The following is a 72089-nucleotide window of genomic DNA, read 5'->3' on the forward strand; positions in this document are numbered from 1 at the left end:
TTTGTGTCAGTAAGATCCTCATATATGCTGATTCCGCTTTTTTGTTCCTTTAGCTTTTTTCTGTTTCTCAGCAGGGCCTGACGATGACGATACGATGCCAGTTTTACAATGATCGCACGCGGTTTGGGTGTAGTACCAGCAGGTGGTGGGTGACGGCGACTGATGCGATGACATCGATCAATATCTCCTTGTTGAAGGCCAATTCCCAGGTTGTTATTGGCGATGCGAAGAACAACGTCGTCTGTCCTCTCCTGTGCATTTTCTGGGACACCATGTATACGGAGACAATTCCGGCGAGAATACTGCTCCAGGTTATTCAACTGTGAGTGTAGATTTGAGATGGCATCTTTGTTTTGCACTTCCTTTGACTTTAATGTTGCAATTTCTTGCTCAGATTCCACCACTTTTGTTTGCAGGTCCATGATGAGTCCCTCCTGCTTTTCCAGACGATCACTAAGTTCACATAGTTTCTTTGAGATTATCTCGGTCACTGCCTCCTTGATTGTGGACCAGACTTCGTCATCTGTCAAGAGTTCTTTCACAAGGTTCTTTGTTGTTCTTGTGACCGCCATTTGGCCTAGATGTTTTCAGTGACACTCACCTCATCAAAGATGCATTGAAAGACACTGCTATTCAGGTAAGTACTCTGGTATGCACAGTATTCGAAGTCTGTTAGATACAAAGATCTTCAAGGCATGGTTGAGCGAATAAGGTGAGTATGCATACGGTACATGCACTGAAATGGTACTGGTACTGTTCAACTTAGAAATGCCCAGCAAGATATCCAGTTCGTGGGACTAGAAGTGGAGTAACTCCAGTGACACCCAGTTCAGGAAGATTGAAGGATATGGCAAGATGAGGCAGATGATTCGAGATAAGGTTAAAAAACTACCACAATTCATTCTCCAGGTGTAACAGATATATATGCTCCAGAGAGATATCACATTTTGGTGGTATAGAGTGAAGATACAAGTCAAATTATCAGAACTGTCATTAGAGCTGTACCTCTCCCTGTACTCCAACTATATAAGTATCAAGCTCCTGCACCTCCCGTTCACCATCCCGTGTTTCTCCCCCATCCTCCCACCCCCCACACACACTATGATACACACACACACACAACACACACACATGTCACACACAATACTATTAAATTCTGTATATGACAAACTGGTTTACTGCTTCTGTCCACACGTACAGCCTTCAAAAAGCATGATGATAAATCATGGAAATCATCCCGCTAACGGGAGTGCATATGACAATACAAAGCCACTAGAGAGAAAGACATATCGAGATAGAGGAAGGGGGGCGGAGAAGTACTGCTCTTTAAACAAAGTAGCAAATGGAAACTACCGTACGTCTGTAATCAAAGTATTAAACAATCATTGCATTCTATATTAAGCTTATACTTGTACTTATCACACGTCACACACACACCCGCGATATCTAGAGACGCACACTATTATTGTACTAGTACACCATTACCACGCATTCCCCCCCCCCCCCCATCACTCCTCTACACCCCCCCCCCCCCCCCCCACGCCTTCCAGTCCTTTCCTCTCAGCATCTATAGCTAATAATAGCCTCCTCCATTTGACCATGTCTTTTGATCTCAACAATGCCGTGGAAGACTTGCCCCGGTGCAGTGAGCGTTACACAATATAGGTGCACAATAGAGCAGACGGACGTTGTGTGTGAAGGAGTAACAAGTGTCTTCATCGTTTTATCTATACACACATGCTGTGCATACAGTTAGCATACAAGTACACTGTATACCTATTGCGGGAAAGGAGGCGCCACAGGTGTGAGAGTACATCCAACTTTGACAATGTGATCTTGCACTTCAGGTCTTTCTCGCTTGATGTCGTGTGCTAAACGAATTCTACATGCAGGTGAGAATATTTCTGCTAGTAAAAAGAGTTTGACCACAAGGTTGATAAGTGACATTGTCAAGGGGCTACTGGACAGGCTTGTGGCTCTTCGGGTCATTGATTTTCTGTCCGCATTCGTACAGTGTCACTTTGGTTGCTACCGGTATTAGGCCAATTTCGTACCACTGAATACACCTGTGCAAGTGCGAAAGTTTGCTATCTTCGTAATAGTAATACTGTAACGGGCGCCATCCAACTAGATGGGATGCATTATGATCCCGTGGCAACGTTGAAGCTTGCAGACAGGCAGGCAACCACCGGAGACGTCATAAGAGCCTTTAAGGTACTAGACACCTAGGACCAAAGGAGTGTATATTCTTTCAGTGTCCAGTTAACACCGGGCCTGTGATATGAACAATATTATGCAATCAGGGATCTGTACTTCCCTCCATGAACATTGAATGAGTACTCTCCCCAAAGCGAGGACGCTGTCCTGGATGGAGAGAGTTTTGTTGACGTGCAGAGTGATGTAGCTGGTAGCTATGAATGGGAGTTCCTGTGCGTTTATCAATACAGGTGCATGCACCTGTATTGATAAACGCACAGGTGCTTCGTGCAGGTGTGCCTCACATTACAGCATCTTGAGGGTACATTAGGGGGCAGCGTCATCTGTCTAACGACAGGTAGGGCTTTAGACCTATAATTATGCCGTCTGGCAGGGAGAGTGTTCTGAATTACATGTATTATGGTTCGGGGGTAAAAACTGTAAAGATGGCAGTCGACTATGTAGTACAATACATGGTATGCCAAGTTTTGGTTTCTTGTGCTGTTCTCAGCTATGCTGATCTCCTTTGCCCCGGCGATGTTGACAAAACCATAATGAATCTTGTAGAACATTTCGCACTGATGAAGGAGGCGACGATGTTGTAGAGTATCGAGGATACCAGTCTAATTCATTAAAGATGTCACCCCTTTTAGAATTTTAATGCGGAATTTATTTTATAAATTCTTGTAAAAAAGAAATAGACTTTAGATTGCTAAGGTGATCTCTCCCTCTCTCTCTCTCTTTCCGTGGGGGTCTGTGTCAGTACGTTCTATCGACATTCCTCAGTTAATGTTATAAAATATCAGTATACTAATACGATTGGTAAAACATTTCACTTTTCCGCCTTTAAATTGCATTGTTGCTTATTGACAAACTTTATTGACAAAATACATAGGAACGCTTTGCAAAACTACACACATCTACTTCAGTCATATTTATAACATGTTTTCCTAACGGTAAGCTAGAATTTAAAGTCTGATGATGACCATTTTGATCAAAGGAGGTTGATCCACGAGCGCAGTTTCATTTCCCAGTGCGTAAATATTGTATGTAATAATAGTAGTTAGTATGTAGTTAGTAGTAGTAATAATAACATTAATAATAATAATAATAATGATAATGATAATAATAATAATAATAATAATAATAATAATAATAATAATAATAATAATAATAATGATAATAATAATAATAGTTGCTACCGTATAGCGCACAGGTCCACCTTTCAGTGCTCATGGCGCTTCAAAAATGAAAAGATATGTTCAAACTTGACAACAGAGAAGCTTCCACAATCACTGACGAGGAGAACATCCATTGTATTTTCATGAATTTACTGTGTTTGTATTGATGTGAATTTGAGATATATTGCAGTGGCAAATTATCATTTGATGGTTATTTCTTCATGGCCAGATTACCAATGTATCTAAATTAGCATATTCTCCATGAACCCTCATACTAGTGTATTTAATTCACCTATCCCTATGTGGTACAACTCAGTGATCTGGAATCTAAATTGCAGGAATTGTAGGGTTTTTTTCTCTCTGTTGTGCAAGTCTCCGGCAGGCTTTATGGTCGCTGGGTAGTTTTCTAGGGGTATTCAGAAATTCTCACTACAGAAATATATTAATCGTTAATAAATTTATTTACTTCAATTTCTTTTACAGACGGGTCATTGTTGTAGTTGTCGTGGCGTGGTTGGTTCAAGAAACCGACAAGATGACGTCAGATGAGCACAGAAGCTGAAGTACACGTGCTTGAGATCACACTCCAATCATGTCGCGGGTGTGTTCAAAAAGGTTCTTGTGCTGGAGGTCTCCCGCCTTCAAAAGGAGCTGCAGTCGCAAGAATGGCTTTCTCCTCGCTGTCTGTGGCGCTGCACTTTACGCGCTGTTCTCATCCAGGTCACCGCAGGTAGGAACGAGTCAGTGGCTATATCCCCAGAGAGGGGTCAACATAAGTCCCACCCTTCTCACAAGAACATCTTCTGTGGCGAACGACTCGCTGACAGGGAACGGTACTTTGCGAGCTAATGGACACATGGTTCAGCGTCAGGTGAATTCGAGTGGTAGCGTGACAGGCAATGAGACAAAACTGTCAATAATTGCACCCATGACGTACCATAAGCATTTTGATGTCAACTGTGAGGGGATCATAAAAGGAGATCATCGGGCCATACAATCAGCGGCTGTGCGCCTGAAGACATCTCCATACCATATCCCAGACAACCAAGCGGTGAAAGAGTGGACCAGGGACTGTGACCTCTACCGGAGTGCGCGAAAGTTCCCAGCGTCACCCTTGAGTCCAGAAGAAGCCGATTTTCCCATCGCATACATAATCGTTACGCACACAGACTTGTCGCAGACAGAGCGCCTTCTCCGTGCAGTGTATCAACCCCAGAACATATACTGCATCCACCCGGACAAGAAATCACCACTCCCATTTCAGAACGCCGTCCGCTCCTTGGCAGCTTGTTTCCCCAACGTTTTCATAGTTTCCAATCCCGTCGGAGTGAACTACGCGCACTCCACTCGTCTTCAAGCCGACATCAACTGCATGGCAGACCTTCTAGAGCGAAAAGAATCGTGGAAGTACGTCATTAATCTCTGCGGGCAAGACTTTCCGCTGAAGACAAACCTCGAAATTGTCCGCAAGTTGAAAGAACTCCGAGGGCGAAACGACATACCCGGTATTATCGCCCCAAAATGGTTCGACCACCGGACACGTGTCCATCACGAGTTTCGACGGGACATGATGGTGAAGCTTCCGGACGTGGAAAAGCCACCGCCACCACAAAACTTCACCTTCTACTTCGGCAACGCCTACTACGCCGCCACCAGGGGATTTGTCCAGTACGTCATTCACAACAAAACGGCGATCGAGCTGCTACAATACAGCGAGGATGCCTTTAGTCCGGACGAGCACTACTGGGTAACCCTCCATCGGATTCCGGGCGTTCCCGGTGGTGTTGTAGGATCGTCGTGGGAGAGCATCGTCCGTTTCGTCAAGTGGAAAGGCACGCCAAAGTTTCCGGAGTGCGTCGGAAAATACGTGAGAAATATCTGTATTTTCGGGGCTGGATATGTTCACCACCTCGCCTCGCAACCATACTTGTTCGCCAATAAGTTCCACATGTCCTACGATCCAATCGCTATGCAGTGTATGGAGAAGTTGTTGGAGAACCGCTCGAAGCATCCCTCCTGAGACACGCAGAACGTTTTATCTTTTAAGACGTTAGTAGATCCAGTGTCTTAATTCAACAAGGCATATAGGACGTTTGCAATATCTCAGAGTGGATAATTTTAATCCTGAGGAGGCTTTATTTATCTCGAGGCCATGTGCTTTATTTTGCCTTTTGTATTACTTTGTCTTTGTGTATCACATGCTTATTTGGATTCTCAAGTTGTCTCATAATAGGGAGCTTTAGATTTGCGGCGCGGACGTTTGAGACGACGCTTGAGCTGGACGTTCTCCTCTTCCCTGCATGCGTAGCTTTAGATTAAAGTTTAGATTTTTTTTATTACGCCGAGACGCAACCTGTGAAAAATAAAATGCCCCCCCCCCCCCGCCATATGATAGATGCATGAAGTAGCTCTGTACGTCGTGGCCTATGAGCGGACGTAAAAATAGCACAGAACGCGTAGTAAAAACTCAGACGACGCGAGCTATACATAGATTGACTTTGATATGCGATTCTGCGCATGCTCAGAACAGGTTTTTATTTTCCCCTCTGAACGTCCCCCTCGCGAAAATCTAAGCTCCCTGATATAGTTCAAATCAAAAGCTTGCAGCCACATCCTTTAGCTGAATCCCGCGATATGTATCGTCACGCTATATTGTGACTCTTGTAATCTATCCTACCTGCGAGTAAATCACTGTAAATCTAATTAAATAGCAAATAAAGATTACTTCTCTCCAGAAGTGCATTGCGACACAGACACACACACAATAGCAGGTGGTGTGGTGTATGTTATATTATATATATATGTGTATTTATATAAAATGTAAATATGAGAAAATCGATATTTTTTTTTTAATTCTCTCATTGAATGCTATTTTGAAATGAGATATTGTATGAATAAGTGAGAAATTTCCTGCCATTAGTATCGGGATATATGTGCATGTGATCCAGAGAGATTATAAAAACTTTTTGATGTAATCATGTATGGGTTATTCATTACATGTATTCGTAGTTGGTGTTAACGTTACCGAGGGGACTGTTAAGCCGTTCTCCTCAGCGTGAACTGGACATTATAGGTAGCGGGACGTAGCTCTGATTGTGACATTTGCTTAGTTTTTACAAGGCCAGTTGTTAAAAAGTGCAATTCAACGCCACGTTAATATATCTATCTATCTATCTAGTAATCTATCTATCTATCTATCTATCTATCTATCTATCTATCTATCTCTCTATCTATTAATCTATCTATATATCTATACATGTATATCTATTAATCTATCTATCTACTGTATATATCTATCTATCTATCTATCTATCTATCTATCTATCTATCTATCTACATATCTATCTATCTATCTATCTATCTATCTATCTATCTATCAGTCTGTCTATCTATCTATCTACATCTATCAATTATCCACAAATCGGCAGTGATATTCCGTTCAGTTCACATGATATCCAGCAGACGTTCTTTTCAACTTGACTTTGAAAGGGAAACGGACCCAGAATTCAAGATGGCGCCATTGCAGGAACGCATTTGCCGACGGTTCTGAACTTCAGAATGTTTTTAAAACCGATTTGTGTAAGGTATTTCGAAAAGGGTTGAAACAGTTTGTCTTTTGATTCGGACGTTGTTCCTACATAGTTGGTTCCAACTTCCGTAGTAAATATCACTACATGTTACGGATCCTTGCTTGCTAGCTGGCTGGGGAAACTTGCGAGTAAATATCTTGAATTTGACTGACAAGTACAAGCTTTTCATCCTCGATCTTCGTAATGAAGAAGGTGACGATCGTTTCGCCTTCCAACGGCACTCTCTCGCATCCCCGGTCTGTGTATTTTTACCAACAACAATAAAAACAACAAACGAACATAATTTGAAAAACTCATCAATATTTGACACTTTTTTTGCACATTTTCATGAAATCTTCAATAATTCAAATGTTCTCACTATTGTAGTGTATCATTCACATATTTATTCAGAGGCTAAGGGATGACGTCATCAACTCACAATTTGCACTTTTGTTTGTGTGCAGAACTATCAAAGTCTTGATTGATAAGTGTTAATGCAAGTACAATTCATCATTGCAAGTTTATTGAAACACAAAAGATTTGACGCGAGTTTGGATTTTTTTTTTTCTTTTACATTTTTGAATTAAGTGAAGGTATTTGTTAGGGTCAGTTGAGGGAGACATGTGACCTCGATATTTCATTTCATTTTATTTATTTATTATTCATTTTATGTTATTATTATTATTATTTATTTTTTTTTTGCATTTGTGGTTATTACTTCTTATAGTGATAACGTGAAACTTAATGAAGTTTAACACTCCATGAATTTGTAGTTTCATGTTTGACTTCAAGGAAAACTCTACTACACTAATGTACAGCATTTATCATGACCAACATGAATATGTGTGAAATAGGCTCATGGCAAATTCCATATTGGATTTAAGTTCCTGAAGTGAAGAAATTATCAATATTTTTTTTTTTTTGGGGGGGGGGGGGGGGGAAGGATCGGGGTCCAATTTATACATTCTCATGAATACAGTGTATATTGTAATATAATGTCATATGAATGCTAAAATTAACCAGTACCTGTTTAGCAATTGATTTTATCGCGATTATCCATTTAAATTTGAAATAGCAGTTCTCCATCTTGCAGGATTTGCTCGTTTCAAGTCAAAAGGAGTATGTCTCTTTGTCACATTGCAATATACAAATGTTACATGTACAAGGGTGAGTGACTGCTACTAAGTTTATGTTGTTGTTTTGTATGTTTTATTTTGTTTGTTTTCTGCCACCTCTTCAGCAGTAAGAGTTTTCATTTTCAAGACGTGTACTATATAAGCTGTTATTTTAAAGGGTTTAATTTTTGTGATTTCATAAATCACAGTTGAACAACGAATTTAATAACATGCAAAAGTGTCGCCATGCACCAGCAAGGCGTCACTTCTTGAAAACAACATCTCATATAAAAGTCTGTGACCTCATTCGTAAAAATATCTGTATGTGAAAATAACAGCTTATACAACAGTAATAGATGTATTTTCAATCCCAGTACTTACAATGCCTTAACATCACACTGAATAAAAAGACCTTTTCATATACATGTAATAGAGTGTTATGTTTCATACATGTATCTTTATTTCAGCCTTTCACCCATCATGTTTAGTACATTCCATGATATAGAATCCTGGTAAAACAATTTTCAATCTTTTAATAAAACCGTCTATGTGTACATGTATATCAATTAATTTTCTGCAGATACATTGTACATACATCGATACATACAGTACTTGTAAATACATCAATCTGTGAGCTTTTAACACCACAGTAGTTTAAAAACTACCCATACTCTCTGTTTGTGTTCGAATACATTGGTCAGTGTGGCACATAATACAAACTGGAGCAGCTATAGTGTGATGAATGCTGAAAAGGCAGCTTTGAGAAAATGGGTCGATATGTGATCTGTATCTTAGCCAATAAAACTGGCCTAATGCTGGCTTTACCCACCATCTGACAGTGCGTACTACGCACTTTGATTTATCAAGTCAAATGACAAGATGTCTTTCCTTATTCACTGTGTTTCCAAACTTGAAATACCAAGTGAACCCTCTTAAATTGAACAGAACATTTATCTAAAAACATGGAGAAATGTTTGAATTTCAGAGCCATGATTCCTTTCCCTGTAATATAAAATACATTCTATATAGCAACAGAAAATTTCTGTTTGTTACCTGTTCTGAAAAAAAAGGTGCTGTTTAAAGCATATTCTTTCATTCTAATTTCATGATAACATTTACAAACTGATTATCTAACGGTACAAAGCAAGGTGTACATAACATTTCCGCATAGCTCATACATCTCAATACTCTATTCATTGTTTGGCAGTTAATACAACAACAACAACAAAATTCACACCTTTCGTATACCATTGCATTGCTATCATTTCTTTTGAGTTCATATGAAACAATGTATAAAAGGGTATTTTGACAAAATACAAACCCTATTCATGGAATGCAAAACGTAGAAGATACATTCCTTATTCCTTACTCCATGTCACACTGTCAGGATTTACACCACTGATTATTCTACCATCTCAAACCCTGGCCTAAACTTGTATAATATCAATGAGTGGTAAAGCATTTTGAAGAAGAGACACAATATGTGTAATTCAATGAAGAGTGATAAGATATTACAGAAGGCAAAGAAAAAAATACAAAATATAAACAGACATTTAAGGAATAAAAATACATTGAAGGAAATTCTTGACATAAATATTCAAATACTAGTATGCTAGATCAGCAAGAAATTGCAAATTTGTCTGCACTTGAGTGTGTTACCACAGGGTGAGAGAGAGAGAACAACAACAACAACAACAAATGTATCATATTTTGTGCCTCACAAGAAAAGCCTGTAATATTAGTTTTCACATCAGGCCTCCGGTGTTCCAAATTCATGTCTTTTTAAGTTCATGAAAAAAAAAAAGATTTCTTTCAATGTTATTTTATTCTTTTAAGGCAGTCTGAATCTTAGTTTATATAGCTTCCTAAGCCACCATAGATAATACTGTAATTTGCTTATTTTGAACCCTACATACATGTGGAGACAGATCCCTCAAACTCATACTTTTATAACATATCTTGTGAAAGGGAGTACCCCAGAGGGTAGCATTAAGGAGGTTCCAGACCTTGACTTTCAACTGGCTATGAAAGTCAATAACGGTCTGTTTTCTCAGGATGAATAAAAGAATTCCACAGGTGCATTTGTGCCTTTGATGACCGGGTTTTGAATGCCTCCATCTTTCTGACCAATCTGAAGATGCTTTTTGAAATCTGACACAATGTTGAGTACATTCTGCTTTAATGATACACTGTACCATAAAACAATAGTCGATTTCGTCCAGAACTAAGTACAGTTGAACCTCTCTTATCCGGCCTCCCTTTATCCGGATCCCTCTATTATACGGACGCAATCTCGCCGTGATTTTTGTTTTAATAATTACGGGAGGAAAGGGGGATTCCTAACTCCTTGAGAACTCCTACACAAACACACATGAATTACATATTACTTCGAACATGATTAACATACATTACATCAAATTTCCTTCCAAATTGCTTACCTTCAGACATTTTAACATCTCCAAACATCCCCAAATGTAACAACGAAAGGTTGCAGTATACACATTACTACATGTGGTACTACAATTCGCTACATCAGTACATGTGTATGTATATGTACGTGAAAAAGCATTGAGTCTCCCGTATCCGGCCAAATCCCTTATCCGGATGAGCCCCGGTCCCGACTTGTCCGGATACGAGAGGTTCAACTGTATGTGCAAAAGAATAAATCAGAGCTGTTTGTTGTGAAAGTGATCAAAACTATACCCTCCTGGAAATCATGGCAGCATCAAACATAGGTTCAAATGAAATATAAAGACCTACATGTACAAGACTCGCTCTATAAGACTCACTCTCTTAAACCTCCTTGCAGTGGCAGATCCAGGCAGGGGTGCACTGGGCGTGCTCCCCCCCCCCCTTTTTTGTGTGTGTGTGTTAAAAGAAATAGAAAGATCAAAAATGGGGGGTGGGGTGGGTGCACCCCCTCTAATTTTGTAAAGGCCCCTCCCTTTTACAGATTTCCTGGATCCGCCCCTGTCCTTGGTAGCCCTCCCAGTACTCAAATAGGCTCACATTTTTGTAGCCTTTGCTGTTCTCTCCAATTCATTTACATACACTTCAATATCTATCCGTCATCCCAGAATATACACATCATTTTGCTCTTGACAAGGGTTGAAACATTGAAGATTGCAGCATCTTAAAAAACAAAACAAAAAAGCATGCCTAGTACTCCTGAGCACTGTGGCCAGTTAAATATTGTACAAATGCAACCGTGTGTCAGTATTTTTCTTACAAATGAATGAAAGCCCTTACTGCCACACGACATTTCAGGCAGGAAAAGAAAAACCACTGCACTGGCATTGAAAGTCCTAATCCTGGCAATACGAACTTCTGGGTCCCGTTTCGTAAAAGTTGTTATCAGTACGTAACAACTGCCACATTTCTATGACAAATTTGCTCTCAGCCAATCAGATGCAAGGATTTCAGTAGCTTACAACAACTATTGTAACTTGTTATTAATAACATGTTTTATGAAACGGGGCCCTGTACATCTTTCTTTTCTGTCTCACATGTGAGACAAGACAGTTATAATGGCAGACATTCCTGTGTCGTATTATCAACAAGAGGGTTGACACACTTCCACAAATCGAATAAATGAAAGAAATAAGCAATTATATACTTCCAATGAGTTTTCACAACATGATTTTATGTCACATACATGTAACCTTTTGAATGTATAGAATCTCTGTACATACTGGCTCCTGGTTGATAAATTTCCAACCAAATCATTGGAATGCAAAGCCTCTATTGGCAGGAATTATACAATATAAACAGGTGTTGGTAATACGAGGTACAACAAGCGAGTTTCCAAGAAGTGCCATCAAACCATTACAAGTTTGGGAAGTTTCATAAATTGCAGTACTGGTGCACAAAATTTCACAATTGATTGCAAATGACGGCGGCAACAGAAATCGCCGAGCATTTCATGATGTGCTGCTGATATTCACCAAGGTGCATTCAACATTCTTTTCTTTCCTTCAAACTGTGCAACAGGGCCATGAACAAAGCTACAGACAGCTTGTCAAGGCACCACTACAGAGTTTAAATCTGCATTTGCCTCACGTAGTGAGACCACATTACAGAGAAAACATGTGTACATGTCACACCTAAAAACACATGGTACACCTAAAAACAGACTTCAGTCCTAACCTGCAGTGACTTCCAGAATGGCCGCATAAATGAGTGAGTGAGGGTGACTTTATACATACAGTTCGACCTCGATTATCCGGCCATGTCAGGACTGGCGCTCATCCGGATAAGCGAATTGGCCAGATATGGGAGACAAAATGTTAATGTATATAGCTGCCTTCCAAGCTGCCGTCCCAGTGCACTGGCAGCTAGGCAGGTAGCGTACCCCGCAACGGTGGTGTAATCTATGCTAGCCTGCGCAAAATTGTAGTCCCTTCTTCACAAAACTAAAGTATATTTTTATGTGAAAATCATACATGTTTTACCTCATTAGATATTGAGAAACCTATCATGCACATCTTATGAAATTAGTGAAATAGATCCATGAAAAGATGTTAAAGTCACTGTTTTTTCTCAATTTTTGTATGAAAAAAAAAAAGTCCTTCACTGCGTGAACGCGTCCGGATAATAGAGATTTCCGGATAAAAGGAGGCCGGATAATCGAGGTCGACCTGTACATACATTTCAACCCTTTGACTCACACTTACTCATGTCAAAAGCAGATAAACAAAACACACACACAGACACTGACACACACTCAAATATTTCAAGTAAATACACTTCCTCTCATAATATGATTCCAAGAAATTTTCCCTAGTGTACCAACCTACGCACATACCCTGCACCACCTTGAAAAGCCACATTTCTCCTTGGCATGCTCTGTTCATCAACAGACATGTTTTCTCAACTGATTGGCGCAGATGTATTGAAACTAACTGACAATGAACAGAGATAACTACTGTATACAATACGTCATATATTCAGTGAGTCTAATTTTTTGCAAATCGGGACTTCTCGACGATTTCGCGAGTGGTTAAATGCACAATTGTAAAGCACAGTACTGAACGGAGAAATGTATGCATGCACGTCACATTCACGCTGGGATCAGAGTTAACATCTTTGTGTGTTCATAAATTCGCAAAGAGTGCATGACTCACGAAATTTGCAAAAATAAAAACATCACAGAATATCCAGCGTGTACAGTAATCTCTTGAATTCCTCCTGAGTCACTGTGGCCTTTAAGTTGGACTGAGGCACACTGTTGCACATTGTGTAGGCTGGCTAACATACAATTACAGTGCACTCCAGTTATAACAAACATGGTTATAACGAAATCCCGGTTCCAACGAAATGAAAATTCAGGCTGTAACATTACTGACTTTTTGTTTTTTTATTGTTTAATTGTTTGGTTATGATGAAATTTCGATATAACGAAAAAAAGACTGCCGGTCCAGAGGACTTCATTATAATGGGAGTCCACTGTACATTGACTTTGGAGGAATCAAACTGAATGCTTATGAAAAGCATGGTGAGATATAGCTACACTATGTGCCTGGGTGCATAAAGGTTTCACATGGCAAGCTACTCGTGACATCTTTTATCATTGGTCTCCATGGATTGTCTGCGGACAGATACAGCCGACTGCTGTTACAAAGAATTCCTCAGGACCAGCAGTTTTCTTTTGTTGTTTTTGAAGTTTCGTTATAGCCGAACAAATGGAGTATATATACAGACATATACTGTAAAAGTGGACATTTTCGCGGTATTGAAATTTTCGCACATTTCGCGCAACCAGAAACTAGCACAAAAATAAAAGCACGCGAATATTTTGCTTGCCGTATGTTCCTGTGCGTGATGTGACATGTCTTGATTCTGTGGAATTAAAAACACGCGAAACTCTTCTTGCCCAGCCAAGCACGAAAAATTAGTTGTAGGAAAATATCCACTTTTACAGTAGATGATAATTTTGAGACCTGAATTTTTACATTATTTCAACAAAATTCTGTTATATCCATGTTCATTATAACGGGAGCGCCCTGTACTCTGCACCCGGTTCCATATGTTCTGCCAGGCACCAGGTAGTACACAAAACAGAGGGGAAACTTCCAGGTAAAAAGGAGGAATGAAATTCACTACGATTGCGGCAGTTTCAGCGGAAAGACGCTCTCACATGTTGTCGCCGACGTTCTCCATCTCATGGACATTGTATTCCTCCAAGCTGTTGATCAACGGCTCCTCCTCCTCCTCCACCACGTCATCCTCGTGGACTTCCGACAGTCGCGTGATGACCGTGTCGCCAATACGCACCTGGGAGTCGTTGCCGTCCGAAGCTGGCATGTTGGTATGCCATCCTTTGGGTCTTACGGGAAACACAAAAAAACATTTCAGTTAAATGTCACATGCAAAGTTTTGCAACCAAATCAAGATGAGCGGTTGTTTCATCCTAACCATTGTTACAAGCATGTAGCCTCTCACTTGATGCAAGCTACAGAAATTCTACCACCTGTTTCAAATTTTCACTAGCATCAGCTTGATGAAGCTTTATGCATGTGTAAACCTTGTTAAAGGTAGTGGCTGCATGGATGGGATCTTCAAAAAGTACTTAAATGCCCTCTTTCCCTTAATATGAAAATAGTGCATGGTGTGCTAAACCTAAAGGCGTGCACATTCTTTCTGTCAGATTGTCTTCAAGAGTCCAACAGAAAAGCAGAGCAATTGGTTAGAAGCATTTTCCTTTAGCACACACACTGAGAGAAAAAACAGGAATGACCTAGAGAGCATGAAGTTTTGCTCATGAAGATATATTGATTCAAACAATATCAGGAACAACCACACATGCAGATTGATTGTGGTGATGAGGTATTAATAACAATAGCAACAGTGTCCATTTACAATGCGCCATATATATCACGTACGATACTCTTGGTGTATGAGAATCTGCATTACAGTATGCTACCCACACAAAACAGCAGCAAAGTAGTGGACCAACCCTGAAAATGCAATGCTATGTGAAACTAACCTAAATCACAATAAAACACATGTGATTAAATAATATACAAGTCAACACTGATTTCATATATATAAGATACTACTGAACTTTTATATAACAACAGTTGCCTGCAAAATCATTTATACATATATATTATTCATAAATTCATACATATATATATATAAAGACATAGGTACAAATATAACTCAGTTCCACACCTGTTCTACTGGGTAACCCTAACGACCAGCCATTTGAAACACATTCATTACCAAATCGATTTAATCATCTGCAAGCAGAATATTCCACCACCACAACTACCACAGGACTTTCCTGAAGAAGAGAGTTACCTTAGGAATGTGGCGAGTAGCATTGGATCCACCCTTCTGTATCTCTCATCCGGGATGGCCAGACGAATTATTTCGCTGACAATTATGCCGACCACGAATGTACTCAAACTTGAAAATGCGCTGTACCACATGAAAGACACCTGTAATTCATGGGGTAAAAGAAAAAAAAGATAAACTGTATGAGAAGGAAAAAGAATGACTGAAATAATCTGAATATACCTTGGGCTATAGACCTACTTCTGTTGTATCTTACTGTTGTACTGTTATACTGTATACGCCATGTATTTTCCCGAATCAGAACTTCCCGACGATTTTGCGAGTGGTTAAATTTGCGATCGTGGAGTCCTGTACCGAACAGAGAAATGTATACGCGTACGTTCACATTCATAGCGTGATCGGAGTCAATATTTTCGAATGTCTTTAAATTCGCGAATAGCACCTGAATCGCGAAATTTGCAAAAATACAAACCTCGCAAAATAGTTGATAATAGTTTACAGTACAATGTAATTTATATTCTCACAGGTTTTCAACCATGACTACTGCCGCCAACAAGAATTGCCCCCATTCAGGCGAACCTTGTCATAACGAGGATCTAAATAATCATGACAATTAGCCTCACAATATCAGGGTACAAAAAAACAACAACAAAGAAATGGAAAGACTTGGGACCTGCAGCATCAACTTGTTATGCAAGGATTTTGTTATATTCAAGACCCATTTATAGCCAGGTTCCACGGTACTACGGGACACACCACACAACAACAAGGACAGATATTCAATCGCAGGTAAAAACAAGGAAAAGTAGAAATTACGCGGTGCGTAATATATGTCCCCGCCGGAAGTAGCATTTAGTAGCAAAATGTACAATGTAGGTAAAAAGATCAAGGTCAAAGAAGTCAAAGGTCAAAATTCTATGTAGAAGTTTTGAAGCCCTCACCTAGTGCCATCACATAAAGCAAATGGAATCGAAATCGGGTTAGAAATGGCGAAGGAGTAGCATTTTGTAGCCAATGTACAATATAGGTCAAAGGAGTCAAAGGTCAAAATTCTGTGTAGAAGTTTTGAAGCCCTCACCTAGTGCCATCACATAGAGCAAACGGAATCGAAATCGGGTTAGAAATGGCGAAGGAGTAGCATTTGGTAGCAAAATGTACAATACAGGTCAAAAATCAAGGTCAGAGGTCAAAGAAGTCAAAGGTCAAAATTCTGTGTAGAAGTTTTGAAGCCCTCACCTAGTGCCATCACACAGAGCAAACGGAATCGAAATCGGGTTAGAAATGGCGAAGGAGTAGCATTTGGTAGCAAAATGTACAATACAGGTCAAAAATCAAGGTCAGAGGTCAAAGAAGTCAAAGGTCAAAATTCTGTGTAGAAGTTTTGAAGCCCTCACCTAGTGCCATCACTTAAAGCAAACGGAATTGAAATCGGGTTAGAAATGGCGAAGGAGTAGCATTTTGTAGGCAATGTACAATATAGGTCAAAAATCAAGGTCAAAGGTCAAAGAAGTCAAAGGTCAAAATTCTGTGTAGAAGTTTTAAAGCCCTCACCTAGTGCCATCACTTAAAGCAAACGGAATTGAAATCGGGTTAGAAATGGCGAAGGAGTAGCATTTTGTAGGCAATGTACAATATAGGTCAAAAATCAAGGTCAAAGGTCAAAGAAGTCAAAGGTCACAATTCTGTGCAGAAGTTTTGAAGCCCTCACCTAGTGCCATCATATAAAGCAAACGGAATCAAAATCGGGTTAGAAATGGCGAAGGAGTAGCATTTTGAAGCAAAATGTACAATATAGGTCAAAGGTCAAGGTCAAAGGTCACAACTGAAATTCTGTATAGAAGTTCCAAAGCTCCCATGTAGTGCTATCATATAAAGCAAACAGAATCAAAATCGGGTTAGAAATGGCGAAGGAGTAGCATTTTGAACATTTTGATCACACACGGACGCACAGACAGACGGACACACGGACACACACACGTACGGAGCCCGTTTCATAGTCCCCTGTTCGAACACGTTCGGTGGGGACAACAAAACAACAAATAGAGAGAGGGAAGATCTGGGATGATGAACAAATAACTCGTTGATGCCAGTTACACATACTAGTACTGTATTTTCTCTCCAGATTGGGTTGGGCGGGGGGGTTGTGTGAGGCATAAAGTTTGAAAGTTTGCAACATCGAAAGGATTTGATTCAAGGCTGCACAATAACCAATGGGAAGAGACTAACCCCCCTCCCTCTTCTAATTAGCAATATCTCTACAGCAAAGACAAATAATAAAAATAAAATAAATAAATAAAATAAATAGATTAAAAATTCAATTTCTCACACTCATTTCTAACGGTTATTCTGAAGTGGATTCCTATTCCAAGAAAATATTAGGCAAGTGGCATAATGTTTTTGTATATTTGTTTTCATACTACACCATGTGTTGTAAGTTGAGAATCAGCTACGCATAAGCTATCCTCAAAACTAAGCTGCTCAGTCCTCTGTTTGCTGACATTTTGACATTTAACAGTAAACATTTAATACAATATCATAAATGACAATATTTGATATATCATTTGATATCAGGACTGATGCAAAAAACACAAACTGTATACTTTCCGAAGATCATTACAATGGATATCTTTGAAAATTAAGAAATTATGAGGCAGCCTTGGGCTACATTCTGCAATAAATTCTACACATCATTCCTCCCTAGGAGGATGAAAATGAGCAGACAATGAGAAGAGAATGACAACCTTACCCTGTAGAGCCAGAACGCATCTTCTTGCACATTGCCATTCTCCCCTTGATGGGTCAACGCTCCTATCGACATCCAGAGACCAACGTAGGATCCGACCAGCAGACCAATCAGCGCACCTCTGAGATGGAAATTCAGAAAACAATCCGGTGTCAGGAATTAAATACTGATCTATCTCTTCGTATATACATTTCTCTTCACAAAACTATACATACAGTCCAACCTTGGTTATCCGACCATCATTTTTCTAGATCTGTCTATTATACAGACATGGACTGGTTGCATGACTGTCTTTGCATTTTCAGTGCCGAATTTTACTGAAAGCAGAAAGCAACAATTCTTTTGCAATAAGAGAAAATCAGAAATTTGAGACACAGATGCTGATCACTATTACAGGATTAATATATATAATCAACGAAAGTATTGTTCCCAGAAGAAACAAAGACTTGAGAAACAGGCATATTTCCACTCATATTCCATTTCATTTTCATGTATTTGAAAAATCAATTGTATGCATGGAATCTCCACCATGTACCAACAGTTACAGTTTGTTATTCCAAAACTTTGTTACTCCGAAGGCCCATTAATCCGAAAAATGAAATATGGCTCATAATCATTCATCTGAAAATTAAATGAGGTTTGTCATTCGGAAGGCTCATTACGTATGCACCTTCTGTTTGATTCTGATTAACAAACCTCATTTTGGATTAACGAACCTTCGGAATAATAAACCTTATTTCAATTTCAGACAAACGAACCTTTCGAAAAACACCAAAAATGTTCAGATTAACAAACGCTAGATAAGAGAACATCTAGGTAAAGGGAATTTGTGTTTTGGAAAAATGAATCTTCAAAATAATGAAACTTATTTTCATTTTATAATTAATGTATCTTTGGAATTAAAAAAAAACAAAGATAACAATACAGTCCCTGAAGAAAATTCAGACATAATTATATTGAAACACAACAAGTCCCGGGGAATAATTACTACCTTTGTCTTTTCACCAAGCAAAAATCTGAACTCACTTTTCCCCTCTCTTCTAGCAACTTACCCAGTGTTGGACCTTGGACAGAGGATTCCCAGTGTGAACACACCCAGGACAGGACCACCGAGTGCCCCAAGGATGGTGTTTGCCATCTGGATCAGCGTTCCCATTTTGGAGGCTAAAAATGCTAGGCCCATGCATGCAATCCCATACACAAATGCTGGCAGAAGAACAAATTAGAAAGAAAACAACAACAAAAATAAAATTATAAAATAAATTGTCTTAATATATAAATACATACGCAAAGCCGATCAGTTGAAGTTATTTACAAAGATGAGTGACAAAAGTACATGCTTGTAAATGTGCTTGTAATTGTTGAGTGCGCATGGCAAATGTTTGCTTATTGTGACATCAGAGCCGTGCAATTGTACAAAAACTTAGAGTCAATGAGTTTAACAAGGGAGTCAATGGAAATTGGTGATGTCAGCCATGCGCTATCCACTTTTGTTCAAACAAAATTGCACGGCTGACAGCCACAGCGTGCGTTGGTACTTTTAACTGAATGTTACATGATGGGCAATCGACCAATTGGATGGCTACATTCTTTCCAGGTGTTGTACAAGAGTTGTCATCCGGTGCAGGATATTCCCGTGATGCATTGCAATTATGGACCATGACCTTTAACCCCTAACAAACTCACTCAGAATCTTGGACAGCACAGTGTCCCAGTAGTCTTGCTTGGCGTTGAATGCGGCGACTCCTAGTCCTACAGCTTCACGTTCACCCAACTTCCACTGTCGATATGGTTTCACAATGTCGATCAGTGTGACCGCTGCTAGGGCGTTTAGGCCTGATGCCACAGTACTGGCCAATTGAAAAGAAAAAAAATAAAGAACAGAAGAAAAATTCTCATTAGTTATGAACAGAAGGGGCACATGCACCCTATAATCACTGCTTTTTAGCATTCTTTCCCATTTCCAGCATTTCTGTGCATTCAAAATATTTTGCAAACTTATCTTTTATTATGTGTTGAGCTGTCATTCATGAATTCAAGTTCTGTATGATATTTACATGTATGTTTCTGTTGGAAATGGAAAAAATGAATGAATGAGAAAGTTTGGTTGCCAGTGTGGTCAAATGACCAAAGATCTCAAAGACTTTGCAATCTTAAAGGGTGTGTACAGTTCTGGTTGAGGTGAGGATTTAGCTTTTAACGTTTTGCGAGATATTCAGAAACCACTCTATGAGATGTCAAAGAGCATGCAGTTCTAAGGGGTATCAAAAGTTTTTTTGATGAAAATTGGTTTTGAAATGGCTGAGATATCCAAAAACAAGGTGAAACAAAGAGATCCTAATAAAAGGCGTGGCCTGTCGCCTTTTATTATTATCACTTTTTTGGATATCTCAGCCATTTGAAAACCAATTTTCATCGAATAAATGTTGAATCCTTCTTAAAATTACATGGTCTTTCATATTTCATAAGAGGTTTCTCATTATCTCACTTAGGAATGTTCAAAACATGAATCTCCACCTGAACTAGTACTGTACAGTCCCTTTAAACTTCTCAATCTTTTGCCAGTGTGACTGCGGCTAGTGATGCCGATGTTCTTACCTGAGCGTTCCTGCAAAGAGACAGGCGACAAAGAGACCTTGCATACCCGGTACGTTGCCAAACTCACTGCTCACAAAGTAGATTAGTATCTGTACATTGAGGATGTGATGGAAATGAACATGTCATATACAATATCACGACCAAAGACCCATACTGGAAACGTTACCACACTCACTTCTGCCACAGTAGATCTATAGGTTTATATGAACTAGATATGATAGGAATACCCATATTATACACTATTTGATACATATCAACCAAAGATTTCTGTAAGATGCATTTCACTTGAACAATATCTGCATTCTCCTTGTTTTTATCTCTCATTTTTCTTCAACAGTTCCCTTCAAAAAAGAAGAAGAAGATAATGTCTAAATATGTATACCCCACCAAGCCCTGCATCAAAATATTTCACATTTCAAATCCAGCTTGTGTGTTTTACACACATGGAATATCTCTCAAACAGTATTTGGTACTTAGAATAATAGCATATGGAGATTATGGTCATGAATTTACAACATGATACGATAAGACTAGTTGTGCTCTAGTAACTGTTATCAGGGTAAATCATGCTTTTGTTCCTTGCAAGAAAATGGAGCATGATGGCTGGTACAAGTGTATAATATCTCAAGCAAATGTTCTGCAGATCTAATTCCAGTAGGAGTCTAGCAATGATAATAAAGAAGAAAACAAACAAATGAACAGTGTAAGACATGTTTATGATATGCACAAGCCGTTACTGGTCACTGTTCAATGAATTCTTACTAAGGATACAAAATACACGACATGAAGCAACATGGTCCACAAGGAGGGCATGTAATTACCTGGTCAGGACTCGAGTACTTCGGTGTGTAATGCGCTGGAGACTCAGAACCATCTGAAAGAGATGATTTGGTAATCAAGATTAATCATATTTCTCACTAAAGGATTTTTTTTCAAATGTGGCAAGACAGAAAGATAAAAAAAAAGCAAAAGAATGACAAAGAGGGCAGATGACAAGATGACAAATAAATCTTGGTAATCAGACAAGTGAGACATTAAATGCAGATAAATACTGTAAAACACGATATATTCGCAGCATGAAAATTTTGCGACTTGGAGCCGACGGCCTTTCTTGCGGCATGACATTTTTGCGACTTACCACTGGCATCCAATGCATATTGTGTAGGCAAGAACTTTCGCGTGCAATTCGCAAAATTAAAATGCACGCGAAAATTCCTCGTTTTACAGTACATACATGCCATGGATCATTATGTGAGCGCATAATGATTATTGAAAGAGTTCAGCAAAGAAACATAAAACAAACGGGCATGGAAATATTGAAAGAGTTTAAAAGAAACTAAACTAAATTAGATAAAGAGAGACAAAGGAAACACTGACAAATACTGTACGAGCTGAAATTTTCGCAGTGGTTTTATTTTCGCGAATTTCGCGAATCGCCTTTGAACCGCGAAAATAACAACGCGAAAATGTCCTCCAAGTAGCAATTCGCGAAAACATCTGTACGCGAAATTTTCAGCTCGTATAGTAGAAGATGGAAGAACCGAAAGTGAGAATCACTGTGATAAACAATCAGAGAATAATATAGTAGTAGCATGGCTGAGATGGCTAATATCAGAGATATATGCACAATGGAAAAAGAGAGAAAAAAAAAAAGAAATAATGAAACACACAATGTAAGAGTATATCATTCAGGGTATTGTAAATGCTGTAATTGTCGGCTATGCTGCAGCATCTACAGTGTATCTAAAAGAGTTCTGCTTACGAATATGTTACACGGTGAATAAAGTATTAGTGCTCTTTGAATATGCTTGCAATGTTTATTGTAATATCACTGCAGGAGGGAATATGCTTGCAAGTATTTCTATTCATAGAATGATTTCTGCAGGTGTCAGAAGGTACTGGCATCTTGGCATTACTTTATATGTAGTCCCACCCATGCATACCTGTGTGTTCTTCTAACGATAAGTCAAGAAGACAAGGGGTCACGGCATTAAATGTTATAACAATAAATTATGGTATAAGATATGGCAAACACAAGATACCATAGGCTTTTAAATCACAGTTCTAAAAATACAGTTCTAGATTCTATGTAACTACAAATTATGTGCCACATATCAAGTCTTTGACCAGTCTTCTGAAATGCAACAATGCATTTGACTCCCCTCCCCTCCCCCTCCCCCCCCCCCCCCCACCCACAATGAATTACAACATCTATCCCAACTTGATAGTGCCATGTGTTGTTTCCTGAATCTGCCAAACTTTATGCTATAGTGTACTGTGAAATGCTCGAGTATTGAAAAAGCATGGGACTGTATCTAAACAGGTAGTGTTTATGCCCGGTTTCATTTCTAACCTAAATGCATTGTTCGACAATGCTGCTAGCATCTGTGACATTGAGCAAAGGTTGTTGTTGTTATTATTATTATTATTATTATTATTATTATTATTATTATTACTATTATTATTATTATTATTATTATTATCATCATCATCATCATTATTATTATTATCATTATCATTATTATTATTATTATTATTATTATTATTATTATTATCATCATCATCATTATTATTATCATTATCATTATTATTGTTATTATTATTATTATTATTATTATTATTATTATTATTATTATCATCATCATTATCATTATTATTATTATCATCATCATTATCATCATCATCATCATTCATTTATTTATTTATTCGATGATAAAGAGAAAATAGTCATGGCTGAAAATGATGTCAGATGCCACCAAAAATGTAACATTTGTTAGTAATCATGCTTAATATCCCTCCCTGCCCCATAGACAGTAGTGTTAGAAAGTTAGAAAACACATTTCAGATACTGATACCATCATAGTGACACTAACTTGTTCTGAGATAATATCTCGATACAGACAGCGTACAAGTAATTTTGAAACTTCCAATGCTTGAGAGTGTTTACCATTTGGGTATCATGGTATAGCCTAGTCAGCAGAGCTGAATTATTTTTCCCCTAACATTGTTACAATGAACAATGAACTTCAACTAGTTACCGGGGTTTACAATTAACTGGCTATAAATCTTACTTGAGAAGTCTTCTTTTCACCTTAGATTCTAAGGACAGCACAAGAGATTGTCAATTTTTTTTTTTTTCTGGGTTGTTGGGGGGGGGGGGGTCCATCCTACTGCTGCTGGTGGGGTCAGGTGGGGTTGGCATGAAAGCGAGTACTCCCAAAGAAATTATTGCCATGTCCTTCCTTAATTCTTTGAGTCCTGTGGGTGGGGCAACATGTCTATACACAATGCCAATAGGATTTTTAGGATCATGGTGCTGAGTGGATTAAGAGTGTGCAAGAATCGAAGTTGAAATCCAGTCCAAATATAAGTTAGTCTCATAAGATATTACGAGTTCAACGGTATAATTTTGATCGAAATCGGATGAACAATAAGGAAGTTATGACATTTTGAAGTTTCGCTATTTTTTCAGGAAACAGTTCTTGAACGGTAAATATGAATATGCAAATGGCAAAGTGAGCATGTCATATCCTCACAACTTGTCATATCATTTGTACATAAAAATGTGAAATTTCAAGTTTTTCATTCAAATGCAATTATGCCTGAGGCTCAAATCCTCGTATATCTAACTGATCACTATTCGGAAGTTATTCAACCATGCTTCAGACTTCAATGACAGAAACACTGAATTTTCGTCATTTTTTGTACGCGGTCAATGGAAAATTGTGACGTTATGACATGGATAGCTCACTCATTTGCGCAATCATATCCACTGTACAAGAACTGTTTTGCAGAAACTAGCAAAACTTCAAAATGTCATAACTTCCTTATTTTTCATTCGATTTCAGTCAAATCTTTACCGTTGAACTCGTTACTCTTTTTTTTTATCAGACCAACTTATATTTGGACTGGATTTTCCCTTTAAGTGGAACCGGGACGACCCTCTTACTTGGATAAGTGTGATTGAGAGCTGGCTGGAGAGATGTCATGCCATCTGTGCGTGTAGAGAGAAAAATGGAGTCGGAAATAGAAAGGGTCCAGGTGAGATGAGAGCCAAGCGGCACTAGCTACATCACAAAATCTTGCGTGCATCTTACACCGCCACACCCATATTGCTTCCTCCTGCTAAATTTTCTCTGTACTACTTCCATGAACAGAAATGAGAACTTGTCATTCAGAAATTATGAGTCTCTGGAGAAGAAGATGCTACCTACATCACAGTTCAAAGCATGCATAACCCATTAACCATTTACATTTCCCGTCATTAACTTTCTGCATTACACTTTGTTATAAGTGGGTACAAATCGCTTGTGGCTTCCCCTCATGGACACTTGCATTTTCATGTTAATGTTTCAGATGCTTGGTAGAAACCTCATCACAAACCAGCAGCACTTGGGGTCATGCTCATAGTCATACTACTGAATTGCAGACAGTGAGAATACTTGGATACCTATGTATCACAAATTGAACCGGTAGACCCACTTTAATGTGCAGTCAGGAGTGATAACTGATTTGCCTGACGTACATACTGCACAGTTCCTGCATAGTCACTTATTTCTAGGCTAAAATGCTGCTCTGTGCACTACATACATATATCCCATTGTCTTCTATTCCAAGTGATCAACAGACAAACAGGAGAAAGAAGAACAAATGAAGCTACCTACAGATGCCTGCGAGAATAAACTGAACTTAAAACTCCACTGTCCCCATCCCCATCCTTACCACCTGTTTGGTTTGGGCCAAGCAAGCACCTATTTGCAACACACCGGTACATGCTAAGTTACCAGCATGATAACGGTAGCTCTAGGCATGCTCTACAACCATCACATCGTGCATTCTGTGACATGAGCCATTTTCAGTATAAAGATTCACATGCAAAAGCACTGGGTGAGAGGCATTGGATTTACATTGTGAAATTGCTTTTGTAAATGTTGCGCTTCATGACTACATGTCTCCGTAGCTTCACTCCTGGAATGATTACAAGCAGGCATGCAAAGCAGGTATAAGTTATTGCCAGCTTCACTGCTTTGAGGAGTAATCATGCACTTTGGGTGCAAAAGGACCAGATTTGAATGAATGTCTTAGAGGCAATAAGCCTACCATCCAAAGCCATAGGCATGAATCCTGAACCAACACAGCTGTTTGACATCCTAGTCTTTTAGACTAATACACCAGCCCCCCTCAAAATAAATGGTGAGAAGTGAAACAAAGGAGTACGGAAAGGACTAGACCCATCAAACTCTTTCAAAAAAACAACAGCACACCAAACAAACACACATTTTGGAGGTTAAGTGTTGTGTCCTATTATGATATTTACTATTCATTTGAATAAAATTACAAAATGTTATGTGAAACATTTCCTTACATTTGAGCCCTCTTGATAATGAGTTCTTTGTTTCTGTTGCAGAAATCTCGGAAGCCTCACAAATGCTTTTATAACATATTCTTGTACTAGCAACACATTTCAGAAGGTCACAGTTGTAGTTTTTCTCTCTCAAATTGACTTTTTTTTAAGGGTAAAATTTCTCTATGAAGATTTCATAACCATTTCCATGTAATCTTACATCAATATATGACATGGACTGAAATCCCGAGGTAACAAGTTATTGACAGCTCAAGACGATTAATTTCTGTAGTAAACTTTCTCCGCTACAGCTGATGATTTTTGTCCAGCAAAATACAACCATTTTCACATTTTAGAGCCACTTTACAGTGCTTCATGTTATGAATTTCTCAGCTCTAAAAATAATCCTTGTTAGCTCATTTTATGAACAACTAACATCTTAATGGAAGTAATTTAATATCAGCAAATGTGAGGCTAAGAGGGGAAAAATAAAAGCTTGAATTAAAAAATTTCTGCACTTGCACAAGAATGCAATTCGGTAAAGAAAATGCCATTAACAATCTGATATATTCTGATGGGGACTGCTGTTCTCAAAGAATGCAGGATTGGGCAACAGCAACAAACAAAAACAAAATTGTTTCAATCCATTGTGGGAATACTAATGAATGGGATGTTTTGTGAAGAGCAAAACAATGTCACTATGGAAGTATCTACTGATTATGGTTCATGATTGAGGTGTATCTAATGCTCAAGTAAAACATATCATGTCATAGCACACCAACATAATGTTGTATGTAATAAGGCAGTATTATGATGTGCTCATATCAGTTTCAGGAATACATTCTTCTGACGAATTGATGTTCTTCAAGCAGTGAACACTTTGGTTGCCACATGGCCAGAATACTTTTACAAATCGAAAGAACTAAGTAAGCAAATAATGGAAATCCACCCTTTAATATAGCTTCAGTATTACAAACATTCTAACAAACAAACAAAATTATGTCAATGACATGCAACACAAAGATGGTTATGGCTGGTACAAGGTTTTGGAACTTTACAATCACGAGAAGCAATGACAAAAGAAAAAACTCCAAAAGTGGTTGCAACACTTTTGGGCAGAACATTAATGTATGCCGTGGCAGTATGATAATTGCAATGGATAGAGCACATAAAAAATGCAAATGCAAACTGATATCAGTTACGTTCAGACAGTGATCCTTAACTTCAAGTTAAGCAAACTTCAAGGATAAGCTCTTGTCTCCGTAACTTCAATGTGCGTCCACATGACAAAACTTATCATTGAAGGAAGCTTAACACTGACAATAAGCTCCTGCCCCCACAACTAAGAGCAAGTCCGACTCAATGATGAAACCACGGAATCGGACGTCTGGGATGACCCAAGTACAAGGAGCACTGTATTTATATTTGTGAGGTTGACCTGGGGGATGTTTCATAAAGCTGTTTGTAAAGTTACGAACTACTTACGAACGACTGGTGATTACTTTTTTTTTTAACTTTATATACTGTAAATGTGGAAAGAAATAAAGGAGAGTCCTATGCTCTCGGTCAATCAATCAATCAGTTCTGATGTGCTATACTTATAAGAATTTCCATATTCAGCACAAGATCTGATCGCCAGTCATTCTTAAGTCGTCCATAACTTTACAAACAGCTTTATGAAACAGGGTCTGGGAAGCTAAAGGGAGGGAGGTGGGCATCACGAAGAGATCTCGCTTACCTTTGAGTCGGTTGATTTTTGTGTCCACATGTTACTTAACTTCAATTGCCCCCCCCCCCCCCCCCCACCCGATCGTGGATAGAGTGTTAACCCTGAGAAATCAAGTTATCGAGTTAACTTCAAGTTAGCTTAACTTGAGTGCATCTACACAGTACTGAACTATGAGCTTATCCAAGGATCACCATCTGAATGTAACTATTACATACAGTAACAAATCAATAAATTGTGGTGGATATACATTGTACACGTATATGCATCATACTGAATGAGCTGGAATGCACCATATTGCTAATACCCAAGATAAAGCATGCTAAAGTCCATAACAATAATATTTGTTTCTGCCATGACTAACAGGAAGATTAGCATCAATAAACTGGATGTTCTCTACTTTCACTGTGCAAAAAAGCAGCAATTTACCAGTAGATGAGTATTTGCCAAGCAAAGCTTCAGGAGCTAAAAAAAAAAAAAAAAAAGATTAAATATTAAACTTAACAATACATGCAATAATACCACTTGCAAACATTCACTGTACATGCTTTTAACTAAGTTTGGCATTTTCTTCCACTAACACCAAGCAAAGGACAACTAGGCAGGCATTTCTACGCTTCAAATCTTCATGCACAGGAAAGCACACATTGCTTGTGGTAGATGCCTGTAGTCCCACTAATTGCACTTACTGTTGTAGTATGCAAACAGGACCAGTCCACACAGAGCGACTATGGTTACCATGATAATATTGCCTGGAAGACCATACCATACTGATCTGTGATGATAACAAAAAGCAGATGGATATGTTGTATGATGAACGAATCTTTCATGCTGTATAATCCTCTGTAGAGAGGAGTGCTGTATTACAGAAATGTCCCTCCCTTTTCAGGTTTCTTTTTATAAAGAAATAGAATCAACCAAACAGAAACAGTAGAGATTTCATTTAAACCATGTACTTAATGGATGAGATATCCAAAAAAGTGATAATAATAAAAGGCGACAGGCCACGCCTTTTATTAGGATTCTTTGTTTCACCTTGTTTTTGGATATCTCAGCCATTTCAAAACGGATTTTCATCAAATAACCGTTGAATCCTTTACCAATTAGAATTGCATTCTCTTTGACATCTCATAGAGTGGTTTCTGAATATCTCGCAAAATGTTAAAAGTTAAATCCTCACCTCGACCAGAACTGTACACACCCTTTAACAGTGATATTGTTATCACCCTTTCACCATTTTTTTTAAGGATGAATATTTCATTTCATACATTATTGATATTATATTACTGATATTATAGTTACTATTGTAATAACTGTGAATTTCATAAAATTTTGCTAAGTAATTTATATAAGGTTCACGTATGCAGGTCAGATTCTATATGTGGTATTCATATTTATCGTATGTATTCTCATGTTACCTTATATAATGATGTTAAATTTCATACAGGAAATGGTAAGTTGTTCTCTGTTGTGATACATTGTTATAGTTTTTGTTAGAGTTAAGGCTAAATCCTTCCTAATAACATCTGATAACATCATATCATATTATATAAGGTAACATGAGAATACAGTGTGACAAATAAAACCTGAGCCAATGAGACAGTTTTAAAGAATGTCATGACTATTTGAACATGCTCAGCGTCTCATTTACATCTTGAAATAATTGCCATTGTCATTTGAAAGTGATGACACTATAAATGTAGTTTTCCTCACTGGCTTCAAAAGTGTGTAATCACTAAGTAAACCTTTTCCAGGGAGAAAAATACAGCACTGCAACCTTCTGGATCCTATGAAGGCACAAGATCTCAGTCACATGTTCTCTGATCAGCTCTTTCTACTCTTTCCAGTTTTTACCTCTTAGATTCTTGGTTTCATCACTAAGCATGAAACCTGCCTTCCAAGGGGAAAAAAAAACAAAACTTTGCCGTTGACCTTTGACACCAGGTACTCACCTCTTGGCGTCTTTGAGGGATTTCGACGTGAGGAATCTCTGGACTGCTGTCTGGCTGACTGCCCAGGAGGGCAGGCTGCTGAAGGCCCCTCCTATGACCAAGGCCCACAGGGTCAGGCGCTGGGTGGGGTCGGGGGAAAGCCTGCAAGGTGGGGCATGGATGAGTGATCTGTCATGCTCAACACAAGCCTGAGTGTAAATCATCACTTTATGAAAAACTTGACGACACAACAATGATTTACAATGACAAAACACAAACATTCACTCCATGGGTGCTACAATGTAAGTCTATTAACCCGTTGAGGACGAGTCCCGAGTATACTCGGGCAGGTGTCTATGGGAAATGCGTGTTGTAGCAAAATCAGTCCGTCCTCAACGGGTTAAAGATATGAAAGCAATTGATGTGTGACAAACCTCATACGAAATTCCCAATTTATACCTTTCTTCATTAGGCTCAAACATGCAAAAGATCTAACAACCCTACACAGACTTAGAAATCTACTATACAATATTTGTTTTTTATGTTGTTGGTTTTTTTTTTTTTGTCCTTTTTTCCATGACATCTGGATTCAATCAAAACTTTCTCTAAAAATTCTATCTAGGAAAAATATTTAAACTGACCACAACAAGAAGTTGGCCACTGCAATGAGGTCTCGATATTTTCTATGTAGATTTTATTTTTTTTTTTATTAACTATACATCCTCTCTGAATTTAAAAACAAAACAAAACATTTTTATGTGTGATAAGCTGGGTTTCTACTCTTTTTGGAAGCAGCACAGCAGACCATGTCACTCTTTTTACTTCAATCCATGTTTTTTAAATATCATGCAGCCCCACTTGAATGAGAGCACATGGCCAGCACAGAAGCACTTCACGACTGTAGGTATATGGCTCTATACGTCAGGCGTTGACTGACGAATTTAACCATGTGCAAAATTTGTCAGGAATTCCCAATTTGCCAAAAATTAGACTTCCTAAATACATGGCACATGCAGTAATGGTGAAAATATTGTGGCAAAGAGGTGAAGCATCATCATTAGGATATTTGATACGCCATACATCTAGCAAGTCTAATCTTTTTTTTCTTTTTTTTGTGAATCAACAATTTTGCTAGTGGCTAAATTCGCTATCGTGGAGTGCAGTAATGAACGGAGAAATGTACACTTGCACGTCGTATTCACGTTGGGATCATAGCAAATATTTTTGTGTGTTGTTGAATTTGAGAATAGCACCTGACTCGTGAAATTCGTGAAAATAAAAACCCTGTGAAGCATACGGCATACTGTAAAACAAGGAATGTTTGCGTGTATTTAATTTCGCGAATTTCGTGAGTGCCTACATTCGCGAAATTAAAATGCGCACGAAATTCCTTGCCCACATAATATGCATTGGATGCCAGTAGCAGTTCGCGAAAATTTCACGCTCCGAGAGAGACTGTCGGCTCCAATTCGCGAAATTTTCATGCCGGAAATATATTGTGTTTTAAAGTATACGGTATAATTTGGGGGATTTTAAAAGCCTATGCAGATTGTCGTCACTCACTCAAAGAAGTTGAGATGGCCGTGTTCCTTGTTGTACTCCCACACGTGGTCCATCCCTTGAGTTCTGATCGTACCGAGGATTACAACAGTCAGCAGGGAGCCAAAGAGGACCAGGAACTGGAACACGTCGGTCCAGATGACAGCCTTGATCCCTCCCTGAGCGAGGCACAGGAGCAGACAATCCAAGTTACTTGAGACAGGCTCTAGTGATTGCTCCATACATTCCAATTATTTCATACATCAGTAGAGTGTTTATATGCAATAATGCATGCATGTGGTATGCATGTGTGTGTGTGTGTGTGTGTGCGTGTGTGTAAGAAAGTGTGTGTTTATGCCTGCAGGTTTATTTTTACATTGTACTTCTGGGGGAGTGGGTGTGTGTGCAAATGTTTTTGTGCGAGTGTTTTTATGTGTATGAGTGTAGCCCAATGACAGAGCACACAGCTGTATATATGTAAAATGAGGGGGCATTTGGACCTGTCTACAGCATACTTTCACTCTACAATTTTGTTTGAGTTAGTGGTTAATAGGATGAGCAACTTCAAATAAGCAAAGCGGAAGAGGTTCCATAAAAATTGCACCGATCACGGGGGGGATAACACAAAAACATTGAATGTATGCTTACAGCTGTATATGAGGTTTTTATACTGTGAATTCTCGCATGACATTTAGAATCTAAATACAGTCAAACCTGTCTACAACGACCATCATTTATAGCGGCCAACTGCCGTATGCTGCAAAATTCCTCCAAGAGAAAAACCATGTTAACATGTCTTTCGGCACCACCTGTCTAGAATGGCAACGTTTTTCGTCTCTCCAGGGGTGGCTGCTGTGACAGGTCTGACAGTATAACAACAACCATCTGTCAACTTGAATGTACGGAGAATTAATTTGGGGGAATTAATGCTAATACACACTAAAAAATTGCAAACTTACAAGAGCTGTGTATACTGTACAAAGGGCCCCAGTCAGTGCTACTGTTGCTGGAATAGGAAACTTGTTTACTGCATTGGAAAGACAAATAACAACACAATATCAGAGAGGAATCTATCTTTATTTATTACCACACTACTGACAATTCAATAGCTCCATCAGCTTTTTTTGAAATATATAGCTTTTTGTGTCTCTGTTAGTCTCGACCGACTACTGCTTGGCTGGTGGCAGCAGAGTGAGGAGTGGTTTGGGGTCTGAAATTTTGTCATTTTGTTTCCAAGGGAAGTTTCCGAAAACGTGTATGTAGAGGATGATGAATGCAGAATGGTTAACAAAATATATTGGTGACAGTTTGACAAAAACTGGGCAATCTCGTTTTTTTTTCTTCTTCTTCTTTTTTTTTTTTTTTGGGGGGGGGGGAGGGGTGGTTGCCTATGCAAGAAATTCTCACTTCCAATTAAGCACATTGTCATATGTCACCTGTTCAGATTACATTTTAAACTACATTCAGTTCAGGGTTGTCAACCTTGTAAACACTATCGCAGTATCGTCCTATTCTTGGGACTAAAAAAAAAAAGACATTATTTTTTTTTAAATGGTAAAAAAAATGGGATTTTTACCTTTCTGCAGTAGACATGGGTAGAAAAATGCAATTTTGGAAAATAATGATGATGATGATCATCATGACAATAATATGATAATAATAATAATCATCATCATCATCATGTAAAAATGGGAAAAGGTATTTTCCATGAAACCTGTAGTATTTCTGTGGTAAAAAAAAAAGAACAAAAAAAAATTATATATATATAAATGAATAAATAATTTAAGAGTTCAAAATACTGCAAAAAAAATTAAAAAACAAAGAAAATAACAGTTGGTACCTCTGCACAGTGTATCACATGGCCATCACATGATCTGGTAATCTGGCCCACCCTATGACACCAACCCCTTGTCACCGATTCAACCTGTGACTCTGTCTGCTGAAATCATTTCCTCAATTACCATGTGACCATCTGGTATTTTAAAAGCAAGTATAGAACTTTACAAAAAGTATCAGTTTTACAGGAGTCTTGCCTTGTTCAGCCCTTTTAATTAATACCTCGATCCTGGACTCCAGTTGCCACTGTGTATGAACACATGTGGCCCCATGAGAATGAAGGAGTTGATCACAGTATCATACCTGCCAACATTTCAAGATGAAATATCTTACTCGTGGATTGCAAAAATCTTATTTTATATGCAAACTGAAGTTAAAAATCTTACTTTCGGTCAAATCTTCAGAAAATACACATGAAAGGTATATCTAAATATTTTCTAAAAATCTGATTTCTCTGACAGAAAATCTGATTTTGCTATTTTTAACGTAAAAAATCTTACTGAATCTGATAAAATCTTACTAGTTGGCAAGTATGCAGTATGAATACCGTGGCAGATTTAGAATCCAGTAATGGATAATGGATGAAAAACAGAAAATAACATAAAACACACTGTCTTTATGTGCTTCTTCAAGTGATATTATTTCATCTGCACAGATAAATGATATAATGCAGGGCTGCACAGTTATCCATTTTTTCTACTGGCCAGACCCGTCCCTGTCAGACCAGGAGGTACCCAGTTTTTCATTTTTTTTTTTTTTTTACTGACCAGTATATTCCTGAAAAAGTTACTGGTCTGACAGTGATTTTTGCTGGTCTGGACCTTCGGACCAGTGCCAGTGTGCAGCCTTGCATAATGCCATCTTTACGAGTGTAACCTACAACCATCCATTCACACACACACACACACACACACACACACACACACACACACACACACATACACACATACACACAAACACACAAAGAGAAAAACCCCACAATCATTGCATGAATGTTTACCCAATGTCCCTGTGCTGAAAGCAGTACTATCACAAAATATAACTCTGTCACTGCTCAACAACAACAAAAAAGAGGTACAAATGAATTTATTGTAAGACTGGATATGAGGCTACACAAAAGTAAGCATTTGAACAACTGTCACACAAGCCTCCCTCAGGTCTGTGTCATGATTAAAACAATAGTATTTGGTCTAGATCTCATACCAGGACCTGGCACTTACCCGCCTGAATGGCCAGGGCTGGGGCATACAGGACTACGGCCATGTAGAAGGCGGTCCCAACTAAGAAGAGAAGGGCTCCCACGATTCTAACTGACGTGCTGAATCTCTTGTGCAGGTACTGAGCATGAATGAAAACAAATAACAAACAAAACAAAACAAGACAACACTTGAAAAATCAGCCACACTGCCAACACAGGAAGTACTCCATACAATTTCATCAATTCATATGTGTTTTTACATACAAACATAAACTGTAATTTTGACTGTGACCCACGCCTAAATACCTCATGCAGGTTAAGACCGCAAAGAAATTCCACAAATTGCATGTATGTGTGTCAGAGATGAAGAAAGTTGTAACTGCTATCCATATAGCCACCCATTTCAAACATATTCATGCAAAGCACCCCCCCCCCCCTTGCAAAACATTCATATTTTAGCACAAAACATGGATAGAGCTTTAACACTTGAAGTACACGTGTACTCCACAAACTTTGGGAATGTTCTCTCAAACACCATTTTTTTTTTTCTGTTTTAGGGAAGTATAGATCATGCCCCAATTAAACATGCACAGCTCCTAAACTACCGAGTAAAGATTCTGTATCCTTTTCCAGCTCATAGGAATAATACTAACAACATTTTGCCATAAAGTAAATCATATTATCTTTGTGAAAAGGGATCTCACATCCATAACTTGGAATGATGATATTTAAATCAAGAATCTTTCCTCAAAATTCAGAATGACAGACTAATGAATGAATGAATGAATGAATGTTTTGACACCATATTTCATTCTTTTCTGTTTAAAAGTACCAAAGCAATTGAGGTACCGTTGCACAAATATCAAAACCATGTATCAAGCATAAGCGAAAATCTGTTTAACAAGTTCCTCTGAGGTAAGACCACATTTGGTCTTGCGAATGGGTTAATGAATGAATGAATGAATGAATGAATGAATGAATGAATGAATGAATGAATGAATGAATGAATGAATGAATGAATGAGTGAGTGAGTGAGTGAGTGAGTGAGTGAGTGAATCAATCAATCAATCAGTCAATCAATGGATGAAAGAAGAAGAGGTCTGCATCTGCTCACCTCATAAGCGGTGGTGATGCCCAGTCCATGGAAGACAGGAATAAAGAAGTGGGCAGTGACAGGAATAACGATGAAGAAGCTGAAGATGACCATCCAATACTGTATGCCGTGAATGAAGACTTCGGCTGGAACGCCCAGGATGGTGATGGCTGAAACATAGGAGGCCAGGACAGAGATCGCCACAGGAAGGCTGTACATGCTGCGATCGGCCATCAGGAATCTGATGTTTATAAAAGAAAGGGAAGATACAATGAAAATTGGCAAAAAAGACAGCATTTAATCTATTGTCGCATTCATACACAAGAAAGTATTAATTTTGTAGTCAGGCAAAATCCATTTTATCTGCTACTTTTAAATGCATGGCAAAAAAGAAAAAAAAAGATAACACAGTTGCAAACAAAGAGCTTTCAATCTACAGAATACGTGTGCCCATATGAGTGTGGCTCCAGGTACAACAGTAGTGTGGGGGCTTGTGTGGCAAGTTGCATTATGGAATTACTTTAAATTGATAGTTTCTTTGTGCGTCCTTCACACACACACACACACACACACACACACACACACACACACACACACACACACACACACTGCAGGTAAATTATCAAGAGAGTTAAAAAAAAATAAATAAAATGGCAAATTGCAAGAATGACAAATTATTTGTGTCCATGCACAAGAATTCACACTTTTTGCCCTGCATTGCTGAAATTAATAGAAGCCACAAATGTCATGCTTGTAGAAATTTACGAGCAATTTTGAAGGTTTATTCTATGAAATGCAATGAGACAGGACAAAGGAGTGCATTCTCAGAGAAAAAGAAGCAATAGCAAAAACTAGCTTTAGGCTGGCAACATCCTACCTACAAGACGTGTTATAGCATGCAACTTTGAGTGCGAAATAACATTTCATTGCTCCTGCAACAAACTGCTCTGATATTTATTTCTCCTTGTACAAGAACTTAGGGTTAGGTTGTAATAGGGTTTCAGGTTAAGCTTGATGTGACGATTAGGATTAGGGTGAGGTTTATGTTTGTGGATAGAATTTAGTGTTTGGCTATGTGTGCAGATATTTCATGGGAGCAATTGTTGCACAAGCAAATGTCATTGAACCACTTTTATAGAATGATACAGTTGGCCTGCATTCAGTTTCATTCCGACTGTGCCATCCATGTGCCCACAATACAGGGAAACTCACTTTGAAGTCGTTTTCTGACCACCCCCGGAGAATGCGTGGTAGAGTCCCGTCACCGTGGACACCAGCAGCATGGCCGAGAAAATGATGTAGTCCGGGTACGTGAATGAGTGGACATCTGCCTGAGACACGTTGTCACGTTCCTCCATCTTTGGAACTCTTGGCTCTTTGTCTGGACTACGAGGCCTTCTCAGTGCACCTATTACACATGTGAGTGAGTATGAACAACACTGTTATTTAAGGCCCTCAATGGGTGGGGGTTATGTAATAGTAAAGTTGATGCATATATTCATTTAGAATTTCTTAAATCATTAGTATACTACATACAAGAAGAATGCTGCACTCCACCCTACGCATGCACACACAATACCTTGACCACCCTAGTTATCACAGTTCATCAGGTGAAACATTATCTCCAGTCCTTCGTTAAGGTTAAATTACATTTCCTACAGACTGAGTTGCTGTGTGGGCAAAGATTTATTAGTAAACAACATCTGTTGAAGTGACTGGTTTACTAAACAAACACACACACCTATATACTTGAGTATAACACCACTGTGTCATCATACATTCATACAATGTACATGGATGTACTTTATCATTGTGTAGATGAATTGTGCCTAGAAACAGAGAAAATTATAATGAATTCCAGCCCCTCACACACACAAAAAAAAAAAGAATGCTGTGGACACTTCCTTATTGTTAATCAATAAAGGCTATTAAGACAAATCAATAAAATGCACCTGTTCAAGCTTGTAATTCACATCCCTCTTTCTTCCCACCCCCCTTTTTTTTTTTTTTTTTTGGGGGGGGGGTTCCTTTTAAGTTGAATTCAGTATACTATAACCTTCATCATTTGCACAGCTGCCATCTGACCTAGCACAAACTACTGGATGAAGTTGGACTGCACTCATCCTATTTTTATGAAAAAGGTGACGGTCACACTTTGGAATGAAGACAAAAATACATTGAATTGGTTTTTTTTTTCTATCTCCAAGTAACTATTATCACAAGGAAGAAAAATATTGCACATCTGACTTTTACAGTAAATATCCACCAAATAAAGTTCTAGCTGTCTAATACAATCTAGTTTTGCACCAATATTGAATTCTGTAATTTGTCATTAACAAAAATACCAAATTTCTAACACAATTATGGCTATCCGTTAATCCACAAGTTGGAAGTGCAAATTGTGCATGGAAAAAAATAGACCCTTGACATCAATTCACCAAATAATGTTATATAATAACACACTAAGATACAGTTGAAATGTCCAAATTATGGAAGTTCCAAATTATTGTGAATTCATTGTTACTGTAAAAAGAGGAATGTTCGTGTGTATACATTTTAATTTCGCGAAATTACAATGCACGCGAAAGTTCTTGCCTACACAATATGCATTGGATGCCAGTGGCAAGTCGCAAAAATTTCATGCTGCGAAAAAGTCTGTCGGCTCCAATTCACGAAATTTTCATGCCGAGAATATACCATGTTTTACAGTAATCTACTGTTCGTCATCAACTTTTTTTACTTTTTTTCTTTTGTTTTTTTTTTTAAACAGTGCCCTCGTTCCCTTCTTTCAGAGTCACCACTTGCTGTGACCATCCGAAAAAAAAGTGGCTGAGAGGGGCATACAGCTGTAACTGTCACAGTGACCTTCGTAAGTTCGAGTGCAAAGAACTACCAACATACAAACTACTGTATACGTACACTGCATACCGCATTTCACTCCAAGACCACTCTAAATGTTAGTGACCATTTATACAGAGTTAAGATCACTTCAGGAGTGCTCCTGAGCTGAGGCTCGAGAGGGGCATAACTTTGGAGTGCTCCAGTGCCCTCCTGTCTGTTCATACAGAGTTACATAATATGTAAAAGGGGTTCAAGAGCATGTTGTTGTTGTTGTTTTGTGTTTTAGTGGCATTTCCCAATCTCTTTAGAATACATGTATTTACGCCACCTGGAGAGCTCTAGCCATTTGACAAGACCTTGTGGCCGAGGAGTGAGACTAACTCACCCCACCGAGCACTTCGAGAAATGGGTGAACGCGAGACAGAGTGGCCTTTTCAAACTTTTTTGTCTTTTCTTTTTTGTTTTTTTTTCAGCCGCTTTGCAACACACATGAGCATGAACTATTCATGTATTCATGAATCAATCCTCAGTTGGTATGCTAATGAATCACATGTAACACAGCCTGCACTGCAATGCATATTCTTTTTTGTCTTCTTCTTCTTCTTCTCCTTCTTCTTCTTCTTCTTTCTGTAGAGTACACTTGCACACTTGATTACAGATGTATGCATACACGTGTCTACTGACGTGATTGCATGCAATGCGGTCGCTAATTGGTTGCTACCTTTCTTTCAGTAGCAAAATCTACAACTTACAAGAAACAAAGATCAAAATAAAATATATGTATATCTTGTGGCTGTGCCACTTGATCGTGCGTTCACTCAGAATTCCCTCACAGTCGGTTTTCTGAGCCTTGGCCATACAAGACCTTGTCAATAGGCTAGGACAAACAGGAGAGCTCTAAATGCCCTGTATACTATAATGCAGTGGCTGATCCAGCGGGGAGCACACCTTTGGGTGTTTGGTGCGGTGGGTGGTATACTGTGCATTGAAACTGACACGTTGTAGCTCTATTTGTAGCATTGTGCGTATTACGTTAGAACAAACATTCACACATGAGTGTACTATGTACAGTGGTTTTGCATTCTTCGCTGGGGATTTAAAGATGTCCAAATACAATGTATATTATTCCTGAAAAACCTGAAAATAAACAAGATTAACAGCAAAAACAATGATACCCAAATGCACATTGGAAAAGCATTACATGTATTTCACAAGTATTGTCACTCGAGGGTAGGGGTGTTGGTTTCAAAATTACAGGCGCAACTGAGTGCATCAAAATAACCCACGAGCACGTTTGAAGCAGTGATCTTGGAGCGTGTATGGTAGATCTACTACACATCGACCACCCTTTTTGAAACCGACCGCATAGTTTTGGCCCACAGAACGCTTAGTACGCACTGCACTGCGCGCAGAGCACATAAAAATGTACTGGCCACTGATGAGGATGTGTGGGAAAACGCGAAAATTCACTGTTCATTAATGGTTGTAATCAAGGACAAAATTACGAATGAATATTTTAACCGAATCGTAATGTAAATGTCAATGCATTTTCTAAAAAATTTCGTACAACACGGTGTTCAATACAACTCTGTTTGTGTGCATTGTCAATGCAAAAACAGCAGTCGATCTAAAAAAAGGAGCGGCACCGCGGGGAGCTGAAAAGAGGCCACGCAAGTTCGACGGCGATATTTTTGCACTGAAACTTTGAATTGAAAAGGGAACAACAACAACATTTGATAGTGCTGGATTTTCTCAATCACGTAGGTCAAGTTTTTACGTGAATTTCAGTGTTAAATATTCTTTGCAAGCAAATAAAAATTAGGCGGTCGATGAGTAGTATAGTAAGGGTACTAGGTCTCACGCAGGGACTTAATGATCGCGCATAGCGTAACTGCGTATAGCAAGCAATATTACGCGTAGGACTAAGCGCAAAATTTGCCGATACGCCCATGGAATAAACATACCTGACAACCGCTAAACATGAGAAGGAAGCAGGTAAGAAATTCTGATTTCAAACAAATTTTTCACTAAATTTCCAATTTTTTGGAACAAATTTTTCACTAAATTTCCAATTTTTTACCTTATAATTTACCTACCTTAGCTTAAAATCTTTTTTAAGGATGTTGTAGCCTAGACGTGTCGTCTCCCTTGTCTCGTTCGTATGATCGTAGCCGATAGAATTCGTAATTTGTTCGATCGTTTATAATGTTCTACGAAAGCCAAAGCACGTTACAGCCGCAGAGAGGGGCAGACACTTTCACGCATGAAACTACATAGGGCAGCTGCGCGACCTTTACATACCCCGAGAAATTGAACGCATAAAATTAAGTCCGACATACAAACGGCGACAGCGCACTGCTCCGTCATCGTATCATCAGGAGATTCTGGGAGGTGATTTTTCTGCATTTTCGTGATATTTATTGAGAAATTCAGGTACGATTGTGGAATAATTTTTATTATAAGAGCATCACAAATTTTCGTGCGCGATATCTAGACCCCTCAACCATACATGTAGGTCCAACCATACCGCAAATCGCTTGTGAATTCAGAGTATATTCTTTACATGTGAATAAAATCTAAGGCAAATTGTGAGATATTATAAGATTCCATTTATAGAAAAACATTAGGGTGTCGTACGTTGTATTGGACACCCAATCATACCTGCCAAATCCAAACCCCAAGGTCAGTTCAGTCATGGAGTGTAACGTGTTAAACACAGTCGTGACAGTCACACTCACGAGTCACGTCACTCACACAGATATCTTTCTTTCTCAACTTTGTTATGCCATGGTATGCTGCACTTTAATCTTACAAACACTGTTAAACAATAAATGAGTGAAGAATGCGAAAAGGTTTAGTCTCCATAAACAATCATCTGTAAAGATATTCACGTTACACTGAGGAAGTAGATTTCTTTCCACAAGTCACAATACACCACAGCCGCCAGCCATACACTATATTCTGTAGATGGGACCACAACCAACTGTGCACCGGCGACCGTGACTCGACTCCCCGCGCCCCGCACTGCGCCGGCAAAATACTGGGCCAGCGCTCAAAAATACTCCCCATTCATGCCGCGGGCCTGTTTGTACGTGTATTTTGAATGGACAACATACGGAAGTGTACACAGTAACACTGATGACATATATTGTACGACACTACAGGTTACTGGGAATAATTCTTTACAAACTTGGTAATCTGGCAACTTACCATTGTTTTTAAGTATCGGCAAGAATTCAATTACAGATACAGTAAAGACGACGACAAGCGACAATAATGCGACAAATTTCCGCCGCGAATCCATGCTATAACAACATCAGCGTTCACGCAGAAAATGTGTATCGCCAGAGATACTCCTATCTCATCGTGCTATCGCCCAACTATATAATGCAGCTGCAGCATATTTATTATATGGTTGACGGGTCTAGATATCGCGCACGAAAATTTGAAATGCTCTTATAATAGAAGTTATTCCATAATCGTACCTGAATTTCTCAATGAATATCACGAAAATGCAGAAAAATCACCTCCCAGAATCTCCTGATGATACGATGACGGAGTAGTGCGCTGTCGCCGTTTGTATGTCGGACCTTTTTTTTATGCGTTCACCTTCTCGGGGTATGTAAAGATCGCGCAGCTGCCCTATGTAGTTTCATGCGTGAAAGTGTCTGCCCCTCTCTGCGGCTGTAGCGTGCTTCGGCTTTCGTAGAATATTATCAACGATCGATCGAACAAATTACGAATTCTATCGGCTACGATCATACGAACGAGACAAGCGAGACGACACGTCTAGGCTACAACATCCTTAAAAAAAAAAGATTTTAAGCTAAGGTAAAAAATTGGAAATTTAGTGAAAAATTTGTTCCAAAAAATTGGAAATTTGGTGCAAAATTTGTTTGAAATCAAAATTTCTTACCTGCTTTCTTCTCATGTTTAGCGGTTGTCAGGTATTTTTATTCCATGGGCGTATCGGCAAATTTTGCGCTTAGTCCTACGCGTAATATTGCTTGCTATACGCAGTTACGCTATGCGCGATCATTACGTCCCTGCGCGAGACCTAGTACCCTTACTATACATAAAAAGTGATCTATCTTTACCAAGTGGTGGTATGATTCGCAACGCATGGGTAAACGAACCGACTGATTTGTCCGGCGACCGTGACTCGTCCTAAAAACTGCTGTACACAGTCATGCTGTCCCAATGTTTTTAATTCAGGCGCTCAGGGTGAAATATAGAATGGTTAGTCGGCATAAATTGCACTTTCAGCATTTCATAGAAACACCCCATACTTTGGACTTGAGCTCATGGCTTATGGTTTTGTTTTTGTTTTTGTCCAGCTGATGACGAAAACAAAGAACATAACAGAAAGGGCTACATAATATCAGGGAGGTGGAAGACTTTCTTCCACCTCCCTGATAATATACATAATGTGTTCTTTAGCTCACATGGCATGCAAAAACAATAAAAGCAGGGCCAAGGTCCAGTGCACTGTCCAGCGTTTACCCATTTTTTTTTTTAAATCAAAAGATAAGATTAGGTGAAACATAATGAATGAACCTCGATCCGTCATTTCCTCATCTTCCTGTCGTTGAATTAGGTACGCTATAGTAACATAAAATCAACTTTGCAGTTCATACTAAAAGGTTTGGAGCACTGCTAGAATTCGAGATCCTCATCATTCTCTTGCGCTTCAATCCTCAGTTTAGATTATATTATGTGACTTATAAAACTTATGAGACGTTGATTTCTCATCGCATTGTAGTGTTATACGAAGCATTATATTGGTCACAATATTGTGCAAAGTAGGTGAGATATAGCACACAAATCTGTAGGCTACTAAATTGCCTTTATGATTAAAAGAATTAAAGTAACATTTTTGTCTGGTGGTAATGAAGCTGTTAGTTCTATTTGTTCGATTTTGTTCTGCGAGTGACGCATTAGATGGGGATGGATTCAGAATAATCAAAATTGTCATTATTATTTTTCTTTTTTCTTTTTTTCTTTTTTTTTGAGGGGGGTATCATAACAAGAACAAACTTGTACTGTCCTTTGAATATCCTATTTCACAACTCTCTCAATTTTTCTTCTTTCTCTACCTCCATATTTTTCATACGGTCAGCCCTTCCTTCTGCAATATTTCTTCACTGATCTACCGGTTTTATTTGGGGAACCTTGTTTGATATAACACGTTCTGTTTTTGTTTTGTTTTGTTTTTTTTTTTCGTGTTAGGTCCCAACACACAACATTATATATCTACTGTGTATGATCTATTATGCCTACCCTGTTTCAATTTGTACGGTAGGGTATCATTCTACATTATAGGCCTATCAACTAGGCCCTATACACGCTCCCTCGACGTGTTTGCGTAATTTATACTGATTTCTATGTGAATGTTTGTGAAGTAAATTGAATTGAATTGAATTGAATTGAATTGAATTGAATTGAATTGAATTGAATTGAATTGAATTGAATTGAATTGAATTGAATTGAATTGAATTGAATTGAATTGAGCTGAGTTGAGTTGAGTTGAGCTGAGTTGAGTTGAGTTGAGTTGAGTTGAGTTGAGTTGAATTGCATTGAACTGAGTTGACTTGACTTGAGCAGAGTTGAGTTGAGTTGAATTGAACAATATTCTAAGCCTAACAGAGCACATTGTCTTATTTTCTTACATCAAGTTCTCTATCAAAAGTTTCCAATAATAATGGCCTATACGTATAAGCCTCACCATGCACAACGGTCTTTTCATTGAATCTGAATCGATTTAATTCTACTCTATTAGTAACCCTTTCTGTGCAGCTGACATGTACACAAATTACACACACAAACATATGGGCAGGTAACAAACATGGCACACAGAGGATTAAAGACACCCGGTACTTGTAAGAGTTATGACTTTCGTTTTCACATCATCAGTGGACAATCTCATTTATAAATGCATTGATATCGGGAGGTGGTGAAAGGGCATGCGACGGGCCTAACGATTTGGCAACAAAGATGGCACTTCGAAAAGATAGATCCGGGGATCCTGCAACTCTCTAAAAATGGACCCTGACATATTATGAAGAGAAGTATCATAGGTTACCTCTCTATAAACATGTGCATTGGTTTGTTTGCTTGTTTGTTTACTTGCTTGCTTGTCTGTCTGTCTTTCTGTCTCCTACTGTTTGTGTTTGTCTTGCTGTCTCTTGAGTGACAGACAACTATGCAATTGTTGACGGAGTCAATATGAAATTTTGAGCAGGTTACCGTGACCATTGACATCGCGATCAATAATACATGTCATAACATTCGTCTCCATGCACAAAAATATGGGCGCCGAGTCCCATCCCCGCCCCTTAAAAAAGTCTAGGTCCCTATTAACCAATTCCATACTGTATTCTGAAATGCCCATGCTGGCCACCGGGTTCCTGTACGGACGGGTTAAAGTGAAAATATGGGGGGGGGGGGGGCGAGGGGGGGGGGGCGAGGGGGGGGGCGGCTACTTGGTTTAACACCGTTGTGACATGAACTGAAATTTTCTGGTTTCGATAAAACATTAACTTTGAAGTTTTATCGATGTTGCTGCCTTTGTGCATCATAGAATTTTAATGGGAGATCGTTTCCTTCCTTCGGCTGGTTGATAGCTGTCAGGCCCGTAACTGCGGGGGGTTCAGGGGTTTCCGTGGAACCCCCTCCGCCCTCTCCCCCCCCCCCCCCCCCCATTGGCCAGGAAAAATCGATAGATTAATGAAATGAATTAAGAAATGAAAGAAATGGGAAAAAAAAAGAGTCGCGGAAGCCCTTCCCCCGTCCCGTTTGCCAGCAGCAGCACCAGAAAAAAAAATAAAATAAAAATGAAGAAAAAAAAATACATTAAAAAAAATGAATAAAAAGAAAAATGAAAGGGGGCCTTTTCTCACTCTGAACATTCCTATAAAATCCTAGTTACGGGCCTTGAGCGAGGTCTGGGTGCTATAATTATAGAGAATCACCCACACTGTCACAAACACTTTTTTTTTAATAATATTCTTTTATTTGAGTTTCATTCAATGTGAAATCCATATTAACAATAAAATTAATACATCCACCAACAAAAAAAAGAAAGCAGCTGTATTCTTCCTTCTTGTGCTGCTAAATCATTTTTCAAACATACAGTACAATATATTTGATTCTTTTTACCAAATCATACCCTGTTTTTATAAGGGAAATGACATAAAAATCTACATAATTCTCAGAAAAAGCTATTTTGATCAGCCTAATCAAGCCAATCCGAATGTGCCTTATCACTCACACACCGACTAAGAAATGTGTGCTACTCAATCACTTTTTCACTTAACTTCCTTTTTTTTTTTCTTTTTTTTTTTGGCAGAGCACACACTATATACATAAATATATCAGATAAAGTATAAATCTTAAAGGGGGGAAAAAATCTTGATCAACTTGATCAGATTGCTCAATATCCACTTCATTATATAAATTCTCTTACACTCTCTTGACTCCACACAGCAGTTCCTAAAACATATAAAAAAAGCATTCTTTACTTAACCGAACAAAACTCATCATTTTTTTTCCATCTAACCTATCAACCACCCCTCCCCCCCCCCCGTACAAACACAAAATAACCATATGTGTATATCATCAAAACAAACCATATTCCTGCCTGACCCCTTAACCATTATTCTACCATTGCCTAACTACATCTACCTAACCCTAACCATCCCCACCTATTTCCCCGCTAACCATTACTCTACTCTAACCTAACTACATCTACCTATAACCCTAACCATCCCCACCTATTTCCCCACTAACATACCCCCCCCCCGTAGCCTTCCCTCAACACACACACACACACATTATGCACTAGACATCAACCAAAACAACAACAACATACCCACCAGTGCGCACTCACAAACACCAACATTTGCACGCCAAATCACACTACATACTTGTGGTATCTTGGTTACCTGTTACTTTGACAGTTAAACACACACCAAATTAAAACCCAAGCTAACTAAACATTTTACATGGGGGGGGGGGGGAAGTGACCAGCATAATGCTGATACATATACCGATTCCTAAACATTAATACGGCTAAAACCTAAACTGACCATACATCTGACTCTATGAAAGTTTCAACTGCTCCCATTTTTGCAAATGAAAACCGAGCTTACCTGCTTTAACCGCAACGTTCTTTTCCTCCTCTATAAAATCCAAAACAAATTTCTTTATCTTTTCCCTCTTGGGTAACTTATTTTGTTCTCTTGACCGAAATATTACAATTTTCATCAAAACTATCAAGGCATTCACGCATTTGATTCGATTTGAACTACCTCGTAAACCTAAAAAAATATCTCTCCATTCTAATTCTTCTAACTCAACTAAATCATAAAACTCAATAAGAAACTGCCATATCGGCTTTACTTTCACACAATCAAAAAATATATGTGAATAAGTTTCCCTTTCCAATTGACAAAAAGAACAAAGATTATCATTCACAAAACCAAACTTAAACAAATGTTCCCTTGTTAATATCACCCCGTGTAACAACTTAAACTGAAATTCCCTATGTTTACTAAGTAAAGTCGTGCTTCTAGGTCTAAGAAATAAATTTCTAATTTCCTTATCACTGCAATCATACTTCACTTCACCATATCTTATTTCCAGAGTATACAATTCTTGTAAAGCTGTAACAAAATACTCATACACTATTTTTGACTTAATATTTTGAAATTCTAATATCTTACCAAAAATCTTCACCTGTATATCATAATTTAATACATCAATTTGCTGAAACCTTACACTCCCTGTGGACTCTTTCCACTTTTCTGGAAGAACATTATAAATATCATTTATCTTAAATATACCATTTCCCATAATACCTAAATTTCAAAAATACCCAACGGGTTTAATAAAACCTCCTTGTAAAATATGATGTACATTATAAACACCTTTTCCATATAAATCACAATAAAAAATACTCTTCCCTTCTATCATGGTCCATGCTTCTATACATACTTTTCTATTATTAACACACACACACACACACACACACACACACACACACACCTTCGCATAGACCTTTGGTAATAATTGAGGACTCTGCACCTTAGACGGAAATTGCGCCATCTTTTGGCGGTAAGATGTTTAGCGAGCGGTATTGATATGGTTGCGTAGTGGAAGCAACACCTACTCACTAATTAATTAAGGTCGTATACACTATAGGAAATGAAGACAACGAGCCACTCCGAGCGTACATTGTAGTATTGATGATGATGATGTAGTGGTAGCAACACCTACTCACTAATTAATTAAAGTCGAAAACACTATTGGAAATGAAGACATCGAGCACTCCGAGCTGCGTACATTGTAGATTGGATTGTTTATTAGAGGCTCTGCACCAAGTTGTGGGAGCCAGTCACTGATGTGACGACGGTGAAATTGTGATACACTCTGCATTTTTACACAAAGAGCAGTCGGTATTTATACATACATATACAGGAGGTGACTCACCTCTCTGGTATCAGACAGTGAAACAAGCAAGTGGTCAGTGTTGTCAAGCGGTTACCTTGGAATTGTTTTGAAGAGAACCAGAGGGGAGGATAAATGACCCACGGATAGAGGAGGAGAGAGAGTGGGAAAGACAGAGAGATCAGAGCGGAGAGAAGGAGATTGAGGAGGAGAGAGAAGCAGAGAAAGTTGAGCTGCTACAGTAGCTCCCCCCTAGTGAGCTTCTCGAAAGGTGGAAGAGAGAGATGGGAACGATAGAAAATGTAAAAGTATGCAGCGAGGCTAGAGCACACATGGAAATTATAAATTGTACTGAATGGTTTGGAAAACGTACATGCACACATTCGTTATGTTGAATTTCGTGAACCGTTGTAAGGCATAAAACGCGCTATGTAATCGTATACAAGACAATGCCAAAGTGAACGTGGTTCGAGAAATGCGAACGGAACAAATGTTAATTATGCTGAACGTTTCAAAGCAATGAACTTGTCAAACTGTATGCGTCGTGTACAGTTAAAATGCATGTAAGGCAATAAACGTATGAACGATAGGAATTGGCACACAATAATTCTGTCAATTTACATGTTTTCGTTTCAAGATGACGATACAAAAATAATCACTGGCAAGTGACGCGTGTCGTTGTAGGCAGTGTTTATAAACCGTGTTATCGCATATCGAAAGGCAACATATAATTTTAGAGAATTAAAGCATGATCATAGTACAATAATTGAAATGTGCAAGGTGATGCTTACTTGACAGACATGATATAGTAAACATGATACAAACGATGAAATGAGTGTCCAACACAAATGTCCTGTATGACTGAGTCTTTTTATCGCATGCGATTAACGTGCGCGGGTAATGTCCGGCTATCGCGGTTGACGAAGACTACCTGTAGTCAGTAGGACGTACGTGGACGACGAGAGTCGGGATGAACGGATGGTCGATGTCGATGTCAGATTGTCAGCTATCAACGGTCTCTCGACAGGACAGTGAGTCGCCTGGAGATGTCGTGTTGATGTTGGCAAGCGCGAGATGGCCAGCGGCAGCAGCGGGTCGTGCCGGTAGAAGCCGATGCGCGATGAGTTCGAGGTCGAGCCAAAATTAGGCAGAGGGCGATCGAGAGTTCGTGATGGGCGATGAGGCAACGGCCGGCGATGTCGAGTCGTATCGTACGTGGCGTTGCGAGAGTTGAGCGATTCGTATCGCGGCGTGTTGTATCATGTCGAAGCGACAGCTGTTGAGCAATTCGTATCATATCGTGTCGAGAGTTCGAGCGATTCGAATGGCGTCGTGCGGTTGAAGGCGGGTTGATGCTGGCAGGTGTCCGTGTCAGTGCGGCGATTAGGCGGTCGTAGATGTCGATCGTGCGTGCCTGCCGAAGGAACCGTCGAGGCGTGCGGCGGGTGAAGTAGACGGCGGCCGGGCGGCATCGTGGCGGGCAAAAACATGCAGCGTGCTCGTTGCGATGGCATGTTCGAAGATGATGGGCGTTGGCGTGGCGGGCGATGTCGTCGCGGCGTCGCGACTGCGTTGTGACGTGCAAAAGATGAGCGAAATTGCCGGCGAAAGTGGCCGGGTCGAATCGTCGTAAGATGTCGGTTCGTCATCATGGGCTCGATGAAATTTCCCCGGCAGTAGACGTAACATGGTCTAAACCAGTTGAGTCGGGGAGTAGCCCATGAGATGCGTGGTCGAACGTCGAAAAGGTGTGTCGATGAAATGCGTGTGCGAGAACTGGTATTGTTGTAATTGTGTGAGGCTTGTTATTGTTTTGCTTAAATGGCAAGCGCAAGGGTCAATAACCAATTCCCCTATTTTTTTTATATTGTTTACGAGACAACGAGGTTAAAGCAAACACATGTGAGACAGTTCAGTTTACATTTGCAATGGCCTTCTCAATTGAACGGACTTTATTTACAATCGATCAGGATCATACCTGTATCGACACGCTGTCATTTATAGCGTTGTAGTGACAGACAAAAATCTTATATTATTCTGGCGTTCAGAATAATGCTTACAACTAGGTATAAATTGAACAGATGTACATTACCCCTCTTGACTTGTTCAACATCAAGCTCAATAATGTGGATCCACAGATATTATCCGAATTAGGAAATTCCAAATATTGATATAAACATTCACCGCCAATAATCTAACACGGTGTATCAGGGCGCGAAATCTCCAGTTTATGTTAAGTCCGGAATGCTCCGCGAAAATCCACTGAATGGCGTGCGTCACTTCGCGAGGACGGCGTCGTCGAAGATGAGCGCGACGGACGAGATCGGGGCGAAAAACTCGAACACGACGGGTCCAGAGCGAGATGAAACGGGAACGGGATGACGGTTGACTGGATGCTCGGCATGAATGAGGCAAGGAGTCAGATTTGCCTGAAATGATGTAGATGCCGCATTGTGACAGTCATCGGCAGAGATTGAGCGGACATTATCCTCTTATACATGTGTATACAGAGTCAACAGTTTCTAATTGCCGGTTGTAATAGACTGACTGTGGGCTGCGGTGCTGTTCTCCTCCCGGGGAAAGATGCTTATTTCCAGGCTGTCGAGGCATAGGCTGAAAAGCAAGGGCTGCCAGGCGTAGCAAAGTCCTCTCAAAATCTCCAGCCAAGTATTTGTGGAGAAACAAGGACTGCCTGACGAAACAAAGTCCTCACACAGTTTTCAGCCAAAAGTCATGAAGTTGAGGAGAAAAATCAGCTAGACGAGCTGATCTCGGGCAGCATAATCAGCAGTCAATGGCAATTTCAAAGTTCCTGCTAATTCCGAGTTTTCAGGATTTTTATATGGCTCGATCATGACAGCGAAGTGGAGGTCGTGGTCAAACTCACTTCCTCTTCAGGGGTCAAAGATGCACACGAAGTCTCCGTCCAGTCTGAGGTCAGATTTTGTTTTTAGCTGCCTGGCATTAGGACGCGTCAATCAGACAGCAACTGGTATATTTCCCTGTCATCTTATTTATGCACACAATGAGATCTATTTGCCCTGAACTTGGAAGAAAAACGACCCCGGAAACACTAAAGAGTGAGGGGTCAGTGGCGGTGTTCTTCCCTAAGAGGTGGTGATTTGTTATGGTCAGTGATAATGAGGCTTTGGGCCAAGGGGTACTTTATCAAAAGGTCAGGCAGAGCGGTCAACTGTCAGCTGTGGTGCCTGTGCTGCAGTGTGACATTTTGCAGTGCCCACTTCTACTGCCTATATCATAATAAGAAACTGTACAAATACAATATCAGGCACCCGTCCTAGTTTTAAACAGACTTTCCTTCTCTTTTCCTAAATCAATGTAAATACAAGATGCAAGAGGGTTTTGCACATTTTTCACTTTCAGGACAGAGCAGTGCACTGTGGTCACCATGGTAACGCAGTACAGCGCTGCTACATTCAATCCCCCCCTAGTAAGGAAGTCCTTGCCAAAGCACTTGCTTACGACAAACAAGAAACGCACTATATACTATGTACAGATCTCTAGCAAACAATGCAAGTACAGAAATGTAGGTTAAACATAGATGGTTAGCCAGTATAAAGTTGAATACATGCACTATTTACATGAAATGCTCTATCAGAGCGACTGGAATAAAACTAAGCTTCCCAGGACTAAGACCACAACACTGGCAGTGTAAAATATTATATTTACATATTTTCAGCCTCAACAATACGTTCAAGACAATGGAGCATGTATTCCAATCAGGAGAGCTGTATGGAATGTGGCAAATTTCCATAATTGAACAAAAAATAATAAATACAATATCCATATTATTAGTTAGACGTCTCGGAAAACCTTGTCTTATTCTAACAAAATTTGATTTGGCCAACAGACATTTTGTCCTATCCTACAGTAAATACTATAGTCGAATGGGTGGAGCAGACACTACAATACGCTCTACTGAGACGTGTGGTAAAAATCCTCAAAAAAACAAACAAACTCTATTTACTCTGTAGGATTAGAAGCGAATTACAACAACCATGAGTCAATTGACTTTTGATTCTACCAATAATAATAAAGCTACTGCAAACTTTATCAACGTGGTCGACAGAGCATTCACTCCACTATCGACATTAAATCCAGTCCATGGAATAAACCTTGCCAAGAAAGATATAGAAAGATACAGAGAAGAGAGAGAAAGAGAGAGATACATAACATAAAAGCATGCACAAATGCTCAACAGTAAGAATCTTAAACGTAAACTGTACACAACATTATTTACAATGTATGAAAAGGCTCCCATGCGGGAGCATTCACTCTTACATAACCTCGACTTTTGTGGTTCATCTTATCCATATAGTGAAGCGACGTGTAAACGCACGCTCGGATAGCACAAATTCAAACGACCGGATTTCTCCTGTCAGAAAAATCGTTTTGAAACATAATTACAATGTCTTCACAGTATATGATAAATGGTAAAGGGTATTGGAATCTTTGAAGAAGAGCTTAAACTTCATAATCCAACAAATGTTTTGGCCATTTGACGTGACGCCCAGATTTGGTTTGCCTAGTTGCGGGTTGCGTCGGAGTGGCGGGAGAGTTAACTTCATTCGCCTTTTTTGCATTAGGTGGGGAAAGTTGTGATTCGTCGTCATGACCGTGCTGCAGGTCGTCCTGCACACTGCTCGGTTCGATATAAGCAACTTTAAGTCGATCGATACTAACTTGTTCTCGTTTGCCGTTGATGTCGAGGGTGTAATATTTGTCAGTGCGTTTTAGCACTTTGTAAGGGCCGGAGTAAGGCTGTTCTAGCGGTTTACGTACCCTATCTACGCGCACGAACACATGTGAACATGTACATAAATCCTTCGGCAGGTGGGTCGTTGTGCTCTGAGCACGGGGAGATGTGGGATGGATTTGACTCATGTGGTCGCGCAATCGGGAGACATAGTCGCTAGGGTCAACATCCGCACGCTTGGGGTCAACGAACTGTGCCGGTAATCGCAGCGTAGTCCCGAAGACTAACTCCGCTGGGGAACATGAAAGGTCATCTTTAACAGTTGAGCGAATGCCCAACAAGATGACGGGGAGGTGTTCACACCAGCGTGTAGGGTCTGGTTTAGTTTTCATCGCCGCTTTCATCTGGCGATGAAAACGCTCTATCATGCCATTTGCCGCCGGATGGTAGGCTGTAGTGCGAATTCGCGAAGTGCCGAGCATGCGTGTTAAGTTGGTAAACAGCTGGGACTCGAACTGAGTTCCTCGGTCAGTAGTTACTGTTTCGGGCGCTCCGTAAACAGCAACCCAACGTTCAATGAATGCTCTAGCAACCGTCTCCGCTGTTATATCAGGCAGAGGAATAGCCTCTGGCCAGCGAGAGTAACGATCAATGCATGTCAACAAATATGTATATCCTCGGGATGGAGGGAGAGGACCTATTATATCTATGTGAACATGTGCGAATCGCGCATCAGGGATTGCGAATGTCCCAAGGGGTGATTTGACATGCCGATGCACTTTGGCTTTCTGACATGCAATGCATTGGCGAGCCCATGTTCGAACATCTTTATTTACAGAGGGCCACACAAATCGAGATGATACAGCTATCTGACTGGCTTTAATGCCTGGATGTGATAGGCCATGTATAGCATCAAATATCGCTTTTCTGTGCGACTGGGGGACAAATGGGCGTGGTTTGCCGGTGGACATGTCACAGACTAGAGCACTGTTGGTGTCGATAAGGGGCACGCGCTCTAACCGCAAGCTAGTTTGGGGGTTACGCAATTCTGCTTGTAGCTCGGCATCTAGTGCCTGGGCTTGTGCCATGACCTCATAATTGACAGTCTCGCCTGCCTGAATCAGGCTGACCTGGGGACGCGAAAGTAGATCGGCCACGACGTTGTCCGTCCCTCGAATGTGTCGTATGTCTGTTGTGAATTGGGAGATGTAATCTAAATGTCTAATCTCGCGCGGGCTGTGGCGATCTGGCTTTGCATTGAAAGCATGGATGATGGGCTTGTGATCGGTGAAAACGCAGAAGTCTCGACCATCTAGCATGTATCTGAAGTGTTTGATCGCGAGATATATAGCTAGGAGCTCCCGCCCAAAGGTGCTATAGCGTGTCTCTGCTTGGTTGAGCTTACGCGAAAAGAAAGCGATCGGCTGCCACTGTCCGTTAGTAAGCTGCTGCACTACACCTCCTACCGCCCTGTCGGATGCATCAACGGCGACGCTAAGGGGGAACTGGGTATTAGGGTAAGACAGCAGCGTGACTTCGGAGATTTTCGCTTTAATCTCGCTGAATGCCGCTTCGCACGCTGGTGACCACGGCAGTGGTTTGCGTGAGCGAGGTGGACGATTGCGGAGTAGGTCTGTCAGAGGTAGCAGAGTCTCGGCACAATTCGGCAGAAATCGACGGTAGAAGTTCACGAGGCCGAGGAAAGCGCGAAGTTGTTTGGCTGAGGTGGGCGTGGCGCACCGGCGTATCGCATCAACTTTGTCGGGCAAGGGGCACACGCCTTCGCAGTTAATGCGATGACCCAAGAAGTCGACCGTGTCCCGTCCAAATTCGCACTTGTTAGGATTGACGACGACGCCGAATTCTTGTAGCCTAGTGAACAACAAACGAAGATGGTGTTCGTGCTCTTCTTCGTTGTCACTGGCTACAAGCAAGTCGTCAATGTAAGCGTACACAAATGGCAACCCACGAAGCACGCGATCGATGAAACGCTGAAAAGTTTGCGCGGCGTTACGCAAGCCGAAGGGCATACGCAAAAATTCAAACAAACCAAAGGGCGTGCATATCGCCGTCTTACACACGTCTTCAGGTGCCACCGGAATTTGATGGTAAGCACGTACTAGGTCTATTTTAGAAAAGACCTGCTTACCATGCAAATTCGATGCAAAATCCTGAATGTGAGGTATTGGGTACCTATCTGGTATGGTGGATCTGTTGAGCCCACGATAGTCTCCGCACGGGCGCCAGTCCCCCTCAGTCTTCTTTGGCACCATGTGTAATGGTGACGACCATTGACTGTTGGAGGGCTGGATAATGCCGAGATCCATCATGTGCTCAAATTCGGCGCGGGCGATCTTAAGCCGGTCAGGAGCTAGTCGACGTGGTCTTGCATGCACCGGTTGACCACGGGTCTCGATGTGGTGCAAAACATCGTGCTTGATATCTTGCGGCCGATACACCGGTTTGGTTATTTCGACAAATTCTTCGCAAAGCATCCTAGTATACCGATTGTCAGCTGCGATATTGTCAATCACTGGGCTGATAGCCTGACAACTAGCAGGTTGACCGGTAATGGTAATGCTGGTTAGCGGGTCGATGAGGCGGTGCTTATTTACGTCAACCAAGAAATTGAAATGATACAGGAAATCGGCACCTATAATAGGCATTGACACATCGGCAATGACGAAGACCCAACGGCATACACGGCGTAAACCGAAATCAAGGGTGAGCGAGCGCTGGCCAAATGTTTTAATCCTAGTTTCATTCGCTGCACGCAGAAACATTGCACTTAGCTTACAGCAATCTTGTTTCGTCCTAGGAAAAACTGACACAGCGGCGCCAGTGTCGATGAGAAACTGTCTATTAGAGTTTCGATCCGTGACGTAAAATAAGCGACTGGGGTTGGTTTGATTGCCAGAGTGGTGTGTCGCGGTTACCCTCCGGCTCGCTAGTTTCCCGCTGGGAAATGCTTGCATCCCGCCTTGCATCGCTCTGCTTTGTCACCATATTTGTGATGGTACCAACACAAATCGGCTGGCTGTTGCTCCGTTTCAGCTGGTGCATTGCCTGCGTTGGCCTCCTCTTTCTTTCGGGCGCGACCACGGCTACGGCTGCGACTACGACTTCGATTTTCGGCTGCCTTCGCGCCTATTTCTAGCCGCTTGAGTCGGGTTTCAATGCCTTGGAGCAGACTTACGAGCTCGTCAAGCTGTGCGGTGGAGGGTGCCACCGCTGCGCTCGCGACGACGGGAGGGTCTACCATGTTCACAGTCGGAATATGTGCGTCGAGGATTCTGTCTGCGAGTTCGGCGAGCTCGGTCAGTGGCAGGGTTTCTTTAGTGGACGCCAAGATTAGACGCACGCTATTCGGCAAACGTTGTAAAAACAACTGTCGCATTATGCCTTTCTCTAGCTGCTGCTCGCCGACCAGCTGATTCATTCGACGAAGCAGCTGGGAGGGCTTGCGGTCGCCGAGCTCCTCCTCCGTCAATAATTTCTGAACTCTGCGTTGTTCAGACTCTGACATGCGCTCTGTCAATTGCCGCTTTAAGACGGTATATGGGGTGTTTTTTGGAGTGTTAATGATAATATCGCGCACCTCCATAGCAACGTCCGGCGTTAGTGTGGCTATCACGTGGGAGTACTTGGTTTCCTCCCTCGTGATACCCTTGGTCGTGAACTGCGCCTCTGCCTGTGCAAACCAAACCTGTGGGTCAGCCCTCCAAAATGGAGGTAATTTGATGGTTCCCGCGGCATTGACTGCCGGGCTAGAGCTAGCACCTGAATCTGAACTAGGTGAACCACGAGTAGTCTCGACGTTAGACTGAGTCTCAACATTAGGCTCGGCCATGATTATCTGAGAAGTTACAGAACTAGGATATGAGACTCACAAAATTGAACACTAAAACCTTGACTCAGTTGTCTAATTAATGCGTCTATGCATACACTCCACTCATCCGACAAGTTAACCATTAGATAACTGAAAAACTGATCGATTTACAACTCATCAGAAGACATTATACTTTGAGAAACATATCAACATTTGCCACAATTTGGTGTCAACAGTTATCAACTTAAGCAAGATGTGTATACTCGAACATCGCTGTCTCGGATCACTTCAAATCATGTCGATTTCGATCACGTCGGGGTCACCAATTTAGCGAGCGGTATTGATATGGTTGCGTAGTGGAAGCAACACCTACTCACTAATTAATTAAGGTCGTATACACTATAGGAAATGAAGACAACGAGCCACTCCGAGCGTACATTGTAGTATTGATGATGATGATGTAGTGGTAGCAACACCTACTCACTAATTAATTAAAGTCGAAAACACTATTGGAAATGAAGACATCGAGCACTCCGAGCTGCGTACATTGTAGATTGGATGGTTTATTAGAGGCTCTGCACCAAGTTGTGGGAGCCAGTCACTGATGTGACGACGGTGAAATTGTGATACACTCTGCATTTTTACACAAAGAGCAGTCGGTATTTATACATACATATACAGGAGGTGACTCACCTCTCTGGTATCAGACAGTGAAACAAGCAAGTGGTCAGTGTTGTCAAGCGGTTACCTTGGAATTGTTTTGAAGAGAACCAGAGGGGAGGATAAATGACCCACGGATAGAGGAGGAGAGAGAGTGGGAAAGACAGAGAGATCAGAGCGGAGAGAAGGAGATTGAGGAGGAGAGAGAAGCAGAGAAAGTTGAGCTGCTACAGATGCATTGTAGGTTGCTGTGAATGTCCAGAATTCAAGGGGGTTGTACTCCTAACCTGAAATCCATTCAAATAATTTTAGAAGTCTCCCTCTTGCCTTTTTCTTACATGCAGATAGACAGGTAAAGAGATTTGAAAGGTATTCAGCAAGTTTTGAATGATTTTGTTCATAAACCAATGGGAGAGTCTCTCTAATATAGGAAAGGTTGTGGACCACGGGGTCAAGGGTTAAACAAGTTGAAATACACATTAGAATAGTTGCATTTTCTTCATTTGAGATCAAATTCTGTTGCAATAATGTGCAATTATAATAATAAGAGTGTTGGTTATATTATTTTGTTATTGTTGGTATATGAGAGAGTGTGTGTATTAGTGAAATTGAAGGTAAAAGAGAGAAAGGGGGGGGGAGGGAGATGTACAAATATTAAACACTATCTTCGTATATTTTATGATAATTTGAATTTAGTATTCATTTATTCAAAGATTTTATGTAATGTGCTGTGTGTAGATTGAGTGAATTTTGATTTGCGAGTTAATGTTTAAGAAGAGAAGATCGTGGGAAATCTACTGTAATGGTGAAACTCTGGTTTGATTTGTCCTCATCTGCAGGAAAATCAAAGGGACTCTACAGTACTGGCGAGGATTCAGCTTGTAATGTTTGGCGAGATATTTAGAAACCACTCTATGAAATGTTAAAGAGCATACAATTCTAAGGGGAATCAGAAGCTTATTTGATGAAAATCGGTTTTAAAAAGACTGAGATATCTTAAAACAAGGTAAAACAAAGAGATCCTTATCAAAGTCGTGGCCTGTCAATTCTACTAGGATCGCTTTTTTGGATAATTATCTCAACCATTTCAAGACCAATTTTTATCAAATAAACATTGGATTCTTCTTGAAATTACGTGCTCATTATGTATCACAATCATCATTATCTCACCAATAAAAAAAAAAAAAAAAAAAAAAAAAATTAAACCTGCTGTTGGGTCTCGACCAAAACTATACCATCCCTTTAAGCTTCTTTCAGTAATACACAAATACACTCACACACACAAACAGACACACATACTTCCTCCCACCATACAAAAGCCATGCACTTTGACACACGTGTACTCTCCCCTCTCAACACACTCACACCACACAATTTAACAAAGATGAATGCACACATACATATAGCTCAGAAATATAGGGGGGAACCTCGCTATACCGAAGATCCAAAATCCACAACCATAATCTTGTTATATCAGGATTCTCAGTTTATCAGAGTATAAAAAACAAAGAAATGGATAGAGTTTGGACCTTATAGGGATCGCATAGTTTTTGTAGAGACCCAACTTTCAGGTTTTTGACACTTTTAGGCAAGATAATGAGAAATCTCTCATGAAATACACAGTATAAAACAGAATGCAATTCCCAGAGGAATTCAATGTTTATTTGATGAAAATTGGTCATGAAATGACCGAGATTCCCAAAACAGAGCAATCCTAATAAATGGTGGGACCCACCTTTTATTGATCACTTTGTTTTAATTTTTTCTTTTTTGTCAAAGCCATTCCAAAACCGATTTTCAGCAAATAAACTTTGAATTACTCTGAGAATGACATGCTCTGTACTACTTCATAGGTGGTTTCTTGGTATCTTGCAAAAAGTTGAAAGCCCCATTCTCAGCTCCATCAATACTATACCATCTCTTTAAAATCACCTTGTTATAACAGACCTTCATTATATATGCAGGCAACTTATTATAACAAAGTGCTAGTCGGACGAAGGCTAGCAGATTCTGCGGCCGAAACGTCAGAATTAATTTTTCGTGTTTACGTCCCTTTGTGAGACAGAAGATTAGCTTTACTTCCTTCAAAGTCGCTGGGAGAGGCAAATTTCGCAAATTTCTTTCATTACACCAAAATTTCCTGAACAAATAAGGTATATAGAAATATGTAAATAATTATTTTGGGACCTGGATTTTTACTTCATTGTAACAAAATTTCACTACATCCGTGTTAAGTTAAACAGGAGTGCACCGCATCCAACCTCTGCATACAGACGATCCGCGCTATTTCACTCACACACGCAGGATTCACTCGAATCACACTCGTCCTCCTCTCATCTTGTCTTCCCCTTCACATTAATTTTACCTCCACGTGGGACAGAAACGCATTTTCAAACAGCGACCAATTTTCATGTAATGCTTAAAAATATAGCACATTTAATAGTCATCTATATATACATGTATACAGGTTTCATAGGCAGGTATCCCGAGACAATAACATGCATTTCTTGACAAGTTTAAAAACAGAAAAGTCAGGATTTGCCCCCGTTTTTTTGTTAAATGTCAGTATATCACAAAATGACATGTACATAAACAAAAAAGCGCATGTACACAACACACAACACACTGTACGGTGCCACATAGTGTGTGTAATCTATATATTACCAGTGTACATGCTACAAATGTAGAAAAAAAAAAGAACAAAAGAAATTTGGCATAGGTTATCAACATAATAATACCTGCAGTAAATGAAATGAACATGTACAAACTGGCAAATCTACATCACAGAGGTTTGGAGAACGTCATAAATTACTGACAAAACGGCAGCGTCATTGAAGCAAATTTGAACAGAGCAAAATAGACAGGAAGGTAGTAGTAAGAGGATTAAAAAAAAAAAAAAAAGTATCAGGGGGAGGTAGAGGCAGTTTGATTTTGAAGAAAACGAAAAAGAAGGATGCCAACTGTAGATTCATGTTTGCATGTTACTGCACAGGCTCCTGGACACAAATACTTATCAGAAGTACCACACATTAAAAGTACTGGTAAAAAATCTGCAGGACATCTTACTTAATCTGACACTTCAGCAATGCATGTTTAGTTTGTTCTTTTCTTGGGGGGGGGGGGGGGAGGAGGGAGGGGTCGGTTGAGTTGACTGAAGATGTCAGAAAGGAGGGGGAGACATACGCTATTCAAGATGTCATGCTTAGAATGTGTATTCTGGCAAACATAACAACTGGGGAAAAAGAAACAAAGAAAAAAAAAAGTCAGTAGTTCTCAAATTGACAGAAGTCAAAGAGGACTTGTTTGTGTTTTTTCTCCAAAATCCAGACAAGGGACAGAGAAAACTCTTGACAGCCTATTGACCATTTTGATATTTGCAGCACAATTACATAATTGGTTCTAAACATTATACTACATATAGTCACTTGGACCAAAAAAAAAAATAAAAAATTCCCCCAAAACAAAAACAAAAACCAGAACAATTACAAAATAAAACAACAATTCTTTGCCAAACTTCATTTCCAAAAACTGTTAGTCCTTCTGACATTTAATAAGCTTTCCCGGCTCAGACTGCTTTTTGTCATAGCTTATTCTGACATAATCTTCTCTCCCCCGCCTTGACTGATCAAATATAATGTAAATTGTAGTGCTCAGGGATCCTGATCTTAAAAAGTGTTTTTTAAAATAAATACATGCACAAACAATAAGCAGTTCTACCCGTCCTTGTTCTAACTTTTACTCACATCACTTGCATACTGACTTGTTTGTATAATGTAGAAGAATGGCATTAAAAAAGATGTTAAAAAAATACTCTCTTCTTTGCATGTAAGTTTTGCGTCTCATTTTCTTTTTATCACATATTGTCCATAGGAGAGAGCTTTAAAATGCTAAATCACTTCATTTCAAAGAAGTATGTGGACAAAAAAGCTTGGATAAGGGGGTTAAAGTAACTAGGAACACCAATATATCATCATTTGCTAAAACTGCCCATTATTCCTAGAGCTTAATAAACATATGGAATCTATGGAGGCACAATGTAGACTTTTGAGTAAAACAATTATGATACAGGATTAACATTTGGGCTATGGATATCGATCAAGTTTAGTGATGAGGAAAAATTTACTTACACTCTGTAGGGCCTGTGACTTCAACAAACAAAAAATTAAGTGATGCAACTACCAAACGCAGTGCACCATGGCACACTGCTAAAGTTGGGACATGTTTGCAACAATAACATCCCAGTGGAAAAGTGTGTCCCTCCATATACCTCACAATCATGTCAGGGCAATTACCCATCAGCTAATTACTGGTTAGTGATAAGGTTAGAGTAAAGATTATGGTTAGGGTAGAGGTTGGGACTAGGTTCAGGATTAGGGTTAGGACTAGCTTAAGGATTAGGATTAGGGTATGGGGGAGGGTTAGGGGTAATTGCCCAGGGGGTAATTGCCCTGGAACCCTCACAATTACAAGCCTTAAGACAAAACGCTTTTCTTTGGCACAAAGTAGGTGTCTTCAATTACACACATACACACACCAATGTACAGATGCACTTGATGTGTTTTGAATTCCATCTCTCATAGTGTTGGCAAATCAAATATGAAAAAAAAAACAAAAAAACATGCAAGGCTACCTACATTATGAAACATCTAAACAGAGATTGAGAATACAGGCTTAGCAAATACACATCGGGGGAGAATTTGAAGACTTTAGGATAAACAAAATAGTCCTCTTATAAGATTTTGAATACTAGGAGAAGGTGATTATGCGACAGTGGTCATGAGGCTGGTATCTGGTAACTTCCTCTCATAGATACAGGTATATAAAATACAATTATATAAATAGGAAACCATTCTTAATTTACAAAGTGATGTCCTCCGTCTGAATACAAATTAGTAGAAAACAGAACCAGTGTGTCTGATGTGTGCGAGTTCTCTGTCTTAACTACAACAGCATAAATAACGGACGCAGGTAGTGGCGACATTTCATAGAAATGAGCATTAATGGAGGCAGGTTGGTGCTGTATTCTGATGTCACAGCAATAAAGAAAAGATGATGGAAAAAAAAAGTGATGCATCTGATCATGTCCTTTAATGTTATACTCATTTGTTAACGAAGGAGAGGACTTTAGTTAGTTACAACGCTTGCTCTGACTTGACTATAAGAATTATGAGCCCACACAGGACGCAGCAAATTGGTTTTCTGCCTGACAGAAAAATAAGTTTGGATCTGAGCTTTATCTTTATAGCACAAGCATATTCCTGCTGATTACAGACAATAGTGGGAGTACTTTTTCACAAAAAAGTCTAAAACAAAATGTTTTTCATGCTGACATATTTACTTTAAAAAAACAAAACAAAACTCTAGGACGTATCCAATATCATAAGTGAAAACCAAAATGGCTTGTAATTTTTGTTTGAAATAACACCAAATGAGCACAAATGGAAGCTCCCGGTAGAAGTTTGAAACCATAAATCAATGCTATTTCTTCCATAGAGCCGTCACGTTTGCTTATTTTGATTGTGTAACGAACTACTAGAGTATCATTCTAGGGCAGTGCTTCCACATCTTTTTATCTTCATCCGACAGAAGTGGACAGGAACATAGTTGCCATCAGCACTAATATTGGAAAAAAAAAATGCCCACTCGCATCACAGAGATTTCAAACAAATAGGATTAGGAAGGGGGTAACATGGTATGTGGGTATGCATTTCGGTGTACTTTCCCTACATGATTAATGACATAAAAACAGGCACAAATATTCTTTCTTTTTTTTCTAAAGAGCAGCATCCTAAATCTTCACTGGTGCATAACATAACTTCTTTTGAGGACATATTTTCTTTTTTCTTTCTTTTTTTAAACAATGATAACAAAAGTTCTGAGGTAGGCTGTTCTGAGATGATTTTTTTTTCCTTTTTTTCCCCAAACAGGAATTCAGGTGGTCAGTCTTGATACAAGTATTAATACATACAACACATGATCAGTCAAAATACGACCAGTACAATTTCATACACCCTATAGCCATAACTTAAATAACAGCTTTTACTGTCTTATTACAAGAGAGATAGATGAAAGAATACACACTCTTTACACTCTTTCTTAACTGTACCAGTCTGTGTTCTTCCCCAGACACTTTCTTGCGTCAAAATACTTTGTCATACATCTCTTCTTATTTGGCATTGCTATTCCACACTGAAATGAGAAGGAAGAATCTGTCATAAGAATACACATCAATTCAATTAATGACAGTGACACGCCTCCTCTTCAACTTTTCACCAGCAGCCGACCTCCTGCATTGAACAGAGTCGGCTTCTATCGCAACCAGTGCGAGAATGGCTATACATACCCTGACACTAGCACGTTGCGGAAAAAAACAAAAACAAAATGGGATGAGCAGTGAATGATGAGAAGCAAAACACGTTTGAGAGGTTCTTAGCAAGCATTTAATGCCAAATGATATCCCAGCATGCTCTTGTGTGGGGGTTCAACAGCATACACTCCTTTAAAAACCATCAGTAAGTCAGTCGTCAGTATAAAAAGTGGCATCCCTTTATTTTGACTAGGCATTTGCTTGCTTCCCCAACCCCAATCCAATAAAATATGGCCATGTCCCCATCACTTTCAATGTTATTGGTGGGATTTTACCCTCTTGGACAATCTCTGCACCATTGCCATGGTGATGCAAACTCCGCCTACAGAAGATGCCCCAGCGTTGATACCTTTCTCTCGTCGACTGGACATTTTGCCCTCTCGAGTCTAGGGGAAAGGATGAGAGAGTTCGAGGGCGCCGTAAAGTCAGGATGATTCTGCCGGGAGCACTACGCCCTCGTCTTATCTGGTGTTTTTTTGTTTGTTTGTTTTTTGGAGATGGGAGGGGTATCCACGGCAACAGGCATGATGGTGAGCAGCTTTCTCGGGGTGCCCATGTCTCCCTCCGAAAACCTGTCCCGGTGTGGTACGAGATGACATAACAAACTTGGCGGTGTCTATTGGCAAACCCCAGCGCTCCTCCAGGGATGATTACCGGAAGAGAGGGGATGAGTCTGCCCGGCGGCTGGCTGCATGTCATGGCGATAAGACAGCTTTCCTAGTGGCTAGCTAGTGGTCCTCGATGGATTCCACCTTGCCAACTACCTTGCCCTGGTAGAGGGGGAGGACTGCATCGTCATCGTTGATAATCTGGTGGACGACGCCCGACTCAAACTCGAGGCTTGGCATCTTGAATGTGTACCTGCAGAAGATACAAGAGACAGAGACACCAACCATAACTTGTCATTATCCAAAACTGCTTTATAGTATGCTGACAAGATTGATGTTCACGCACAGATGAGGAAAACAAGAATGCTAATACATATCTGTATCATTGAAAAGGTATCTGCGAGCAATTGCAACACAACAACCAACAAGCCATAAGACCTACCCCCATTTTTTTTTTTTTTTTTTTTTTTTTTTTTTGTTTCATGAGAAAATTGACACAAACAGGATTGGGACGGTGCGGAGGTGCTGATGTGTGGCCGTGACGTCAGGCACCAAAATCTAATAACCCGGCGGATCAACCCCCTCCTGAGCCGGCAATTTAAACGGGGCAATCTGGCCCCGCCAGAGTCGGCCAGAGGGTGGATCTCCGGTCGCCACCCACGGGGGGAGAAGATGGGAGAGCTCGTAAGAAATCTTGGTTGGAAATAACAGAGGGAGCACCGCTGGAAATAGATGACAAGAGGTAAAGAACTAAACAAGAGAGAGGAAGAAGACATCATAAAGGACAAAAACAGAAGATTCGTATTTGAAGACGAAGGGAGTTATGAAAGATGGGTGGAAGTAAAGGAACATGGGACAGGAAAAGAAGTGGGGAAGAAAAAGGGAGTAGGTGAGAGGATCTAAGATGGGAAAAAGGGGTATGATACTAACCGAAGAGCAGATGAGCTTGAAGATCACAAATACTGGCAGCAAAAGCATGCAAGTGCCTTCACTGCTCAGTACATTTTTGTGCAACTCCAACTTAACTTAGCTTGCAGGAAAATTGTCAAGATCTTAAAGTATCAATAGGCAATCTCTATGAGCCAAGGCTGGCAGGGTGGACAGTTGGTGTAGATCTTCTGACATTACTGAAAATGGAACCTCCTGTACGGAGACAATGTTGGCCTCTAATCGCTGAAAAGAAGTTATCCATGGCAATCAAGGAATTGTTTTCATGATAGGATATGCCAAAAACTGACAGAGGTACGAAGCACAACTGCTCCTGCTGATCTCGTAGGAAAAACGAAAGTCATGTGGTTTGAAGATCCTACAGAGACAGGACAGGGGTTGGGTGGGGAAGGGGGGTGGGGAAGAAGGGGGGGGGTGGGGCACAGGAGGACGAAGATAGAGCGAGAGGTACAGCCCAGGGGAAAGGCAGAACATCAAACGCTTGCCCGCCAGCACGTTGGCAGGTGCTAATACACCAGCGCACAACGGCAACTGTATCTCACCCATGGCGGGACAACAGCTCGGGTCAAGAGGGTTTTGACTCGGAGGCAAAAACAGAATGATGGAGAGAGGGCATGAGACTCCGAGGGCAAATGCTAATAAAACAAAAACAAAAAACTGAACATGAGGTTTCCAAGGTAACAGCACATCCTTGGAATTGTCACTACTCTTAACAAGTAGCACAGCAATAGAGGACACATTGAAAAGGAGTCGTAACAACATGGCAGACACGTTTCAAAGAAGTCAACAGTAGGAGGAGACTGGGGGTTATGAAATGACTTCATACATTCTGAAGTAGAAAGGAAGTATGGGGAGTATTGTAATAATCGATGAATATGACAATGAGAGTACAATGTACACATAGAAGAGGCTGGAAACATATCTCGGGAAATACCACACACACACACACACACACACAAAGAACAAAGAACTATCAGCGAACAGCAGGAAACACCGTGACTGCCATTTTCATTTGTCTCTTTGTTCCATATGGAGTGGCCCGCTGAGACGAAGCCACACAGTACAGTCTGCCATTGTCACCGGCCAATTAGGGTGTGGGTGTTGGGTTTCCAGAGGTGAAAATTAGCTACAATTTCCTGAAGCCAGAGTGGGCTTTGGCGGAGGGCCGGCGGCGGGGCATCAAAGGGACCCCTGGCGAGCCGAGTGAATTAGGGGGACATCATCGTCTGATTTACCAGGGAGAGCCGGTTGTCACAACAACTTACGACTCATTCCCCGCGACAGGTTGGTCAGATGGGAAAACCAGTTGCCCCCTCCCACCAAAACACTCGTACACACAAACACACACTCTATACTAGTCCTCCTGGCCACTTTTCTGCCACCCTAAACTAGCCTTGCCTTACAGTCTTCACAATGAAATGAATCATTTTAGCAATAACTTCATGTCTTCCTACCTTACCAATAAACGTGCCACAAGAAATCAGTTTGTTAATCAACACAATACTTGTAGGGATAAAGCTATCCAGACTATTGTCAAATATAGGAGTGAACAAAACATGTAAATGGGGTTCAAAGGCAAATATTTTGACCTCTTAAATCTGAAAAGACTGGAATAACTTTTTAATTTGGATCTTCTTACTGCAGTGGACCAATCATAGGGACAATTTTTTTTTCCCCGAAGGATTTCACATGGGGCAAGTCAAGCGCAATGCTCGCAAGATGTTGTCTCGCATGCGGGCAGACACTATCTCCTACAAGCGATGTTTGGCGGGTGTGAACGCACACACACACACACAAAAAAAAATAATAAAAATCTGCTCCCTCCAGTTCCCTAGCAACTCGGTTGAGAGCACTTCCCCGCCTTTCATCGGAGGGATTTCCACTCCGCCCCTTGTCATTCTCAAGCTGCAGTGTCTGAGGATATTGATCGCGTGCTGGAGGAGGTCAATTTCCCCGGCTCTGGAGTGCAGCGGGGTGTCGGCCCAACTCCACACCCCAGCGTGGGGAGGTGACCATCCGTGTGTGAGCAATGCAATCTCTGACCAGCCGTGCCAATGAAAGAGCAGTGACCCCTCTGGCAACTGTAGCCACCGTATCACTTCCAGGCTGCTTAAGGACAACCGTGCAACATCACGTGCCAATTTCTATCATGGTCAAGCGCTTGATGAGATTATCTGACTTATTCCGTCATCTTGATAGTCGTGCATATCAATTCTCAAGAGGTGTTCAGTTTCACCATTCCTGCTAGGGAATTATGTCCTTATCTTTCTTTGCAAAATATATCGAACAACTTAAATTCTGCATATCATACATCTCCATAAATCTATAAGATGCGTCCTTGAATGGCATCACAGGATTTACACTTTACATAATCCATGAAGACAGCCCAGAACTAGAGAATAAGATACAGAGATTTAGAGGGACGCATAGCTTCAAGCACAGATTAAGCGCGAGTTCTCTAAAAATACTTACAGTATATACCCCTCTTACACATGCACACACTCACACGCATTGCTCTTAACCACGCATCAAAAGTAACAAGGAGTACAAGATACAACGATGAAGAGACGATAGAAGATGGCGTGTCAGATTAGAATGAAGATGGACATATGAATAATGGAATGCGAAAAAGAGAAGTCTTGGGGTGATGTTGGGAGGAGGGAGAAGAGAAGTTACGATGTTTAATTCCGGTGACAGCTGACTCGAGGGGACGAATCAGGAGATGGACCGTGGGTAGATGCCGGCCAAGTGACATGGACAAGGAGGACAGAATCACCAAAGCGAAATGCATTAATCCTCTCTGCCTTATAGCTTCTCCTGGGATGAAGGAGCTTGCGAAAACAGCAAATCCTCAATCTCTCCTCCACAAGGAATGATTGGGGGGGGGGGGGAGGAGGGAGGAGTTTGTCACCTCTGAGCACCACTTGTGACAAACTGTCATCATTTCACATCACCTACTGCATAAAATCAGGGAAATAACAGAGACGGAATTTTCGCCCCGAACTTGCCAGGGGGGCTGGCCCGAGCAGTTGCGTCGGTCTTGACCACCGGAGCGGAAACGGGCAGTGGATCCTGCAAACACGACACACTTCACGCAAATCCACACGGACTCCCCGAGGTTAAAGAGGAAATACAAGTGATTGGTGTAATAAGGGTCTTCGCGCCCCTCGTGGGGATGGTTACCCGGGATGAGAGGAGAGGAAATGATGCGACTATTGCACTTGGCTGAGCACGAGTGACATGTCCACATGAACCACCATTAGTGCATGCCTCTCTGGGAATCACATGCACACTCCAGTGACAACAAAGATTGCACTGGCCGTGTTTGGATTTCATTTCGCATCACAGAGCTGGACACTTTCTTTTTTTTTTTTGGACAACATGCTATACATTTATAGCAATCGGAGTCGCTGGAGTAAGAGTAATACGGTAATCCTGTGATACAGTAACACTTCAAGGAGTAATTGCCAAGCGATCTAAAAAAAATCCAACACATGGCGTCCACGCCACTCTCGCGCATAGCAATGTCTCAACGGGGTTCCACGGCTGGTAACTACAGCTCCGGAAAGAAATTGCAGTTCAGGGTTTGGACATGGAAAATGCAAACTCCACCATCTCCAACAGAATTCTGAACACCTCCAACAGAATTAAGATTGATTGATGTGGTAATGGGCTTTTTCTACACAGAAGTTGAAACACCATAGCCACAAAATAATGACTGAGTTTTTGCAAAACAAATTACAAGACTAATTCTAATACTTTCAAAGGGTAATGGCCTTGCACTGGAGTCTCAATGGTTCCAATACAAAAGCCAATTCAAACTGCATGATTAATTTAACCACACATCAGTTAATGGGTAGTAATTAATGGTGACATTTTCTCCCAAGCTTTACGGGACAGCATTAAGAATCCAGACTGTAGAAGCCACTATCTGTTTACAAGCCCTCTAATTATCAACCAAAAACTGATTGCACATGACACGATGCATCTGGTATACTATGGGTTAAATTTCTACTCATTAAATCTGGCACATACAACGTGTACAGTGTAGCTGTCAAAATGGAAAAGAAAGAAAGAAAAAAAAAAACACCTTCTAATTATAACTTTTGTTTGAAGTTTTATGATCAACTCTCACAAGTTATCACTTGTTTTTGTTTGATAAAATGAACCACCAACACACAATCACACTTTCTATCTGTAAAAAGTTCAAGTGAACTTGTATATACGATATATGAACTGACAATAACACTTGGTGCTAGCAGAGTAGATAAATTTTGACTTTTGAAGGCAGGTAAAATTGAGAAGTAGAGGACAAAAAAAAAAAAAAATGAAGTCAGAGCCACTTGTCGAATAGAAGTAAAATAATAAAAGGCCCGCAAGCTGCTCATTTTGACAAAACTGGGTTACATTCTGCTCTGAGTGCACGATCATGACAGACATTGGTTGTTGGAATGCTTGGCATACTATCAAGCAAAGGGGATAGGCAGACCGCATTATGGGTCCTCTTGTAGGGCGCAGAGAATCAGAGTTGCATTCTCACTCGGTCTCCTCCCCCTCCCCCTCCCCCCCCCCACCCCTTTTTGCCTTCACAGTTTTTGTTTGCATCAGAGCTTCCTCCCTCGCCCAGTGGTGCGTGGTAGAAGACCTAGTTCCTGGAGAGAAAAAGCCAAGCGGGGACGACGTGCCCCGGGGCATTGTTGACGTTGTATTTCTTGGGCTGACCTCAAAACAACACCTGAAAAGTGCGAGGATAAGTGGTTCGGAGGTGCAAATTGAGGCCCGGCCTGGGTCCTAGTCCCTACGTATCGTATCGGGGAGTGGACCTACGCACAACGATCGTCTCTGACCCCAGCCGGAGTCAAAGTGTTCGACAGCGAGAGAGAAAGAAGAGCGAGAACGCGCGAGGACATGTACTAGTATTCAGGGCATATAAACATGGCGGAACATGTTGCCAATTGAAAGATCTGCTTTGCGATGGGATTTTAAGCCCGCCACAGTGCATGTGAAAATATTGAAAGAATAACAGAGGCTGAAGACAGCAGGGTGTCTGACTAATGGCATGCTGTTTAACTCCCCCCCCCCCCCCCTTCCTCTTGTCATGAGAACAGGAAAGGCAGGACAGAAATGCAGAAGTCACAGCTTAGTGGCATGGAACAAAAACAAAATATACTTTTCTAAAGATCTGTGACCACAAAGGTCTTGAAACTGCACATTGTTTTATATTCAAACGTAGCATGTCTAAATCTAATGTCGTCCGGTGTGCTTTTCTTTACAATATTATCATACAATGGCATCCATACAGTCTTTGGTAGTTTTAAAATATTTCCAATGTCAATGTATGCGAAATTTATTCTCGACTATCTCAGAACATAACTTTCTATCACCAGTGATGTTCATCATCATGTTCATCAAGGAGCAGTAGTCCAAGCTTAAAGGGATGGATAGTTTTGGTTGAGGAAGGGATTCAGGTTTTAACTTTTTATGATATAATTTAAAAAACAACTTATGAAATATGAAAGAACATACAATTCTGAGAGGAATTCAAACTTTATTTGATGAAAATCGGTTTAGAAATGGCCAAGATATCCCAACACAAAGTAAAACAAAGTGATCCAAATAAAGGTGGTTCCCACCTCTAATCAGGTTCCACTTTGTTTTTGGATATCATGGCCATTACAAAACCAACTTTCATCAAATGAACTTTGAATACTTAGAATTGTATGCTCTTCAATATTTCATTTGTCATTATCTCACAAAAAAAGTTAACAAGAGACCCGCGGGTCTAGCACTCACCGGAGTATCGCAAGTTCACCTTTCACGCAGTCACTAATCTAAATTATTCACAGCTCTACTAAAATTTGACCAGGCATTCTCAAGTAGAAGATGAAAATGTACAATAAGGGCCCAAATCTTTTAAGATTCCTTAACTTGGGGGGATTGGGCCCCCCTGGGGCCCTCTGGGTGGGGCATGGTGCCCATTTTGATAAATTGAGATCCCTAACCCCCTAGGGATGCTACCTGCCAAGTTTGACGAAAATCCATCATGAAGTTTTCAAAGATGAAAATGTACAATTCAGGCCCCCATTTGGACCTTCCCAGCCCCCCCCCCCCCAAGAGGGGCACCCCTGGATCTGCTATGAACAAACTTGAAACTACAGTCATTAATGTACTCACTCATTATCTTAGCTCTGTAACTTCTGATTCTAGAGAAGATTTTTAAAGATTCCTTCATTTTGGGGGTTTGGGCCCCCCTGGGGGCCCCCTGGGTGGGGCATGGTGCCCATTTTAACAAATTGAGATCCTAACCCCCTAGGGATGCTACCTGCCAAGTTTGGTGAAAATGGGTGATGGGGTTCTCAAGAAGAAGATGAAAATGTACAATTTAGGCCCCATTAGGACCCCTCCCCTGGGTCCCAAGGGGGGCACCCCTGATTCTGCCATGAACAAACTTGAAACTATAGTCATCAATGTACTCACTCATAGTATTAACTTAGCTTATCTCTTCTGATTCTAGAGAAGAAGATTTTTACAGATTCCTTAATTTTTTTATTTTTTTTTTTTTGGGGGGGGGGTTTGGGCCCCCCTGGGTGGGGCACGGTGCCCATTTTAACAAATTGAGTTCCTAACCCCGAGGGATGCTACCTGCCAAGTTTGCTGAGAATCGGTCTTGGGGTTTTCAAGAAGAAGATGAAAATGTAAAAAGTTTACGCACGACGGACGAAGGGCGATCGCAATAGCTCACTTCAGCCTTTGGCTCAGGCGAGCTAAAAACCTGTAGCTCCATCTCAACTAAAACTATATCATCCATTTAAGCACTCCTGTCACAAGCTCTCTATAACAATTCTTTTTGAATAGTTGTCTAGCTTTGAAATAATCATTATCAATGCGTTGATTTCTTCAATATACTGAAAAAAAAAAGTGTAGTCCTGATGACACAATATGGCTGCTCACATACAACACCCATAGGTGTGTTCTCAACTGCCGTATCTTACAAATATGCCCTACAATGCTAAATGACCATATTTTGCACATACACACACACACATACATACACAGAGCAAAGCAACCACCAAGCATTCACAATCTGTATTGCCTTTCCCGAGTGGCCTCTCTCCTTTTGGCTATTTTTGGTAACTATTCACATCCCTTGGTCATTGATCCCTAATTTTCAAGACTTCCACTCTCCCCGAGCGTCCACTAACCTGTCCCGCCCGCCAAGAAAGGAGAGAAGAGAGAGAAAAGCGGTGAATGAATGTCCGATCCGTGACTTGTCACTACATATCATCTCTTCCATTTTTTAATGC

At 40.3% G+C, this 72089-nt stretch overlaps 3 protein-coding genes and 1 pseudogene across 3 annotated transcripts; 1 reads left to right on the plus strand and 3 right to left on the minus strand.

Moving 5' to 3' along the window:
- Positions 1–3969: 3969 nt before the first annotated feature.
- Positions 3970–5462, plus strand: LOC140232235 (N-acetyllactosaminide beta-1,6-N-acetylglucosaminyl-transferase-like). Its single transcript, XM_072312369.1, has one exon. It carries the CDS (start codon positions 3970–3972, stop codon positions 5395–5397), a length of 1428 nt encoding a protein of 475 aa, XP_072168470.1. The 3' UTR covers positions 5398–5462.
- Positions 5463–14108: 8646 nt separating this feature from the next.
- Positions 14109–41546, minus strand: LOC140231993 (sodium-dependent multivitamin transporter-like). Its single transcript, XM_072312145.1, has 16 exons — positions 41420–41546; positions 36581–36776; positions 35390–35609; positions 34298–34415; positions 32201–32268; positions 31266–31420; positions 29724–29864; positions 28461–28546; positions 24651–24695; positions 21523–21575; positions 20702–20790; positions 19790–19953; positions 19156–19309; positions 18107–18224; positions 15364–15503; positions 14109–14386 (listed from the first exon to the last, which is right to left on the minus strand). The coding sequence occupies exons 1-16, from the start codon at positions 41511–41513 to the stop codon at positions 14194–14196; spliced, it is 2034 nt and encodes a 677-aa protein (XP_072168246.1). The 5' UTR covers positions 41514–41546; the 3' UTR covers positions 14109–14193.
- A 13774-nt stretch (positions 41547–55320) lies between these two features.
- Positions 55321–56223, minus strand: LOC140232237 (uncharacterized). The gene has a single exon (XM_072312370.1). It carries the CDS (start codon positions 56221–56223, stop codon positions 55321–55323), a length of 903 nt encoding a protein of 300 aa, XP_072168471.1.
- A 7487-nt stretch (positions 56224–63710) lies between these two features.
- Positions 63711–72089, minus strand: part of LOC140231413 (axin-1-like) — a 44561-nt pseudogene continuing 36182 nt past the window's right edge.

Source organism: Diadema setosum, chromosome 8 (genome assembly GCF_964275005.1).
Source record: "Diadema setosum chromosome 8, eeDiaSeto1, whole genome shotgun sequence".
Taxonomy (NCBI): Eukaryota; Metazoa; Echinodermata; class Echinoidea; order Diadematoida; family Diadematidae; genus Diadema; species Diadema setosum.

Excerpts from the sequence above, each read along its gene's own strand:
- LOC140232237 (XM_072312370.1), bottom strand. The coding sequence starts at position 56,223 with ATGGCCGAGCCTAATGTTGAGACTCAGTCTAACGTCGAGACTACTCGT.
- LOC140231993 (XM_072312145.1), bottom strand. The coding sequence starts at position 41,513 with ATGGATTCGCGGCGGAAATTTGTCGCATTATTGTCGCTTGTCGTCGTC. Across the intron at positions 35,610-36,580 it reads GGTCAGAAAACGACTTCAAA|ATTCCTGATGGCCGATCGCA; the intron begins GTGAGTTTCCCT and ends TATAAACATCAG. Across the intron at positions 18,225-19,155 it reads TGTCCAAGGTCCAACACTGG|AGGTGCGCTGATTGGTCTGC; the intron begins GTAAGTTGCTAG and ends TTTCCATCTCAG.
- LOC140232235 (XM_072312369.1), top strand. The coding sequence starts at position 3,970 with ATGTCGCGGGTGTGTTCAAAAAGGTTCTTGTGCTGGAGGTCTCCCGCC.